Below are 61033 nucleotides of genomic sequence, written 5' to 3'. Positions count from 1 at the left end.
CAACAAGGTCCTACTGTATAGCACAGGGAACTATATTCAATATCTTATAATAAACCATAAAGGAAAAGAATATGAAAAAGAATATAGATATATACGTTTTCTTCAAAGTTGTTTCCCTTTTAACAGTCAACTTCTTTCCAATTCAGATTATCAAATTTGAATCACTTTTCTGTACAGCAGAAATTAATACAACATTTTAAATCAACTATACTTCAATAAAATAAATTGAATAAATTGTCACATATGTTACACATATGTTGGCAGTTACAATTTGATTTGACCGTACAGACTATCAATGCAAATCCTCTTAAACATAATAATTCATCCTTGATCTACATCCTGTGCTCAGCAAAAATGTGTCTGTGTTTGATGGCCCTTCAATACATATTCCCCTCTTGCCATCATTTCATGGAAGTAGGTGAATTCTTCAAAGATCAAGGCACTGAAGTTCATTTGTGGAATAGCCTATTTCTTAATTTACTAGTTTACCAGATATATTGTTTTAAGGATTAATCAGCATAAGCATATTAAATGGTTCTGTATATGCTTTCCTATAAACATAATTTATTGACTAGATTCAGTAAATATGAATATTTTTTTTTGTTGGGTATTCAAGTACCCAATGAAAAACATTTTACATAAATATAGTCTTCATAAATGCATTCTCCCTAATTATATTCTTCATGAATATGTTTTTCACAACTAAGAATATTTTCAGTGAATTTATTCATCTTTATTATGCTTTTAACACTACCTTAGGGTGGGAGGGAGACACAAGAGGGAGGGCATGTGGGGATATATGTATACATATAGCTGATTCACTTTGTTATACAGCAGAAACTAACACACCATTGTAAAGCAATTATACGCCAATAAAGATGTTAAAAAAATACTACCTTATTAGAACTTATTCTTAATATATTTATATTAATATTTATTAGAAAATTTATTAGAAAATAGTCATCAAATCACCAAATAAGCCTAGGACTCAGCTTTTGACAAATTGAATATTCCTTAAAATGTGTTTAATGAAAGTATATGTATATTTAAAAACAATATTCCTTATAAAAAGTTTTAGTAAATTTGACAAGTTTGGTGTTTGGTAAATTGACATTGTGACTGACCTCAGGTTTAATTCTCTTATCAGTTCATTTACTTAAGAAAGCATAATTTGTGATTATCTTTCATGACTTGGAATAGAAAAATACATCTTAGCTTTATATTGTTCATTCAGTCTTGCTTACTTGGCTTCTAGGATGATATAGAGAAAACTAATTTAAAATCAATTATAATTTTTAACAGGATACTATGAACCCATTCTCACAAGTGATAATGATCCTGAATTGTTCAGGATTAGCTGTTTACCTAAAATGAATGAGCAGAGTTCTTTATTGTCTGTGCTCAACGGAAAAAAAGATGTCGTGGTCCTGCTTGCAAATAGATGTTACTGCTTCTCTGGTTCTAAAATTTTAGAAAAGGCTGGACTGTTCTCAGTCTGTAGACCAATATGTTTACGTCATAAGCATTGGTCCACCAGATTGTAATAATTTAGTTTTCCTACTGCAAGGAGGAGGTAGATTCCATACGAATATGCTACTTTCAACAGACATTTAGCCTGGATTTTCTGAGAGTTAGGTGAAGAATGAATTGAATTTGAACCATGAAAAGTCACGTTCCTAGAAAATTCTATGGTTGTACTTAACAAGACCAAACACAAAACCAAAACAGATCAAAACCAAAACAGCTTCAAATAACTGAAGGTTAAAAATTAACCTGCTTCTTTGAATGTGCCGTTAATGTTTTTACAATAACTTTTTGGGGTAATGAGAAGTACCATTTAACTCATTTACCCACTGTCTCCTATGGAGTGATTACTCTGTGTTTATATGAATATGGATTAGGAAAATTGTTCTGCACATATGAGCTAGAGATTTTGAAGAAAGAATCTTTATTCTCAACACTGATTTTACCAAGAAAAGGGGGGAGTGGTATTGCAGTTAGTTATTAAAGAAATAAGGAATAGGGTTTACTAACGTCTGAATTCAGTATACAAGAAGACTCACTCTAAATCTAAAAGCTCAAACTGTTACCTTTCCTTTAAAAAAGAAAATCCTTATTTGTATATAGCTTGAGTCAAATGCATTGTTAATTTTGCATTGAGTAGGACTTTAATTAATCTGTTCATTTTCTCTTGTCTTTCTCTTAGGCATATAATTTTCTGCAACATTCATTCAGATAAGTTACTGTATAGTAGGAAGGATCTTAAAACATTTTCCAAACCAAATGTATTTGCCTCTTCGGTTTCTTGTGTACTAAAATTCCTAACATGTGAGCTAGTCCTTTTAATTAAAAAACTTAACAAAGGGCCCCTATTAAAATATGAATCTGCCTGGGAGGAGCATACTAAATTCAAAATTAAAAGGTGGTAATATATCAGTATGAATGTATTAACTAGATTAGTTTCATAGCAACTAGAAAAGAGTAGAACCAAGACATAAAACACTGTGGAAAGTGAGTCAGGTGAAGCACTATAATTCATACTTCTGTGAGGCCAAGTATGGGGTACACTGTGGGTTTATGGTATGGTGGGTAAGGGGAGGGAGGTATTCCTTGGATTACATCTTCTCTCAGGCTTCCTGTAATGCTAAAACTGCGCAGCTCTCTCATTCTAGGAGTTCTGAAAGGCAGCACATGGAACTGTTTAACCCCTAACATTAATGCTACCTACAAATAGTCACTCAGTAAGTGAGATTTATCTGATTTTTGAAGATACATAAATTCAGTTACGGAAATGCCAGTTTTCACTGCTCAGCGGTCCTTTTATCAGATTTACCCAGCTGGTGAAAGAAAAAAGTTTGACCCATATTATCCCTTTGCTTTTTTTCTTCTGTCAGTTCTCACACCTTATCTGTATGAAGTTGCCTATGTGTAGACAGAGTAAGTGGCCAGGTAATGGATGTGATTTGAAAGGTATTGCAAAATTTTGTGCTATTCTATCCCATGTCCCTGCCAATAGAAATGTCCATTATCGACATTTCTCCAACGCATGAGATAACCAAGGTGAAATCTTTCTCCTTCATTTTACAAACATATGCATTTTTTTTTCCCTCTGGGAAAGAGGAAAAGGATAAGCTACTTCCTAATCAGAATGGTGTCTTAGGTAAGCAGGTGTTACACTGGAAAGCAGCAAAATGAAGCAGTCAAGGAACATATATAAAGAGTTAGGGGAAAGGGAGAAGAGAAAAAAGGGGCTGAAAAATATGTTTTCATAGAAGTTAGTCTTTGATTTATCCTGTCATCTCTCATATTGATTAAGGAGAAAAAAGGTGAGAAGGGCAGTTTGACTCTCTGGAGATGACAGGTGTAGGTCACGTGGGTGCACACGTGCGTGTGGGTTTCTCACAGTGTGTATAGGTGTTTTAGCCGTCCTGTTAGTCCCTAGGTCGATTTGAGTGAGAGTTGCTCTGTATGTAGTTGTTGTTTTGATGTGCTTGTGATGGGAGGTGAGACCAGTGTCCACTTACTCTGCTATCAATCTCTTTTGAAAAGTTTTATAAATTAAAAAAGTTTATTTAAAAATAGATGATTCTACCTAAAATGTTTTATTTTAGATCAATATGTTTGTAGACAAATTATACACTTTATATTTGGTAGTATTAAGTAGGAAGGCAAATTTTTGTCATATATATCATGTTATTTGTCATGTGATATACACTCCTTATTTTAAATTAATACTGAGAAAAAAGCATGACCTGTTAAAAAATAAATTCAAAGATGACATTCTGTTGTATTTGGCTTCAGAGAGTCATACATTAAAATGTAGGTTGGTGTTTAATTATTGTATGTGTTAAAGTGTTAAAATAAGAAAAAAGCTGATATAATGTTTGGAAGTTTTACACTTTGGAGTTTAAAAATGTTTGGAGTTTAAAAAAATCTTAAAAATCAATAAACTTAGTATTATACTGTTTGTATTTTCTTTAGAACTGAAGAAATAAGATAATAGATTTTATGTCATTATTTGCAGATATTTCTAACTAGATGAAAAAAGAGCATCTAGATACCATTCTTCATTTTATTCTTTCTTTCCAAGAATTGGTTTTGATACAATGGAATCATAAAATGAGGTACTATGCTGTTGGAGGATGGAGGGGACGAAAAGTGCCCACTGAACTGAGATGGCGTCTTGAGACCGAAAAACAAGGCAGGCAGCTCCATATAATCAATGGATCCATTTATTATAGGGCAACTTACTCACGAGCCAGGATCTATTGGGGTCAGGCGACAACAATCCCAAAGCATTCACATCTGCACTCTGCACCACCGAGGAGACGTTGGGGCAGTTTTATAGTTAACCTAGGGAATGGGGTGAGTGCTTGGAAAAAGGGTGTACATTCCTAAGTCAAGATTTGTGAATGGGGGGACTTCCCTGGTGGCACCGTGGTTAAGAATCTGCCTGCCAATGCAGGGGACACGGGTTCAATACCTGGTCCAGGAAGATCCCACATGCCGTGAACCAACTAAGCCCGTGCGCCATAACTACTGAGCCTGCGCTCTAGAACCCGTGTGCCACAACTACTGAGCCCACGCACCACAACTAATGAAGCCCGCGCGCCTAGGGCCCGTGCTCCACAACGAGAGAAGCCACTGCAATGAGAAGCCTGTGCACCGCAGGGAAGAGTAGCCCCCGCTCGCCGCAACTAGAGAAAGCCCACGCGCAGCAATGAAGACCCAATGCAGACAAAAATAAATAAATAAATAAATTTATTAAAAAAAAAAAAAGATTTGTGAACGGGTAACTAGTCTCATGGGTGCTGGAGAACACGTCAGGGAAGGTTTTCATCGTGTTGGAGGGACTAACAGAGCATAGAGGCCACCTGGTCCTAATGATTATTAAACAATATCTATTAACTACAAATCCCTTGACGACAGAGAAGTGGTTTACAGAACAGTACAGTCCTGAGTAGGGTCAGTGGAAAGAGAGAAGAAACTCTGAGGGCTCAAGATGGTGTCAGTTATTCTAACAGCCTTACACAGGCAAATTTTAGGGACTTCCCTGGCAGTCCAGGGGTTAAGACTCCACACTCTCAATGCAGGGGTCATGGGTTTGATCCCTGTTCGGGGAACTAAGATACTACATGCCATGGGGCCAAAAAACTTTTAAATAGAGGAATGAAACTTACTGATCAGATGAAGGTACTCTTGAGGGACATTTATAACATTATTTTCTTTATGCTCCCCATTAGGTTAGATTTTAACATCAGTGCTTTTCATGCTTTCTGTCTTTATCCAATGGTCTATTAGAGGTATAAATAAAACAGTGTATGACCACAAATAAAGATAGTTTAAAATTGTCTAATATTTGAAACCAACATGCTGACAAATGGTACTCAGCTGAGTGGTAAACGGCGGAGAGGCTAGTCCTGCCCACACTCATCTGATTAACACTAGTCCTGAGCATCTCGCTTGATATTTATTCAGAGCTCCAAACTGTTCTCTTTATATAACTTAAACAAGTGTTTTACTTACTAATACCAAAGTAGAAATGAGAATTGGTACCCTTATGGCTGGAAACACATGGAGCCAGTTGGGAAGTTCTGAGTAGTAACTCTGGATGCTTCCGGGCTGTAACAGTCAGTGGCTCTGGTCAGGAAAGTTACAGATGCCTCAGGCTGTTCTGCTGAATTAAAGTCCAAATTATCAAAGAGAAGGGAAAGAAAGAGACTGACAAAGGTTCTTAGTGAAAGCAAAATAATTAGAGAACCAAGGAAAAAAAAGTTAAGAAAGTTGTTAAGAACACAGCATTAACATAGATTAGAAATGTGCTACCTTCTTATTACATTTTTAAAGAATCAATTCCAATGATGCTTGTTCTTTTCCCCTGTATTTTTGTAATTGAAAATATATATAATGATCCTTGTGGAAAACAGTACATAACTTTCCAATGGAAAAACAAGACAAAATCAATCATAATCCTACCCAGAGGTAACCACTATTAAGATTCTAGTTTTGGTCCTTCAATATTTTATCTAAGTGAATACAACAGTGAACATACACACCACACCAGCGGAGAGGCAGCTTAGGGTACTGGATAATAGTCTCTAGGGCCAGACTGCCTGGATCTGAATCCTGGCTCTGACACTTACAAGCTGTGTGACCTTGCACAAGTTACTTGACCTCTCTGTGCTTTAATGCCCACATCTTCAAAGTTGGGATAATATTATTTAGGTCATAAGGGTTTTTTTTTTACCATTCATTCTCTTTATTTTATTATTTTATTTTATTTTATTTATTTTTTTTAACATCTTTATTGGAGTACAATTGCCCCACAATGGTGTGTTAGTTTCTGCTTTATAACAAAGTGATTCAGCTATACATATATATATGTCCGCATATCTCTTCCCTCTTGCGTCTCCCTCCCTCCCACCCTCCCTATCCCACCCCTCTAGGTGGTCACAAAGCACCGAGCTGATCTCCCTGTGCTATGCGGCTGCTTCCCACTAGCTATCTATTTTATGTTTGGTAGTGTATATATGTCCAGGCCACTCTCTCACTTTGTCCCAGCTTACCCTCCCCCCTCCCCGTAAGTTTTCCTCAAGTCCATTCCCTAGTAAGTCTGTCTTTATTCCCGTCTTGCCCCTAGGTTCTTCATGACCATTTTTTTTTTTTTTTAGATTCCATATACATGTGTTAGCATACAGTATTTGTTTTTCTCTTTCTGACTTACTTCAGTCTGTATGACAGACTCTAGGTCCATCCACCTCACTACAAATAACTCAATTTCGTTTCTTTTTATGGCTGAGTAATATTCCATTGTACATATGTGCCACATTTTCTTTATCCATTCATCTGTTGATGGACACTTAGGTTGCTTCCATGTCCTGACTATTGTAAATAGAGCTGCAATGAACATTTTGCTACATGACTCTTTTTGAATTACGGTTTTCTCAGGGTATATGCCCAGTAGTGGGATTGCTGGGTCGTCTGGTAGTTCTATTTTTAGTTTTTTAAGGAACCTCCATACTGTTCTCCATAGTGGCTATATCAATTTACATTCCCACCAACAGTGCAAGAGGGTTCCCTTTTCTCCACACCCTCTCCAGCATTTATTGTTTGTAGACTTTTTGATGATGGCCATTCTGACCGGTGTGAGATGATATCTCATTGTAGTTTTGATTTGCATTTCTCTAATGATTAATGATGTTGAGCATTCTTTCATGTGTTTGTTGGCAATCTGTATATCTTCTTTGGAGAAATGTTGTCATAAGGTTTTATGATAACTAAATGAATTGTCAACTCTAAAGCTTCTAAAACTGTGTCTGGACTACAGCAAGTAGTATATAATATGTATATGTTTTATTATTATCTCCAATTATATATAGTTTTACAAAAATGGTATCACATTGTATGTAATATATTAGGATTTGTGTTTTTCTAATCTGGTCATGGCCCTTTAGGACAATCTGCTTCTACATGCTTTTCTTGTATGTTGGAGTCTTTGAGAGTATCCAATCAATAAATACCAATAAGTACCAGTGGCCCCCCCATCCTAACTGTGAATCAATCGAAAAACAAGAGACATGTATGACACACAGGTTCCAAAACATCACTTCTAGCACTGACAAGCTGATGTGAGGGCATGCGGCTTATTTCTGCTGGCAAGCAGGCTTTCTTACAGTTAACCTTCAAATAGATCAACCTCCCCACGTCAGCCTTCTCCTCATGGAGTGAGTGAGGGTATGGAGAGGAAGGACATGTCATGCTCATGGAATTCCATCTATATAGAAGGAAATAATAAGAATGAGGAATAATAATATTATCCTATTCCCTTTTTCTCCTTCCACCGTGGAAAAGTTTTCCTTCTGATTTTAATGTACTGTTTTTACTCTGCTTGTTGAAGCATTTTAACAAAGCACTTAGTGGTAATTGAGACTATGTATCTCGAATTTTGTTGGACATTTTCCCCACATATAAGTTAAATAAGAAAGCTGGATATACCTTGGTAAGTGAAGATTTGGTGACAATGGCTGTGTTTACCTGATGCGAAAGTAGTTGGTTAATATATCTGACCAGTTAAAAATCAGTTGATTTGATGACAAAATCTCATTTGGTATCACATAGAGATTGCAGGATCTGCATATGTAATGTCAAGAGCTGGCCAATTATGCAAACCAGTTAAATCTCCTGAATCTTCTATTACTGAGAATAAAAAGAGCATTAAGGATTGAAGGTATAATATCAATAACATCAATAGGTACCCCTCACTGAATGTTGATTGTGTGCTAGCATCATATTACATACTTCTTATGTATTATCTTATTTAATTTTATTGCAACTCATCGTTGTTGTCGTGGTCACTTGTATTGGGCCCTCCCATCCTCTGATCCTTTCTGTCCTCCATGGGACTGACTTCAGAAAATTAAAATGTCCAGGTTCCTTTGCATCTGATTTCCAGTTAGGTTGTCAATGAGAGGTATTGGTGTGAGACTAGGGTTGTAGAGGGGAAAAGTCATTTCTCCAGCTCCATGCATTAAGTGGTGCCTCTGGCAGTGGCTGTGTGTCCCTAAGGGCTCGAGGTCCTGCAACTCAGCCCTTTTCCCTTTCTGATACATTCTCAGGAGTGAGAGAGACTTGCCACTGACATAAATCTCTGGGTTGCTCACCGTCTGCCCAGTTTGGCTTTTTAACTTTTCCGATGCCTTTAGAACTAGTTTCCCGTAATTAAATCCTCTATTGAACTACCTGTTATGGGTTCTATTTTCTTGTCTGAACCTTGACTTATGTAAAGATAGAGATTATCTTCATTGTATGGGTAGATTAAGTGACTTGTACAGAATCACACAGCTAGTTTAAAAACAGGCTTTCAAACCAGTAGGGCCTCCTTTTGAAGCCCAAGTCCTTAAACTACTAGGCTGTATCAAAATGATATTCCAAGTGACTGTCCAAATAAATAGTTTTCATGAATTGCTTATTTTTATTACTTAGTTCAAATTGTCTGCATGATGGCACGAAGCAGCTATTATTATCCTTTAATTGTCTATCTCTCCCATTAGCTTGTGAGACTGCTTGAGAGCAAGCACATATGTTATTCATCTTTGTATTCCTAGCACCAACTACTGTGCTTGGAATGTAGTAGAGCCTTAATAAATATTTGTGGAATGAATGAATAATAATCACTGCCATTTACAGAGTGACTATTTCATTCCAGCAAGCATGCTAGGGGTCTTATGTAAAATTTATAACTCAGTCTTCATAACAATCTTGCAAGGTAGGCATAAATATTCCAACATCATAGGTAAGGGAAAATAGGCTCAGAGTTTAAACAATTCACAACTAAACTAGAATTAAACCTTAACTAACAGGGCTTTAAAGTCTGCCCTTTTGACTATATCTAGCTGCTTCCTTTAGTATGAAGGAACAAATATATAAATAATTGGGTTGGAAAAAAATCTAACATCTTATTGGATTTACAGTTATTAGAGGGACTTCATAAACAGATGAAGTCTTATCTCTATGAGAAAAAAGAGGAGTTCAGTATTTTCTTGCCATAATTAAATGAAGAAACAAGTTTTTGTATCTCAAACTATGCCTATGCAGGCAAAAGGAAGAGAAATTGGGATAATAATCTGAAATATGAAATGGTTTAAATTGCCAATGTGGAAAACATTGGCTATTCCCATAATTACCTAATCATTCTCTAGAGTTACTTGGCATGAGACGTAACCCTGATGATATTCACAACTAGCTCTGCTAAAGACTTAGAAGTCAGGTTTTAGCTTTACTTTTCCATGTCTTGGTTTATTATCCAGCACAAGGCAGTAAGTTTTCCAAAGTAACTGGGTAGGTATTTTTATTGCTGGATTGCTGATGATGGTTTTCACTTGTGTTTCTGTGTGTTCCATACTTTGCTTTGCATGGTAAAATCATATGCGTGAGTCTATGGCCCAGTTAAGTTTCTCCCTTAGTTTTACCAGAGTGATGCATTTCTAGTAACTCCTCTGGACTCTGGAGCTTGGACTTAAAATAATACCTATATTTGTAAGGCTGATTTGCAGAATCCATGTCTTATTCTTTGATTTCTGATGAAAAGTAACTAATAGAAGCAAAATAATTTGGTAGGCATCATACAAAGAGTCATTGTTAATTCTCCACGTGCTTCTTTGGCACATACTTGCTTGGTTTGGTATTGGTTGAAATTATTTCAGCTGGATACCACCAAGAGTCTGTTCTCTTCTTGCAGAGCTAGGAGCCATTTGAAGATTCTGGAAATAAACAATTTTCATAAGGTCTTTGCTGGCGTGACCCTGTCTTTTTTCCCAGGGAAAGGATGTTCTCCTAAATCTTCTTCATGTATGTACTACTAGTTTTGCCATGATAAAGTAAAGCCTTTATTTTGTTAATTCAATAGGAGAGATTAATATAAAATTAAATGTAGGCATTTTCCCAGGTGATTTATAATAATAAAAGCTATGTCTATGTATTTAATACTGGGAAAGAACACAGTAAGACCGTTTATTTGTTTGATAAATCATTGTATTCTCTTGTCGTTGAGACATGTCATTAAGGGCTGGAAACCAAGGGGTGTTAAAAACACCAGAGGTTGCTGTTCCATGGGTGTAGAGTTTCAGTCATGCAAGTTGAAAAAGTTCTAGAAATCCGCTAACCAAAAGTGTGCAGGGAGGGAACAATTCTGTAATGTGCTTTTACCACAATTAAAACAAAAATAAAAACAAACACAAAAAGCAGAGTCGTGACCAGTAGACATGGAAGAAACCCAACTACATTTGTGCTGAAGAATTACCTGCTCCCATTTGAATGTCGAGAAGGAGTTAAACTGATTCTCTACTTCATAAAACTGCAGCAAGGCGTTTTCATTAGCAGTGATGACTGATGGAGATTGTCGGTGATGCTGTGATCCCAGGAGCAGAAGTCACCGTGTAAACAAAGCTGTGCTGACAAAAGGGGACTGTTCACAAAGCTGACACTAGCGCGGCGTTGAGAATATGAAGAAACAACATGTGCATTCTCTGATTTGGGGCCAAAGTGCTCAATAATGACTGTGACGTTAACTATTGGAATTTACAAATTTTAAGTAAAAAGAATAGATCTTATTCATTCATTTATTTATTTTCCTCCGCTAAAATTTTTCAAAAGTATCTGAAAAGCTAAAATGTTTTCACTGTATAAGTTGGCAAATTAAGGAAAGTTTAATGTTAATTGAATCGCATTTAATTCTTTCCAAGTGCTTAGCTTTAAACACTACAGTGAAAAGACAACTGTTTAAAAACTTCTTTCAGGGCTGGAAACACATTTTGAAACAAACCTTTGGGGCATGATGATAAAACCTGCACAATATCACAATGCATAGAAGGAAAAACAGAATTCCCTGATGTGGTGATTTTCTGTGCTACCAACTACAACTTCTATGCCTCCTCAGGTATATAGGAAAAATAGGCATTTAGAATAGGCATGTTTTTAGCCACTAAGATGAGTGAAGACAATTTTGATACCAAGAGGAATGTATTCTCTCCCTCTCTTATCATTTGACTGGGTAGCTATATTGAGCTCTAATATATTGAAATTTAAGCAAGCTGTAGCGGGGGAAGAAAAAACATAAGGGAGAGAGATTGAGTTCTAAATGTACGAGAAGGAAAAACTGAGAGCAGTTGAGAGGTTTATGATAAAACCAGAGGTATTATAGATGAAGACCAAAAAATAGCAGTTTCCACTCTTTTGAAAAATTATCCCATTCTATGGGTTCTTCTAAAACTAGTGTTATGTACTTGCACTACACTTAAGGTGACTTGGAATTTTATGGGAGGGATTTCAACTTGAGTTCATTTGTATTGTCATTCAGAATTGCCAAGAGTGGTCTCTCATAATTTTCACTTATGACCTATGGATTTTTTCACCACTTACATACCAAACAATTTGTATTTGATCATACACTGTCCAGTTCTATTCCAATGTGTTTTATTGAAAAGTTTTACCTTTCCCAATAAAAGTATAATTTCCTTGGGATCTGAGTCCAAGTACCTTTCACAGAGCCTTATACTTCTCTACCTAGTTTATATTGTCTTTAGGACAACTTGTCTGTCTTGTTCACTGCTGAAATCCTGTGCTTAGCACAATGACTGGCATATAGTAGACTTCTGATAGATATTTGTTGTCTTCATAAAAGAATGAGTAAAGAGAATTAAGCTCATACATAATTGTTCAGTGGCTATTGCCTTAATGTGTATAGGGGAGTAGGATTCAGGTTTTAAAAATTAGTGCTATTTGGGATATTGTTAAATGGATATTGTTCAGAGGATTTTAATCAATTAACCCTGGGGATACTGTTAAGATAGCATCTGGCAACTTGAAGTAGATTTACTAGATTAAATATAGTCAGAGTGAAATGTTTTGGTTTTAGTACAAAATATTGCCCTAACTTCAAGAAACGAAATAGACAATATCTTTGACAAATGGTTAGTAGAATTTAATAGAGTTTAAATCATCCTTTTGTTTTACATATAAAACATTTTAGATATAAAAATGTGTACCTATATATTATATATACACATAGACACACATATATCTGTATTTATTATATATGTATACATATAGGTTTCCACTTCTATCTTTGATCTTCTCTGAAACCTCACTTCTTAACTTGCGGGATTCTTTTCCAGATCATAGAATTATTTGTTATTTTTACTTAGGCGATTTCCACGATTAAAATTCCATGTCTCCCCAGGTTTCCGTGAATCAGCAGTGCCCCAGAAAGCGTTTCCCTTCCTGAGACTCCAGGGAAGTCTTGGAACACAAAGAACTTGAAGAGGGAGCCTGGCCAAATAGAGATTTTTGAGCCTTTGTAAGCTTGCTAAAGCAGATTATTAGTACAAACAAAATCAAAGTCTGTGTGTTCCTAAAAGCAGCATTTTCATGTAAGTCCAAGGAGCTCACTTTAGTTTTATTTGCTTTGGCTAAAGAAATGAAAAGCTTTGTTTTAACCACGTGGGCATTATTTTGCAAGGGGATCATAACAAATTGTTCTAATCTTTAATTTCACTAAAGAGTTACTACAGTGATTTGATGTAACTTTTTCAATGGAAAATTAACAACTAAATCTTTTCTAACGTCATTGTTTTCTAGACATGAATCAGAAGCTTCCTAGGTATTTTTGTAACATTTGTAACACAATGCATTCTGATTCTGTTATTCAGATTCAGTGCTTTCTTCAAAAGAATGACGCTTTATGACTTTGTCAGCAATTTAATAGATTTTTGTCTTCTTAAAAGAATAGAACTAAGAAATATCAAGATTTAAAGCATAAATACCTTGGAACACTCAGAAGAGCAACATGGGAGAAACTGAGAAAAGAATTGAAACTCATAGAATAAGATGTCTTTCCAAGTTGAAGGTATGGACTGGCTTTGTGTGGATATATGTATATGTACCATATATATATTTTTAAACTGAGACCTTGTAAAGTTGCTTATATCTTCGTGTATTAATCTAATAATAATGTCATACTACCTGATATATTGATAAGTTCTTGCTTTAATGAAGTTGGTTTGTAACTGAGGGTGTGTGTAAATAGGATTATTGATTCAGGCAATTTAATCAGAAATAGTTTTGAGGGATTTAAATGGAAGACAGGATCTTAAACACTTTCAAGCACACATTATATTACAGTAGGATTTAATTTCCTGGATCAAAGGCCAATTTAATGTTTACCCTTCTGGGGCTTCTAAGTCAGAGGAGTATGGAGGTCTCTCCTGGAAAATGGTTCATTGCACAGAAATGCTTTGTTGATCTGTATTCAGTGATGCCCTCACAATGACCCACTAAAACAAATGTTTACTTCAAGCTTTGGCATCATACCAATCATTCTCTATAAGAAAAATGCCCATTTTTGTTAGCTGTTTCTGGTATTCTTGACTATTTCAGAGCAAATTCTTTTTGCATAGCCTCAAAGCTCTTTTGCCTTCAAACAAAATTTAAATTTATTTTAAACCAAGGAATCTGGATAATTGTCTTGATTCCACAGCTAGTGCCTGCAAGTGGTTTCCAAACTATGACACTGCCACCAGTTTCCTTCCTATCAAAAGTTTGTTTTCTCTTTATACATGTGTAGGAAAGATCTACACATGTACCGGAAAGGGGAGAATCATGATATAGAGCTAGAAAATTACTTTTGCCTGAAATGCTCTGTTAATTATATATTTTAAAAATCCCCTTAAATTATTCCTAATTCTCATGTCCATCTCCTAACATTGAGGGGTTAAAAATAAGGACTGAGGCCCAGGCTATCTAGGTTTATGTCGAGTTCAACTACTGACTTGCTGTGTGACCTCGGAGAGGTTGCTTAACGTCCTTGTGACTCAGTATTCTCATCTGAAAGGGGTAACAACAGTACTCATCTCATAGAATGTTTTTCTTTTTACATCCTTCAAACAATGACTGGAATATTGTAAACATTCAATAAATATTAGCTATTATTATTAATAGCATTTGTGGATAAAGGTCAAGTATTATTTATAAACAATTGGTCCTTAATTTTTTCTGACTGGAGTTTGGCAGGACTAGATATTGATCTGAAATGAGATAGCAAAATACTGCAAGCACAAGTTTATCAGGTAAAAGTAAGAGACAATCGCTTCATAATTAGCCGGGTTTCTCTGTTTCTCTGACCTTAGACATATGCTCATTAAGCAACATTTTTAGAAGATATCAAAGGACTGTCTTCAACAAATTTGCTTCAAACTCTGGGGCATTATTAAAAGCTGATAGGACTAGCTTTATAAATATAGAGGTTATTTTGCACTAGACATGAGTCACAATGGCCACTGGTTGCTTTCACTCTATGAAGAAAACCATACAGGTTAGGAAGCCCATCTAAATGTTTCAGGAAAAGCACTGGGGTCATGATTTACCTAGTTTCCTCTCTTAAAATGTTAAATAAAAGAAATTATTCTCTCAAACATGATTTGTACTTTATTTGATAGGTCTTGCTTGCTTTTAAATATAAAATCTGAATTATAAAACCATGTGAAAATTGTTTACTCTCAACAATGTGCTCTGAAAAGATTTACAGTGTGATGAGAGACAGAATTTCTACAACTGGTATTTAATATAAAAGGATAAATAGCTAGAGATATAGCTATGCTATCTTGGCAGCTATATAACGATATGAATTTTGACTCATATTGAGCTTGATATTTAAATATCCCAGGTCTTTTTCACATACATTTCTATTCAGATTTCCCCAAGCTAATTGGTGCAGATAACTTTTGGTTTAGGTGTATTTAATCCTATTGAATTTCATCTTATATTCAGCTTACTTTCAGCAGTGACTACTTCTTCAAGATGTTTTTGAATACTGATTCTGTCATTCATTCAATAAACTTGTACTGGATGCCTACTGTTTGTGAGGCATTTACTAGACCCCGAAGATACGAAGGTAAATAATATATGGATCCTATCATTGAGTTGCTCACAGTATAGTGAGGGAGGAGGTTATAGGCATCCAAACACATAAATAACGTGCACTGTGGGGAATTCCCTGGCAGTCCAGTGATTAGGACTCTGGGCTTCTACTTCAGGGGCAAGGGTTCAATCCCTGGTCAGGGAACTAAGATCCCGCATGTCACATGGCATGGCCAAACAGATAAATAAATAAAGTCCTTTAAAAAAAATAAAGTGCACTGTGCTGAGGGCTGTAATAGAGGCAGGCACACAGCAGGGTGGGGAGATAGGGAGTGAGTGGTCAAGGCTACCTCGGAAGTAGAAAGACAAGGAAGACTCCACAATAGAAATAATGATAGAGTTGAGTTTTAAATATTGAGCATATATTTATCAGATTCACAAGGTGAAGAAAATCATTGCAAGTGGAGGACCACCTGTAAAAGAGATGTAAAGTGGCATGGTGAATTAAAAGAACTATAAATAGAACATTATGTTTAGGGACATGCAGCGAGAGATCATAACAAGGTATATGCGAGGTTTTATTTGCCATCTAAGAAGTAGGGATTTTTGTTTATGGGAAGCCACTAAAAAGTTTCAAGAAGTGGAATCACATGCTAAATATGCATTTTATTCATTTGTTTGACAAATATTTATTAAGCTCCAAATTAGTGGTGGCAGGAGGTGGAAGGGAGATTGGAGGTGGGAAAGACTAGAGGAGACTAAAAAATGATTGCAGTTGTCTAAGATAAACTTTGTAAACATTTGAGAGATTTCAGCATCTGGGTGGTGGTTAAAGCCATGGGAATAAGTGAGATTTCCTAGGGAGAGCGTATATAGCAAAAAGTGGAGGGTATGAGACAAAAGCCTGAGAAGAGAAGACTGGATAGAAAGAGTCTAGAGATAGGTGGAGATACAAGTATACATGGGGGGAGGGGAGGGAATTTCAGGAAGAAATGAATGATTAATGATCTTAAATGACTCCGAGATATCAACTTAGCTGAGGACTGAGAAGTACCTATTGGATTTGGAAATCAGGAAGTTGTTTATGACCTTTTATAGAGTAGCTTCAAGAGAGGCTAGACTGTAGTAGACTGAAGGGTGAGTGGAAGGTTCGTGTAGGCAATGAATCTAGACTATTCTTCCAAACAGCTTGATGGTAGCTGGAGCTACCATCAGGGATGGGGGAAGATTTTTAGGACAGAAATGTCTTGGATATATTTATAAGTTAGTGGGGAGAGAGGCAGTAAATAGTATGAGGATGAAAGTAGAGGAGGGGGTCAACAATTGATGAATCAGGATCTCAGCAATGGGAAGAATGGATTCCAGAGCATGGCTGGAGGGAGTTCCTTATACAGGAGGAGGGATACATCCTTTTAAGATGGGAGGGAAATTGGAGGGGTAGGGAGGGATAAATTTGAAGGTGAAGTTGCTGAGATCATTTGCTGGTCAAGAAGAGCATGGGGCTGAGTTGGAGACTGGCAGAAAGAAAAGATTGTGAATAATCTTGAAGGGAGTGTACAAAGTGCAGTATAAATTGTGGGGTTGGTTCAAGATTGAGAAATTGGAAGATGGAGGGGTGAGGATTTTAGGGATATGAGTGTACTGGCTGGAGAGTAAATCGAATGGTCTCTCAGGATGGAAGTGTCATCAGGAAATGGAAAAGCCCTATGGCATAGGATTGGAGACTACCAGTCAGGTTGATATAAATATATTTATCTATAATTTGTTGATTTTGAAGCATTAATCTACCTGACTTTGCTCCTATTTCAAATCCCTTACTAAGACCTAAATCTTTTCACTTCCAATTTAATAAAACTATCAAAAATTTAACTTTTTAGTAAAACCATACTAGTTTCTGCTGATCACAATGGTTCTATCTGTTAAATTGTCCTTGAGTTTTTTGTTACAGACGGTGTCAGCCTGACTACTGTCTGGAATTATATCAATACCTAGGAAGTGTGATTCAATATGCGGAAATTTATTGTACTGTATTCATATTTGTTTATCATAGCAAGTACCTGTTTATCATAGCAAGTTTAGAAACGTTTTGTATGGTTTATAATTAAAATATTGCTTTAAATAAATTAACTGGCAATGAGTAGCAATAGAATGTTGTATAAATTGCATATTACTTTGTTCAAGAGAGAACTTAAGCAACTTTGCTACAGAAATAATGTCTTTGTGTAACGTCACATTCCTTTTTAAAAATTAACATACACGTATTCTTTTGTACTACAGAGAGTGTTGCAATGCTGAAGATCAATTTAAATCATTTGCTACATGTTATTTAGAATGATTACTTGCTTCTGTGTATGTATAAGACGTACCCATAAAATAATGAGGCTACAAATGACCTACACAATTCAGTATCACTAATCAATTAGTCCCACTTTGGATTTTCAAAGAGAGAACATAGTATGGAAGACCAGAAGAAGAGATCACTTTAAAAGCTTCTTCCAAATACAAGAGTTACTTGAGGTGGAGACAATCAGTCTTTTGGTAGAAGATATTTTGTCAAAGGGTGGCAAATGTACAATTTAAAAATAAATTTTTCATATGTTTTCTTGAACTTTTTTTCTCCCTAGATGTTTCTGTTGGCAATAACATGTGCGTATGTATCCAAAACACTATCCGGATCTTATATGAATTCCATGCTCACACAAATAGAGAGACAATTCAACATCCCAACGTCTCTAGTTGGATTTATTAATGGAAGCTTTGAGATTGGTAATGAATTATTTTTCCATTACTTCTTTTTATACATTATTTTATCCAGGGAGCTAGTCTGAATTTTACTCTCCTTATTTTCCGCTTTGTACCATTTAGCTGACTGAATGTATTTTCTAAAATGACTTAAATAGCCTAGCTCACTTTCCAATATGTTGAGAAACAATTCATTTTAATATTATCCCTGAATAACACTTAAACATCGTCACATATCCCATCATGGGATTTTTTATTCTAATAGTTAAAATTTTTTTACTCTAATAGTTCTTTGGTTAGCTAGCATGAGTAGCATAGTGTTTAGAGTACTAATATTTAATCTATTATTTGATAACCCTTAGGGCTTTATTTTCATGTTTAGAAGATATCATGGGAAACAAAGGAATCTGTTTTAAAAAAAAAAAGCAAATATTTTTCTTCTCCTACTGTTTCTCGGAGGTTGACAATTCTCCTTTCTAAGTGCAGAGCCTATTCTTAGGCTCTGATTTTTGTGGCTGACTGGGAAGATGTGAGGACAGAGAGAAAGAATGAGGAAGGGAAAGATTTCTCCTGTGAACAAACCCGCATAGAAATACAAATGTCACTCCTTTTGTAATGGCTTTTACTTCCTTCGAGATGAAAGTTGCCTTTAATATTTTTAATCAGTATCTGAAAGAAAAATTAGGATGGGATAGAGGCAAAACTGAAGCAGGTGATGCTTGATCTTGTCTCCTAGTGCTCGGCTCTCTCAGACCTCATTCTGTGCTACCCGTTTGCTGGCTATGGAGATACTGGCTATGCAGTCAGAAGTCACTCCTTGTACAGTCCCTGTGTAAACTCAGCTCACAGTCTAATGGAGGGCATAGGTGCAAAATAATTTAACTGAATGCAGTAAGTTTGGTGACATAGGTATATGCAATGTCCTATAGGAACACAGAGGAGGGACACAACCTCACTTAAGGAAGATAGGCTCTCGAAGTAAAAGTTTTCCGGGTGACGAAACAGGGTTAGATAAGTGTGAAGGGAATTCCAATAGAAGAAGAAGCGTAATGTTGAAACAGCATGGTAGCTTGTGTAGGGAGCAACAACGTTCAGCCCAGTGTTATGGACTGGCCACGCTTCAGGTGGCAATTCCTAGAATATAGGTCTGGAGAAATGGGCAGGGGTGAGAAATGGACAATTGGAGAGCTTCGTGTGTGTGTGCTATGGAACTTACCTTTTATCCTCTAGGTAATGGAGAGTCACTAAGAGATTGGCAGAGGTTATTAACATTTCTGTGTCAAGGATCTCTTTGGCAATCTGATGCCATGTAATCTCAGAATAATGTAATTGCGTAAAATAAAAACCATAAGGGTAAAAAGGAAGTCAATTATACTGAAATAAAATTATCAAAATATTAAAAGCAGCTTATATAATAATACTTGTACTTCTTACCATCACATTAAATAACAATATCTACACTAATTTTGAAGCCATCATCGGTGTCAATAATATTTTGAAGTGTCTGCAACAACTGTAATGTCATATGCAAATACCTGTAACTTCTGTTGGTGATAATTGATGACAAAATCGTACATACTGTTAATACTAATGTAGTTTGTGTCTACTTTCACAGTCAAAGGAAATACTAATATTAAGTTACTGAAAATAAAGATGTAATTTTTTTTCTCACTCAAGTTCATGGAACACCTGATTTCTATCCATGGACTCCTTTGGGGTTTATAGACAGCAGGTCAAGAACCTCTGTTAAAAGACATTGTGAAACAGAGCCTTCCCTCAGGACAGGGGTTGTGCCCTATTCATTTATTATTTCATGCATCCCTAGCACCAAACCCAGTATTTCAGATATTTATTATACAATAAATGCTGGATAGTCAATGATTGGGTGAGGCTGTTAATTTAGACTTTGTTCATACTAATTGAAATATTCATTTTTCACATCAATTTTTTCTAGGAAATCTTTTGTTGATTATATTTGTGAGTTATTTTGGAACTAAACTGCACAGACCTATAATGATTGGTGTCGGATGTGTGGTTATGGGCCTAGGGTGTTTCTTACAATCACTACCTCATTTCCTCATGGACCGGTAAGTACTGCAGTCTCTGATGACTTTTTCAGGGGCAACTTTCAGCTGCAGGAAATAAGCTTGGATTTCTTTCTAGGAACAATGCCCCTAAAGACACAGAGCACTGTAATAGAAACTGCAAGGTTCACATTCTGTTCCACCCGCCTGTTTTGTGCTCTTGGCTGCCTGGCTTCCACTCACATGTCCATTTATGAAATAGAGATTTGGGACAACTCTTTTATGGAGTTGAGTTTGATGAAAAGATTCTTAGGACCTGGCAAGATTTGGGATTGCTCCTTTCTAGGGACTATTTAGACACTTCTAATTACAGTTGAGTTTCTGTTTAATTATGGGTCACCAAAGGATAGACCAGTCTGAAGGTTGATTTTCATTTTAAATTTTTATCAAAGTAATATGTGTGCAAAATTGTGAAAAGTAAAATTATATTGAAAAAAGCATTGTCCTCCACCCCTTCAACATTGCTCATGTTACTCCTCTCCAGAGGCAACCACTCCTGACTCTTTTAGCTCTTTCTTCTTCTATTTGCTTCCATATTTCTAAGTAAATGTTTATCCTTTTAGTTTTTGATACTTCAGTGTTATGTAATATACATATTGACTTCCTACTATAAAATCATGCTCACTATTCCCTGTGTGTGACTATGTAAATATTTTTCATATTTCAGTTGAACCATGCTGTTATTTTCCCTTTCTTCTATTGCTTTTTATTTTCCCTGGATTTAATAATTGCCTCATTTTATGTTTGATTCATTTTCTTTTTATTTCTCACGAATCATCACCAAATTCTTTACCGGTAGGACAACGTCTTCTCAATATATTCATACATATCAGAGGGTTTCATTTTTGTCTTTGAGATACCTCTCCTGTCATTATCAATTTTCCATCTGCAATCTGAACTGGGAACTCTCCAGGCCTGCCGCATGGCTGCTTCCTTGAAATTTTCACTCACCATTCTCCTTGGGAATTTGTCCTGCCTCTTTCTTCCATTCAGTTACTCACTTCCTGGGTAGTAATATCTTCTCCTTTCCTTTTCATTCTTACTTTTTTTGTGGAAAATGTCATCTAATAGGTTTCTGAGAAAGTGTGCAAGGAAAGTAATAATTTTAAGATCTTAAACATCAGGAAATATTCCTATTCTACTCCCATACCTGGTGACAGTTTGGCTGGTATAAAATTCTGGTTTGAAGTTTTTTCCCTAGGGATTTTGAAGACATCATTTCCAATACTTTCTAGTTTCCAGTGTTAACTCTTGAGAATCCTATACCATTCTAACCCCTGTGACCAGTTTCTTTTCTCTAGGAGCTGTTGGGATTTTCCTTTAAACTCCAGAATTTGAATTCATGATAATCATGTTGGTATAAATGATTTTCCTTTATCGTGCTAGGTGCCTTCAATCTGGACATTTGTAAAAGTTGCTTGTATTGTTTCTTTGATAATATCCCCCCTTCTTCCACCCCTCTACTTTCTCTTTCTAGAACTTCTACTTGTTCTTGAATATTGTTACATCCTGAGTTAAGCTTATAGTTTTCTCATCTTTCCTCTCCAATTTTCTATCTCTTTACCTTCTTGTTACTTTTAGGGGAGATTTCTAAAGATTTTTTTTTTTTTTTTTGATGTGGACCATTTTTAAAGTCTTTTATTGAATTTGTTACAGTATTGCTTCTGTTTTAGTTTCCTGTTCCTTTGGCTGTGAGGCATGTGGGATCTTAGCTCCCCAACCAGGGATCGAACCCGCACCCCCTGCATTGGAAGGTGAAGTCTTAACCACTGGACTGCTAGGAAAGTCCCTGGGGGAGATTTCTTTATCTTCCAAACCTTTGAATGGATTTCTAACTTTTGCTATCATATTTTTAATTTTTAAGGACTCTTGTTCTTTGACTGTATCTTTTTAAGGAACATCTTGCTTTTATTTTAAGAATGCAATGTCTTTTCCATCTACATTTTCTTCATCTGTCTTCATGTCTCTGTCTCTTTCAAGTGTACTGTTTTTTATTTGTTTTGTCTTTGTCTTTATGTTATAGGCTTCCTTCATATATCTGGTGGTCCTTGGTTAGCTATTCATATTTGAGAGAGAGGAGTAGTAACAACAAGCTAACCAGAAGTTCTGTGGTACATGTGTAGGACTTGGTTGTTGGAGGACTTCTTCACAGCACAGGGACTGGATGTTTTAGAGATGGCTCAGAACTGTCCATAACCTGTCAGTTAACTCAGGCAGGGATTCTCCAATCTGTTGCCTGAGACATGGCAGCTTGGCTACCAGCCAGGTGGGAGTCTCTTTTATCAGTATGTAGATTTTTCTTTTACTTAATATCCCCAGTTTTTAGTATGGCCTCCTATCCTCAATGTGCTTGTTTTGACTCTCTGCAGTCTAAGGCCATGTTCGTTGGGATGGTGGAGGGTGTCTATTATAAGGGCTTAACTGCTCCTTATACACTTCAAACCAATCCTCTGATTTTTTGGATCATACCCACTCCTGCCTTTAGAAGTATCTTGTATCCTGCCTGAAACTTTCCAGGGATATGTGGCACATGTTTGGTTGCTCTCCTGCAGGCACTTACTTAGGTTTGTGTTTCTCATATTTTCTAGTTCAGTGACCACTCATCTGCTTTCCCATTTTCAAAATCTTTATCTTGTCGAATTTCCAAAATCTCTTTCTCCTTGTCAAATCTTCCATTTTCTTTATACTTGCGACATTATGCCTTTTCCTTTACTATTTTATAATCCATCAACTGTCATTTCGCTGAAGTTTTGGGGATGAATGAACTTTGAATGAATTATTAGGTTTTAGTGGATAAATTAAATGAAAATGATATGTTATCTTCTCAGGTATTTCTGAAGGGATCAGACGTTTTCAGGCAAAGAGTTTTTTACCGTCCTTTTAGTTCCTATCCTGTCCAAGACAACATCAAGTAATATTCAGCTATTATTTACATTTCTTTCCACTCTCTGCCAAAGGTGTTATTTTTTTTGTCTGAAGCTGGCAAGTCTCATGGGGTCATTGGTATGGAGACAGAAGCCCTTGTCCACAGTTCACAGACTCTCTGTGACCATGACTGGACAATTGTTCAAAGGAGAAGGCATTTTGACCCTTTTTATTATGTTCTATAGCATAGAAATCAGAACTATCAGTGACATCCAAGCATAGCACTCTTTAGCTCATTTGGAACTCAGAAGGGCAATGTTGTTTGTGTGTGTGTGTGTGTGTGTGTGTGTGTGTGTGTGTGTATTTTGTTTTTGGATTTCTCTTATCTACTAGAAATATAGAAACCAGTCCAGCATAATTTCTAACAAAGAGAGACTTAGCTGGACATATTTTCTTCCATTATTGCAGCTTATAATTTACTTTCTGAGAAAGGGCATGGGATCTTGTGGTAATTTGCCTAAGATAATACAGTCACAGTGTATTAACCCTTTTGTTCTTATGAGAAGAGAAAAACTCATTACATTGCACTGTCACAGTGTTTGAATCTCCAAAGTTCTCTCATTATGATGAGAAAATGTTTTGTTTTTCTTGGGGATTGATGAATGCATGAAGGGATTATTGTTTGATTCTCAGAAAGTGGGGTATATTTTTTATGAGCAAACCTCAGAGAATCCAAAGTTGGAAACTTGTTTGTTGTGTTGTTTTTCCTCCCAAAGCTTTATCTTCTTTATTATACTTCATAGAGTCTATTATTTTTCTTCCTTTTTGTTCCTTATCCACAGTAATTATTTCCAGGCAATGATCACCTAAAAACCACAAACATTGATGTTAGGTAATCTAAAGGATAGACCATACATATGCAGATAATTGAAAGCTGGCTGTCAATGAATTGCACATTTTCGTGAGTGGCAAGTTCTTTTTGATGATAGCAATCTATGATGATTGGGTGGCAAAGATGAAAAGACATCTGCTTTCCTGGGTTTGGATGTTGTATCTTAAGTGAAGCAGGAGCATCTTCACAATGCTCACATTGTCCTCATTGGCTCCTTAACACAAATGTGTTTTCCCTGTGTTCATACAGATACGAATATGAATCTACAGTTTCAGTGTCTGGTAATTTGTCCTCAAACAGTTTCTTGTGTATGGAAAACGGAACCCAGACTTTCAAACCAACAGAAGATCCATCAGGTTGTCTGCTTCATTTTATTACTTTAGTTAATTTGTAACTGAACACTTTCTGTGGAGGGTCTTTGAATGAGTTATTGGGTTTGGTTAAGTAAGGTAGAGGAACAAAAAGATATTTTTTCCCCTCTAAAGGATTTTAGAGGGGATCACGGAGGAGAATAGGAATGGCTAATAATAGAAAATGTTATGCCTCTTATATTTGAATAGACCTATTAAGACTGCCTTGTCTGTTCTTTAAAATGGTTATTTAAAAATCAGTCAAAGGCATCCATCCAAGGGCCACTGTAAAATTAATTCCTTAGAGGAAAACATCTTAGAAGGAAGGGTTTATACTGATGATTTGGTCTATACAATTATCTAAATAGGAAACAGAGGTAGAAACAAAGTTCAAAAGATTTGTGTTATATTATTATATTATATTATATTACTTTATATTTATATTTATTTTTATATTATATATATATTTATATATATAATATATATAAATATATATAATATATATTTATATTTATATTATATTATATATTATATTATATTATATTATTGATATTCTATAGCAGAGAAAGCAGGCAAGTATGCTATAGTTCTGAACACTCTAGTCTCTTTCTACTTAACTAGGAACTTGTCCTTTTTGCCCAGTTGTCCCTCTTTTCCAGAGACTACTTCCTAATCCAGCGCGATAGTGTACAATAATGGTGTTTCTTCCAGGTTCTTGCAGTCCCAGGCACCAACATACCTGCCTCTGCCCCTTCATGTGCTAAAGGACCTGTGTAATCTGGTGATACTTAGTCTATAGGTGACCCTGTTAATTTACCTCAGACCAGAACTTCTTTCCCTGTGATGGGCACATTTTCAGGCTGTATTCATATCAGTGGAAGTTACAGTGGTTCCTTAGGCTGGGAATTTCACTGCCAGCATGGAATAAGAGGGAATCAAAATAGTTCAAATGAGTATAAGAATAGCTGTCTCAGAAACTCTAAATCAAAGGAACCCCCTGGGGAAACAAAAGAAAACAGTGACATCAGCAATAGCCCACGTTCTCTCCTTGAGTTGGCTTTTGCCAAAGAATGACTCAGGTCCTGTTTCCTATTTTTCCTAATGTGCATTGTAGTAGATAAACAAAACCTTCCCAGTTGGGTGTATCTCCAGGGAAGTGTGTTGATTCCTTAACCACCTGATATTCTCAGTTTTGCCCTAGAGGAAACCTGGAGTTTGCTTATGATCTATAGACATAAACATTGTGCTCATCATAGATAAAAATATGAATACCCAGCAATGGAGACTATGATTTTCTGGACTGGGAATGACTGAGAGATAGCCTCACAAGAAATTTTGAGACTCAGCTGTGTTCAGGACCCTCACATCTGTGGGTGGCACAGTTTACTAATCATCGGGAAAATGCAAATCAAAAACCACAATGAGATATTATCTTACACCTGCCAGAATGGCTGTCCTTAAAAAGGTAACAAATAACAAATATTGGTGAGGATGTGGAGAAAAGGGAGCACTTGTACGCTGCTGATGGGAATCTAAATTGGTGCAGCCACTATGAAAAGCAGTATGGAGGCTCCTCAAAAGATTAAAAATAGAACTACCATAGGATCTAGCAATTCTCCTCCTGGATATATATATACATATCTGAAAAAAACAAAAACACTAATTCAAAAAGATACATGCACCCCAATGTTCATAGTAGCATTATCTACAATAGCCAAGATATGGAAGCAACCTAAGTGTGCATCAACAGATGAATGGATAAAGAAGACGTGGTGAATACATACACAGTGGAATATATTACTCAGCCTCAGACAAGAATGAAATTTTGCCATTTGCAACAACATGGATGGACCTGGAGGGTATTATGTTTAGTGAAATAAGTGAGAAAAAGAGAAATACTGTATGTTTTGACTTATATGCTGAATCTAAAAAATGAAACAAATGAATGAATATAACAGAACAGAAACAGACTCATACATGCAGAGAACAAACTAGTGATTACCAGTAGGGAGAAGGGTGGGAGGAGGGGGAAAATATGAGGAGGGGATTAAGAGGTACAAACTACTAGGTATAAAATAAATAAAAGGATGTAATGTACAACGCAGAGAATGTTGCCAATGTTTTATAATAACTTTATATGGAGTATAATCTATAAAAATATCAAATTACTATGTTGTACACCTGAAACTAATATAGTATTGTTAAGTCACTGTACTTCAATTTAAAAAGAAGTTATTTGGTGATCACAGTATACAGTGGGCTCTATAGAGAAAATGTGATTACTACTCAGTTAAATATTTTTCATTTCTATAAAGTAATTAGAACTGTAGAGAATTCAAAACTCAGTGAGCCTCTTACGTAAATCTTATAAATATAGTCTCAATTCTAGGGAGAGATATTTGTGTTTTTTTCTCTCCTCAAAGTTAGTATATATATTTGGTAGCACTTATAACAGCTAACTAAGTTTAGTAGTTGCTGGTAAACTAACTCTCTGGAGGGAAAAAAAAAGCCTTGATTTTTAGTGTTTGTCAATTTCTGTGGTGTAAATACTCTCATCAAACTACCGGCATGTTATCACTAAATACTGAATTGGGAAGAGATGTATATTCTCATCTCTCCCCAGCCAGTAGGAACTGGCTCCAGCGTACCACTTACTGTTGGCCATACCTAAGCACTCTGTCAGAAAGTGCAAGAGGGATGGCCCATGAGTCATCACTGGCATAGTAAATTGTTGGCAAGGTGCCATGGTCACATAAGAACTGTGAAATGCTTACTTACCAAAAACTTAGAATTAAGTATTGCTAATATTTCACTACCAAAACACTAATGTAATGTCTTTTTTTCTTTTAATGCAGAGTGTGTGAAGGAAGTTAAATCATTAATGTGGGTGTATGTACTAGTTGGAAATATTATACGTGGAATTGGTGAAACTCCCATCATGCCTTTGGGTATTTCCTACATAGAGGATTTTGCCAAATCTGAAAACTCTCCTTTATATATTGGTGAGTTGGAAAATCTGCCTTAGCCTCTTTTCAGGACAGTAAGCTCCTTGAGCATGGATATTAGTTATTTATTTGGATGCTTAGTGATTTCCAGAATGATGAACAGAGTGCTTTGGCACAACTGGCCATCATTTAAAGTTTGTTGAATGGAGCAATTATGGGCTAACTCCAAATAAGCCACTTTGCTAAATCTGCTTTTTTACTATTGAAAATGCCATTAATCTAGTGCCCCTGGAGTTCTATTTGACTCCTCCATTTGCTGGGCACCACTCTATACCCAATCTGTTAAGAGATTTAGCAATGTTTTATCCAAAATATCTCATATTCAAAACCTTTCTCACTATTTTCATTACTTCTATTTTTGTTCAGGTCTTCATCACTTCATGTATAGGTTATTATAACTTCTATATTGGTCATTTTAACTGTAGTATTTATAATCAATTTCTTATAAAAATTCTTGCAGAATAATTTTTCTTAACTATTTTAAATGTCTTCTCTTTCATGTTGATGAAACATACTGACTCTTTATCTATTAAATATGAGCTCTCCACTTATTACTAGCTCTGCACTCAGTTTATCTATTTAGTTTCCTATATAGTTTCTCTTTATCACAATTTCTTTATAATAGCCAGGCTGTTTCATATTTTTTGCAAATATCTGTCTTCATAATTTTGGTTATGTTTCCTGAAAATTCATTTTCTAACATCTATCAGTATCTCCCACAATAGGCAACTTAAGATCCACCTTGTATATTGTCTTACAATCTCCTGAATATTCTTAATTTATTATGCATAACTTGCTTATATTCCTTAGTTACTCCATCTGTTGTTGGTTATAAAATCATAACTTTGAGTACAGGGACATTTTTTCTGTTAAAGTAGAAATATCTTTTTAAAACCAGAAAAGTCAAAGTGGGTGAGAGAAGATAGTAACAGAGCTACATGTAATGAGGAGATTAAAATATTTAGGAACGATTATCCCAAGCAACTTTGGGTGATTTTGATGACTCACTGATTTTGCAATAATCTTTTTCAGTGTTTTTCTATTCAGTCTTTGAAATCCATTCACATACTTATATTGAAAGATTACAGAATGCTCACCTGCAATAAATTAACAAACACCTTGTTAAAATATGTATTTCTTTTTTCAACAAATATTAGGGTGTATAACGCAGAAGCAATGGATAATCTCTACATGTATTAAGATGAATAAGACATTGTCCATATAAAGTTTAGTATGTAAATAACTACATAATTATAAATCAATAAAATCTGATAAATATGTGTATAATTAAATTTGAAAATTGCAGTAATAATTATTAATAATTAATAATCCATGTATAATTAAATAATTATAAGTAAATTAGCTATACATCAAGAAAACAGTTCCATGTATGGCTCTGGAGTTTAGGAGAGAACATAAAAGCCAGACATAAAATTTGAGAATCACCTATACAGAGACAAAAAATAAAATCAAGAGGGAGAAATGAGGTTGCCGTAGGAGGTCAGATGCTACATAGTGAGGGGCCCTAGGATAAAATACTAGGGAATGCTTCTACTTAAGTGAATAGAGTAAGAGGAAGAAAACTCAAAGAAGGGGTAGTCATAAGGGACAAGACTAAGACAATAAATGAATGTATAGTTTTGTAAGTCTTCAGAGGAAAATGTCCAAAGAAAGTTGACCAATTAAGAAGATGAAGACCACTGGTAAGTGGCCAAGAGATCACTGAGGCTACCTGCGAGCATTTTGAGTAGAACGTGAAAGGATTTGAGTAAAGTAGAGGCAGAGTATAATGACAGGAAAGAAATCAGGGTGAATTTGAGAAATTGTACCAATCACTGGATGTGGGGGAGACTGAACAAATACACAAGAGGGAGTGTTTGGTTGAGCAAGACCTCAGAGAAAATAGAAAGGGTTAGTGTCTCACAGACATAGAGAACAGACTCGTGGTTGCCAAGGGGGAGGAGGTGTAGGGGAGGGATGGATTGGGAGTTTGAAATGAGCAGAGGCAAACTATTTATACAGAATGGATAAACAACAAGGTCCTACTGTGTAGCACAGGGAACCATATTCAATATCCTGTGACAAACCATCGTGGAAAAGAATATATATATATATATATATATATATATATGACACTTTGCTGTACAGAAGAAATTAACACAACATTGTAAATCAACTATACTTCAATGAAATTAAACAAAAGTTTTGAAAGGATTAGTGTCAAGCAGTCAGGTGTGTACAAGGTGGACTAGCCCATAAATCGTGGAGAAGGCAGAGGCAATCCGTGAAGACATATTTTAAAGTAAAGAGGAAGAAAGTTGAAGAAGCTCGAGCCTGGATTTTCAGTAAGCAGGGAGGGCTCAGCATAGACTCAGAATTGTAGACAAATCATGAGATAGCTGATGATAATGGTCCAGAGGAGTAAAAAGTCAAGTGAGAATGGAGGGGACTGATGGAAATGCAAGATAAGAAGGTGGAGGGTAAGAAAGGAGACGACGGTAACGGGGAAGAGAAGTATCAATAAAAGTGAGGACAGAGCCAAAGGAAGTTTCAAGTGGTAGATTTGGGAGTGAAGCTTTTCTGAGGAATATGCCACAAGATATTTATCATAACATAGTATTTCTTTTAAAATCCTCCAAAAATATGACTGTGGAAGGCAACAAAATAATTTTGCTCTATACTGTGACTTTCTCAATAGAAAGATCCCAGCTGTAATACTGAAGGAACCATAGAATCAAAATATCTACCCATGATACAGTAGTGATAATTCTATTCCAATATCAGACACAGTAATAGTTTACTCACAAGACACAACAAAACTCATCAAAAAAGGCCATCACTTTAACCAGTCTCTAATACCACAAGAGAAACTGGCTTTGAATCATAATGGGGACAGTCCCACTAATCTCACCTTTGTCTTAGCAATTTGTCAGGTCAAGTTGAGATTGTGGAGATATGCTGTCATAGAATTTAAAGATTCCCATTTCCTTAGTTTTATTTCAAAATTATTATTAAGGAATGAAGTCATACATACACACTGATAATTTTAAGTAAGTTAGTCTTTCATAAGAGAAAAGGAATATTTTCATCTTGGAGAAGGGCGTTTGCACACAATATGGTCACCCTGCTGCAGCCAGTTGCTTCTAACTGCAGATCTTTATCTGTAACCGAGTGTGAAAGAGAATTTGGAGGCTTTTTCAACATTTAAACAAACATCCTTGTTACTTATACGTACACCAAGTTTAATTTTCCTACAGATTGAACACATAAGGCAAAAATATCTAAGGTAAAAATAATTCAGTCTTCAGACTCTTCATGGGATTAGAACTCTTTATGTGGGTGTATAACTTTATATTTTCCTTTATTTTTAGGGTTTATAGAAACAGGAGCTATCATTGGTCCTTTGATTGGACTTTCGTTAGCGTCATTCTGTGCAAATGTTTATGTTGACACTGGATCGGTGAACACAGGTAACTCGATAAAATCTATTTATACAGTGTCCAGAGTACACAAAGCATCATTGGGTAGGTTATCACATTTAATTGTTGCTTTACCTGACCCTCAGTTAGATAGAATCTCCACTTTCCAGGTGACCAAATTGAAGCTGAGGAGTTTAAATAATTTTCAATATTTCAAACCAGTGAGCAGGAGAGCAAGATACAGTGCTGATCTTCTGACTCAAAATCCAGTGCTCTTTCTACTGCACTAATCATATTTCTTGTTTTCAAAAGATTTAAGCATATAGGTTTAAATTTTTTTTAAATCAAGCAATCATTTGAGGATAATGAAATAGAACTTGTAGCTCTTTAATATGTACCTATTTATAAGTTCCTTACATAATAGGACAGATAGTCAAACTAGCTTATTGCTAGATAGTATTGTAACACCACATATTGTCAGACAAGTTTTATCAATGTCTGAATTATATGCAAATTCTGTACTTGGATAGAACCTGACAATTATAATTGTAATAATTTTCTATAGTTCAGAAAGGAAATAATGACTCAAGCTAATAAAAAATGTGTATATCTCTTTACAGATGATCTGACCATAACTCCCACTGATACTCGTTGGGTTGGTGCATGGTGGTTTGGCTTTTTGGTTTGTGCAGGAGTGAATGTGCTTACTGCCATTCCTTTTTTCGTTTTGCCCAAAACGCTTCCAAAGGAAGGACTAGAGGATATTGCTGAGACCGTTAAAAATGACAAAGAAGAGAAACAAAGCAAAGTCAGGAAGAAAAGGGTTGGAATCACTAAAGGCAAATATAAACATTTTATGTTTTACAATTTATATTTTACAATTTACTTTTTATTTTCTGTAGTCGTGTCTGTATCTTAGTCTACTACAATATGCTAGGCTGAGTTAAAACAATTTGTCACTGGCAGTCAGCAGTCAGTAATGTCTAGCTGTGCTACTACAATAATGTTTTCCCATGCTACCACATGGGAGTGAATGATATAGTTTAGAACCTGACTTAGATCAGCATTTATATGAAATTTTATGTCAATCTGGGTACTCAATAAATAAATAAATAAATAAATAAATTAGGTCCCATCTGCCTTAAAAAATCTATTTTACAGAGAGCATAGGTCTAATTAAAAAAGAAACTCAAACCAAGAACAAAAGGAGGAAAAAATATACGCTAATCCAAATAAGTACCATATAGGTCTGAAACCAAAAGTATTAGCTGAGCTGTGAGCTTCTTGGAAGTTAAGACAGAAAAGAAAAAAGGCACCTCAATTATAGGTCATATAATTATCTATATTTGAGAGTGGAAAGGATAACAATTCTTAAAGAGAAATTGTTGCCCAAGTAACAAGTTGTAAAAAAAAGAAAAAAATTATATGATGTACAATACAAGTAATATTGAGTCACATAGTTGTTTTCCAGCAAATTCAGGAGCATATTTCATGTAACAGGTTTTTGTTTGGTATAGATCCTCAATAAATCTCAAAGCATAATTTACAGAAGGTGTATCTATGGGAAACTAAGTAAGGTAATCTATGTATAGTATTCAAGAATACTCGTTCTCAAACTTGGCCATATATTGGAATCACCTAGGGAATTTTTTAAATTACTGATGCATGGAAATTTTGCAGTATTACCCAGAGGTCTGATTTAATTAGTATAAGGTATGGCCTGGGCCTTGGAATTCTTAAAGAGTGTCCATTTGGAAGGTGGTGGGGGGCTTAGTTTCCTTACCTCAAAGATGGGGATAAAATAGTATTTATTATTATAAAGTTGTTGGGCGAAGGTAAAAGGAGTTCTGACACATATTACTATTATTACTGCTTACTAGTATTAGTATTATTATTGTTGATGTTGCCACTTCAACCATCACCCGTAAATTATAATATCAATTTGCACAGAATTTTTAGCAGTTACAAATTCACTTAAACCACAATTGAACATGATTTAATACTTCTCATATCATTAGGAGCCAATTCAGAATCTTACAAACTCTCAGAGTCCTTACGATTATATTCACAACTCTTCTCAAAGGGCCGGTATGGACCGGTAGGGAATTTTAACACAGAATATCATTTATAGTCTGCAAGATAAACTAGGAAAGGGCTTAACTCAGTATATGACATCTAGAAAAGAAATTGAAACTACTGAGACTCATCTATTAGGACAGTATGTCAACAAACATGCGTGACTTCAAAATCTCCAAAGAGCTGTGAACACAAGTCACTTCTCTGCCATGTACTTTATTCATACATATGAATTCTACAACTAGAATTCATTTCTTTGCATTAAACTATGCTTCCTCCTCTTCCAAGTTGTTTACTGATTGATACTTTGCTAGATTGGATTTTAGGCTGTTTATTAAGCAAACCAGGATAATACACAATAAGTAAGGAAATCAAGACAGAGAACATGAAGATAGGAAAAGTGAAAAGAAACTATAAGTGAGACTTTGACCCAAAATGGAGACAGTGTGACCTAGAACATGTGCTAGAGCTGGCCGCAAATTTGGCTCTGAGCTTTGTCTGTCCACACAAACAGGAAAACACTTCGGTTAACTCATTTACATGGTCTTTAGTATATAGCAAATGAATCAGGATCTCAGGGAGCGAGACCTGGGGGTTGGTATTTTAAAAGACTGTGAACCGTTAGAAGCAAAGAAATGCTTAGTACTTGAGAAAATTTATATGTCATGAATTTCCACATCTAACTACATTTTAAATGTTCAGGAATGATTAATCAATATTTGAGTGTGAACTTCTTTATCAAATTGATTTCCTTCCTGACTTTAGAGGACAGAACAGGAGAGCAAGAATCTTTCATTCTAGATGATCTCTAGAGAAGAGAGGATATTAGTACAAGTAAAAGAGAAGGATAAGAAAGAAATGGTGTGAACTCGGACAATATTTTTGTCATGTAATAGTTATACTTTTTCCTTAAGACATGTTAGTAACTTAGTGAAGGCAAAACGACTGTGTTCTGATCCCTTCCCGCTCAGCTGCCTCACTGTCTTGCAGAAGCTACCAAAACAGCGATACAGCTTTAGCTTTCAAGGGGCAAAAAGAATCAAGAAACACATGTGCATTATAAAACAGAAAAACATACTTTAGAGGGGAGGTTGATGTTTCAGAAAAAGTCAGTCATAAAATGCAAAGCCAAGTTTGTATGACACTGCTGTCATCCTTTCCTTTCAGATTTTTTACCATTCATGAAAAGCCTTTTGTGCAACCCAGTTTACATGCTTTTCATACTAATAAGTGTGCTGCAATTCAATGCGTTTGTCAATATGATCTCCTTCATGCCTAAATATCTGGAACAGCACTATGGAAAATCAGCTTCAGATGCAATCTTTCTCATTGGTACGTTTGTTCTTCTCTGCAATTGTAGCCCACTTTTTTCCCCATGAAATGGTGAACAGTGTGATGATGGGTCTAGGAAACTCCTCAGTTGAAATCTGTTAGGATATTTTTTGCCTCTGGTAATCTCCCCCCGTCTGCTCTCCAGGGAAATCAAGAGAGGGTAAGGAAGGGAAGAAGCCAGAAAATCCTGGTTTTCTTCTTTCTTTGGCTCTTTTTGTAGTCAGAATGCAAATTTGAAATATTTGTGGGAAGTTTAGGGAACGTACAAGTTAGATACAATTTTCAGATTGGTAATTCATTTATGTAAAAAGGAAGACAGAGTTAACTCATCAGGAATTTTGTTTCACATCCAGGTTTTACTTTTTTGGCTCCAATTCATGAATTCTTTGGTTTCTAACTTAGTTCCCTGGCTCCCCTGGTGTTTTGAGATGTCTCGCAGCCCATACATTCTGATTTTCCTGCAACCACACTAACCTCGGTGGTTCTACTCCACCCTGAGTTTCTCCTGGGATCTTTCTTACTGTTTTGAAAAGAGAAGTTCCAGATTACATGTACCCACATCACCTAGATTGTTTGTTAAAAGTTCAGATACCTGGGACCCATCTCAAATATACTAAGTTAGACTCTCTGGAATGGGACTTGAGAATGGATATTAAACAAGCTCTCCCAAGAGTGTGATTCAGTGAACAGACCCTGGCACTGTAAAGATGAAACCTAGGGCTGTCTTTTCCCTTTCTTTTTCCTTTTTTGGGGGGAGGATCGGGGGAGGGAGAGTGCTAGTCAGTAGCAGCAAGACATTAAATGTAAAGACACTTGACAATCACAGGCTCAGCAAAGTACCTCTAAAATACCTTGAGCTGAGTCAAATTCTTAACAATCAGAGTGGGAATAAAAAGCTGCAGAATCATACAAATCATTCTCTGTATGATTATATAATACTGTATATGTTATATACAAATCATTATATATATAATCCCACCTGAAAGAACGGAAAGCAATAAATGACTGGTAGACTTTGACTTGCCACTTCTACCTAGATCCTAAGAAAAGAGATATAGACCATGATCCCTGCATACAAGAAATTTACAACTTACTGCTATTAATTAAATGAATGACAATGATAACAGTCTTCTAAAATATATTTCGATGTTGTGGGGCATTTAAAAATCTCTCTGTATGTAATGCATAACTAAGTGGGGATAAATTTAAATTAGCCTTCTTCACTATGAGTGGGACCTAAATGGTTTTTTATGTGAGACATATTAGATAAATGTGTTATCATATTTTTTCCTTTGCTAAGTCACTTTGTACATAACATTTTACTTGTATTTATAGGTATTTATAACTTACCTCCAATATGCATTGGATATATAGTTGGTGGTTTAATTATGAAGAAGTTCAAGATTACTGTCATACAAGCTGCCCACATAGGATGTTGGTTATCCTTAATTGAGTATCTTCTCTATTTTTTGTGTTTTCTCATGATCTGTGATAATTCTTCAGTTGCTGGCATAACCACCTCTTACGAAGGGTATGTTGTTTTCTAATGAATGTCATACTCTTTCAAAAGTTAATAACATATTTTCTACAGTGATTACTCATGACCAGATTATTTGCTAATTTGTGGTCTTTCTCCATCTTATTAAAGAGGTTGGGAATATATCACAGAGTTAGTGAGCTTATGACTGCGTGTGTGTGTGTGTGTGTGTGTGTGTGTTTGTCTTTGTGATATCCTAGTAGATAGTAAAATGAATATCACAGAAACTAGTTATGGTTTTAGGTTGTATTAGGATGTGTTATCCATATATTTTATACAACCATAAACAGGTAAAATTAAGAGTTGACTATACAGTCTCAATCACCTTTATATTGTTCCACGATGGGCTTAAATTTAACGTAACTGAATCCTAATACATGATATATCGATGCTTATATAAATTTATATATTTTATTTGTATAGGTATATCTATGTTGTTGAATGGTTTTAGATTGCATTTTGAGGGTTACCTGGGTTCACAGGAAGGTTTTGCATAGTGATATGAATTTCTAAAAGTCATTCGTAGGACATATCTAGATAATGGAGTGATGAGTTGAAATGAAGAGCATCCTAAAATGGTCCCTTTAAAATTACCAAGGACTATACGATTGGAATAATATTAAATATATAATCATAAAAGTAATTTTATATATTATCTTATTTGAGTCTTGCAAATTCCATTTAAGATAGCTGTTGTTATTTTCATTTTACAGATGAAGAATTGAGATTCAGAGAGATTAAATGACAAAGGGAGGTCATGGAAAACCTCTTCAACTCCATCAATATATAAGAATAGAATTTAAAATTGGTAAAATCTTAAAGATTATCTCCATCTCCAATTATCCTGATTCCCAGAGCAAATATGTAAAAAGGCATAATCTAGTCATGAGTCAGGACTTTAATTCAGTTTCTAGACTCCCATGCTAGCGTTCTTTTCATCATATTACATTGAACACAAGAAAAGTAATCTTGTTAGACCTTTAGATCTCTTTTTAAATTGAAGTATAGTTGATTTACAATGTGTTAGTTTCAGGTGTACAGCAAAGTGATTCAGTTACACACACACATATATATATAAATATATATATATTATTTTCAGATTCTTTTCCATTATAGGTTATTACAAGATATTGAATATAGTTCCCTGTGCTATACAGTAGTTCTTGTTGTTTATTTTATATCAACTATTCATTTTTTATATAATTCTATTTATTTTTTATAGTGTATATCTGTTAATCTCAAACTCCTAATTTATCCCTCCCTTCTTTCCACTTTGGTAACCATAAATTTGTTTTCTGCGTCTGTGAGTCTGTTTCTGTTTTGTAAATAAGTTCATTTGTATCATTTTGTTTAGATTCCACCTAAGTGATATCATATGATATTTGTCTTTCTCTGAGTTAGACCCTTTTTAAAAAACTTTTTTTCCCTGGTTTTATTGAGATATAATCAACAAAAAAATCATGTAGGTTTAAGGTGTATAATCTGATGATTTGATACATTATATATTGCAAAATGATTATCACAATAAGGTTAGTTAACACATCCATCACCTCACATATTTACAGTTTTGCGTGTGTGTGTGTGTGGTAACTTTTAAGATCTACTCTCTTGGGAACTTTAAAACATACAGCATTGTTAACCATAGTCACTAGGATGTACATCATATCCCCAGAACTTATTCACCCCGTCTCTGCAAGCTTGTCCCTTTGACCACGTTTCCCCATTCCTTTTCCTACCTTCCAGCAACCACCAATCTACTGTTTCCGTGAGTTCAGTTTTTTTAGATTCCACAAATAAGTGAGATCATATAGCATTTTTCTTTCTCTTTCTGACTTACTTCACTTTGCATAAAGCCCTCAAGGCTCATCCATATTGTCACAAATGTCAGGATTTCCTTCTTTTCTATGGTGGGTGATATTCCATTTTGTGTGTGTGTGTGTATATATATACATATACCACATTTTCTTTACCCATTCGTCTGTCAATGCACACATAGGTTATTTCCATGTCTTATTATTGTGAATAATGCTTCAATGAACATGGGAATAGAGATATCTCTTCAATCGTCTATTTTCATTCCTTTGGATAAATACCCAGAAGTGGAATTGCTGGATCATATGGTAGTTCTATTTCTAATTTCTTGAGGACACTCCATACTGTTTTCCACAGTGGCTCTATCAATTTACATTCCCACCAAAAGTGCACAAGGTTTCCCTTTTCTCTACATTCTCGCCAGCATTTGTTACCTCTTTCCTTTTGATAATAGACATCCCCTTAAACATTCTAATAGGTATGAGGTGATATCTCATTGTGGTTTCGATCTGCATTTCCCTGATAATTAGTGATGTTGAGCATCTTTTCATTTACTGGTTTGGCTGTTTGTATGTCTTCTTTGGAAAAAATGTCTATTCAGTTCCTCTGCCCATTTCTAAATTAGATCATTTGGTTTTTGTTATTGAGTTGTAGGAGTTCTTTATATTTTGGAAATTAACCTCTTATCAGATATATGATTTGCAACTATTTTCTCCCATTTCATAGGTTGCCTTTTCATTTCATTGATGGTTTCACTTTCTGTGCAGCAGCTTTTTAGTTTGACGTCATCCCCCTCATTTATTTTTCCTTTTGTTACTTGTGCTTTTGTTGTTAAATCCAAAAAAATCATTGCCAATACTGGAGTCAAAGAGCTTACCCTTTATGTTTTCTTCTAGGAGTTTCATAGTTTCTGGTCTTAAATTTAAATCTTAATCAATTTGAGTTGATTTTTGTGTATGGTGTAAGATAAGGATCCAGTTTCATTCTTCTGTATGTGGATGTCTGGTTTTCCCGCCACCATTTATGAAAAGACTTTCCCAACCCTATTGTATATATTCCTGGCTCCTTTGTTGTAAATTAATTGACATACATGCATAGGTTTTTTTCTGGGCTTTCTATTCTGTTCCATTGATCGATGTGACTGTTTTTATGCCAATACCATACTGTTTTAATTACAATAGCTTTGTAATATGGTTTGAAACCAGGAAGTGTGATATTTACACCTTTATTCTTCTTTCTCAAGATTCCTTTGACTATTCAGGGTCTTTGTGGCTGTAGGATGGGCTCTGTGGCTGCCCAGGCTCTCTGGCCAGGCTTTCTGGATGGGTAGGACTGGAGGCTATACTTAGCAGTTGGGTGGAGCTCCATGGCCAGGGTGGCCCATTGACTGGGAACCCAAATCAGGCAGAACTGCCAACCGAGCTCTCTGGCCAGATGGGGTCACCACTCATCTCTGCAAATGGGCAGGGGCACTAGCTGGGATCCCTGCTTGGGCACTGCTGCAAGCAGGAATGCAGTTTACCAAGATCTGACTGCTGGTTGTTGTAAGTCCTGCCCCCCTCTCCTTCTCCAGTGGTCAAACCCCACAGATTCTCCCAGTGATCCCCTTGTGGAAAGATCTGAGTGGGCCTCCTGGAAAGCATTCCACAATCTGGGGGCACTGGGCTTTCTTTTCCCACTGGAGAAACCATAGGCTTAGGGGGACTGTCTTGATGTGGTGTTGTACTAGCCTGGGGGAGGGGCAATCTGCTCAGAGTGTTACTGCTCCTGTTATCCTTCTAAGGTCATCCTTCTTGGTCTCTGTGGCTCAGGAGGTGCTCCAGCCTCACAACTGTGTTCTGGGATTTTCACAGTGGTGTCTTGTTTATAGATAGCTGGTAATTGGTCTTCTTGCTGATCACTGAACACCTTTTATACTAGAAGAATGTATTTGTTTACTCAAGTAGTTATGTTTCTGGAGCTAAATGTATTATATACATTATAAATTGCACTTACAGACTTTGCACTTACAGATTTTGAGCGCTTGAGATTGTTTTTATAAAATATGATCTCTCTTGTTATTTTCCACCATGTGGACTAACACTGGGATTTGTTCATCTTCATTTTTGAGTTCTAATTAATACCTGGAAAAATACTTTCTGTATAGTAGGTGCTCAGTTAATGTTTATTTATTGGCTTTTGTTTACCTGAAAGAGATCGTTGAAAAACTGGCTGTGGTCACCAAAGTAAGGTATATTTTCTTGCAGAGTTATAGTATCCAGGCCATACATTGACAGTTGACAGATTTCTGCTTCTATTTTGGGGAGTAGAAGAAATATAATTGGGAACTGAGATGAAAAGAAAAAGAAAATGCTCTAATATTCTTTCAATATCCATGGCATTATTTTAAATCATTTCAGAGTGCAACAAGATTTACATGTGGGAAATGTCATCCTTGCTGACTGCAACATGGATTGTAACTGTCCAGCTAAAATATGGGACCCTGTATGTGGAAACGATGGTTTGTCATACATGTCAGCTTGTCTTGCAGGTTGTGAGACATCCTCTGGAACAGGAATAAACATGGTAACACATCTTATTGGCCTTTTATACAGAACTTTTATTTTATGCACTGCATTGGCACATTCCAACGATGAACCGGGTCCATATTTGACAAAAGTAAAATTAAAGTCTTTCCTCAAAACCAAATTAAAATTTTTTATGGAAAAAATAAGTTACTTTCTATGTGCTCACTAAATTTATCTTTTACTTCCTAGATCTTATTTGAAATCTTCTGCATGTCTGAGCCCTGCTCTTTAATTTCATAACAGTTGACATTATTACTTAATTTCATTTAAAAATACTCTAGACTGAAAATAAAAACACTCTAGACTGAGATAAAGTAGGCAGTTGTGCTCTCAGTTAATCAGTCAATCTCTTTGCTGGGTTTTTTTTCTTTTTTCCTGTGTATATGTACACATGCACTTTCTGTATTTTTACATCCTGACAGGTTTTTAAGAAGATAGAATTGAGCATGTTTTCTTGACTAAAAAATGTCACTTATAAGGTTGGTTGGTAATCAAAATAAAATACAAATTTTGATTTTTTCTTTTTTTTTATTGCTGGGTCTAAACATATACAAAATTCTAACGTTTTTAATGGTTATTTATTTATTTATTTAAAACATCTTTATTGGAGTATAATTGCTTTACAATGGTGTGTTAGTTTCTGCTTTATAACAAAGTGAATCAGTTATACATATACATATGTCCCCATATCTCTTCCCTCTTGCGTCTCCTTCCTTCCCACCCTCCCTATCCCACCCCTCTAGGTGGTCACAAAGCACCAAGCTGATCTCCCTGTGCTATGCGGCTGCTTCTCACTAGCTATCTATTTTACGTTTGGTAGTGTATATATGTCCAGGCCACTCTCTCACTTTGTCCCAGCTTACCCTTCCCCCTCCCCCTATCCTCAAGTCCATTCTCTAGTAGGTCTGTGTCTTTATTCCTGTCTTGCCCCTAGGTTCTTCAGAATCTTTTTTTTTTCTCTTAGATTCCATATATATGTGTTAGCATACAGCATTTGTTTTTCTCTTTCTGACTTACTTCACTTGGTATGACAGACTCTAGGTCCATCCACCTCACTGCAAATAACTCAGTTTCATTCCTTTTTATGGCTGAGTAATATTCCATTGTATATATGTGCTACATCATCTTTATCCATTCATCTGTTGATGGACACTTAGGTTGCTTCCATGTCCTGGCTATTGTAAATAGAGCTGCAATGAACATTGTGGTACATGACTCTTTTTGAATTATGGTTTTCTCAGGGTATATGCCCAGTAGTGGGATTGCTGGGTTGTCTGGTAGTTCTATTTTTAGTTTTTTAAGGAACCTCCATACTGTTCTCCATAGTGGCTGTATCAATTTACATTCCCACCAACAGTACAAGAGGGTTCCCTTTTCTTCACACCTTTTCCAGCATTTATTGTTTGTAGATTTTTTGATGATGGCCATTCTGACCGGTGTGAGATGATATCTCATTGTAGTTTTGATTTGCATTTCTCTAATGATTAATGATATTGAGCATTCTTTCATGTGTTTGTGGCAATCTGTATATCTTCTTTGGAGAAATGTCTATTTAGGTATTATGCCCATTTTTGGATTGGGTTGTTTGTTTTTTTGAAATTGAGCTGCATGTGCTGCTTGTAAATTTTGGAGCTTAATCCTTTGTCAGTTGCTTCATTTGCAAATATTTTCTCCCATTCTGAGGGTTGTCTTTTAGTCTTGTTTATGGTTTCCTTTGCTGTGTAAAGCTTTTAAGTTTCATTAGGTCTCATTTGTTTATTTTTGTTTTTATTTCCATTTCTGTAGGAGGTGGGTCAAAAAGGATCTTGCTGTGATTTATGTCATAGAGTGTTCTGCCTAGGTTTTCCTCTAAGAGTTTGATAATGTCTGGACTTATATTTAGGTCTTTAATGCATTTTGAGTTTATTTTTGTGTATGGTGTTAGGGAGTGTTCTAATTTCATTTTTTATATGTAGCTGTCCAGTTATCCCAGCACCACCTATTGAAGAGGCTGTCTTTTCTCCACTGTATATTCTTGCCTCCTTTATCAAAGATAAGGTGACCATATGTATGTGGGTTTATCTCTGGGCTCTCTATCCTGTTCCATTGATCTATATTTCTGTTTTTGTGCTGGTACCATACTGTCTTGATTACTGTCGCTTTGTAGTATAGTCTGAAGTCAGGGAGCCTGATTCCTCCAGCTCCCTTTTTCTTTCTCAAGATTGCTTTGGCTATTGGGGTCTTTTGTGTTTCCATACAAATTGTGAAATTTTTTGTTCTAGTTCTGTGAAAAATGCCAGTGGTAGTTTGATAGGGATTTCATTGAATCTGTAGATTGCTTTGGGTAGTAGAGTCATTTTCACTTTGTTGATTCTTCCAGTCCAAGAACATGGTATATCTCTCCATCTATTTGTATCATCTTTAATTTCTTTCACCAGTGTCTTTTAATTTTCTGCATACAGATCTTTTGTCTCCTTAGGTAGGTTTATTCCTAGATATTTTATTCTTTTTGTTGCAATGGTAAATGGGAGTGTTTTCTTAATTTCATTTTCAGATTTCTCATCATTAGTGTAGAGGAATGCAAGAGATTTCTGTGCATTAATTTTGTATCCCACTACCTTACCAAATTCATTGATTAGCTCTAGTAATTTTCTGGTAGCATCTTTAGGAATCTCTATGTATAGTATCATGTCATCTGCAAACAGTGACAGCTTTACTTCTTCTTTTCCGATTTGGATTCCTTTTATTTCTTTTTCTTCTGTGATTGTTGTGGCTAAAATTTCCAAAACTATGTTGAATAATAGTGGTGAGAGTGGGCAATCTTGTCTTGCTCCTGATCTTAGTGGAAATGGTTTCAGTTTTTCACCATTGAGGATGATGTTGGCTGTGGGTTTGTCATATATGGCCTTTATCATGTTGAGGTAGGTTTCCTCTATGCCTGCTTTCTGGAAAGTTTTTATCATAAATGGGTGTTTAATTTTGTCAAAAGCTTTTTCTGCATCTATGGAGATGATCCTATGGTTTTTATCCTTCAATTTCTTAATATGGTGTATCACATTGATCGATTTGCATATATTGAAGAATCCTTGCAGTCCTGGGATAAACCCCACTTGATCATGGTGTATGATCCTTTTAATGTACTGTTGGATTCTGTTTGCTAGTATTTTGTTGAGGATTTTTGCATCTATGTTCATCAGTGATATTGGCCTATAGTTTTCTTTCTTTGTGACATCTTTGTCTGGTTTTGGTATCAGGGTGATGGTGGCCTCGTAGAATGAGTTTGGGAGTGTTCCTCCCTCTGCTATATTTTGGAAGAGTTTGAGAAGGATAGGTGTTAGCTCTTCTCTAAATGTGTGATAGAATTCGCCTGTGAAACCATCTGGTCATGGGCTTTTGTTTGTTGGAAGATTTTTAATCACAGTTTCAATTTCAGTGCTTGTGATTGGTATGCTCATATTTTCTATTTCTTCCTGGTTCAGTCTTGGAAGGTTGTGCATTTCTAAGAATGTGTCCACTTCTTCCAGGTTGTCCATTGTATTGGCATATAGTTGCTTGTAGTAATCTCTCATGATCCTTTGTATTTCTGCAGTGTCAGTTGTTACTTCTCCCTTTTCATTTCTAATTCTATTGAGCCTTCTCCCTTTTTTTCTTGATGAGTCTTGCTAATGGTTTATCAATTTTGTTTATCTTCTCAAAGAACCAGCTTTTCATTTTATTGATCTTTGCTATCATTTCCTTCATTTCTTTTTCATTTATTTCTGATCTGATCTTTATGATTTCTTTCCTTCTGCTATCTTTGGGGTTTTTTTGTTCTTGTTTCTCTAATTGCTTTAGGTGTAAGGTTAGGTTGTTTATTTGAGATGTTTCTTGTTTCTTAAGGTAGGATTGTATTGCTATAAACTTCCCTCTTAGAACTGCTTTTGCTGCATCCCATAGGTTTTGAGTCATTATATTTTCATTGTCATTTGTTTCTAGGTATTTTTTGATTTCCTCTTTGATTTCTTCAGTGACCTCTTGGTTATTAAGTAGTGTATTGTTTAGCCTCTATGTGTTTGTGTTTTTACAGATTTTTTCCTGTAATTGATATCTAGTCTCATAGCATTGTGGTCAGAAAAGATACTTGATATGGTTTCAATTTTCTTAAATTTACCAAGGCTTGATTTGTGACCCAAGATATGATCTATCCTGGAGAATGTTCCATGAGCACTTGAGAAGAATGTGTATTCTGTTGTTTTTGGATGGAATGTCCTATAAATATCAATTATGTGCATCTTGTTTAATGTATCATGTAAAGCTTGTGTTTCCTTATTTATTTTCATTTTGGATGATCTGTCCATTGGTGAAAGTGGGGTGTTAACGTCTACTATGATTGTGTTACTGTTGATTTCCCCTTTTATGGCTGTTAGTATTTGCCTTTTATATTGAGGTGCTCTTATGTTGGGTGCATAAATATTTACAATTGTTATATCTTCTTCTTGGATTGATCCTTTGATCATTATGTAGTGTCGTTCTTTGTCTCTTGTAATAGTCTTTATTATAAAGTTTATTTTGTCTGATATGAGAATTGCTACTCCAGCTTTCTTTTGATTTCCATTTGCATGGAATATCTTTTCCCATCCCCTCACTTTCAGTCTGTATGTGTCCATAGGTCTGAAGTGGGTCTCTTGTAGACAGCATATATTTGGGTCTGGTTTTTGTATCCATTCAGTCAGCCTATGTCTTTCGGTTGGAGCATTTAATTCATTTACATTTGAGGTAATCATCGATATGTATGTTCCTATTCCCATTTTCTTAATTGTTTTGGGTTTGTTATTGTAGGTCTTTTGTGTCTGTCCCCAGCGGCTAAGGTTTGTTCAGTGGGTTGTGTAGGGTTCCTGGTGGAGGGGAATCGTGCCTGTGTTCTGGTGGATGAGGCTGGATCTTGTCTTTCTGATGGGCAGGTACACGCCTGGTGGTGTGTTTTGGGGTGTCTGTGGCCTTATTATGATTTTAGGCAGCCTCTCTGCTAATGGATGGGGTTGTGTTCCTGTCCTGCTAGTTGTTTGGCATAGAGTGTCCAGCACTGTAGCTTGCTGGTCGTTGAGTGAAGCTGGGTCTTGGTGTTGAGATGGAGATCTCTGGGAGATTTTCGCCATTTGATATTACGTGGAGCTGGGAGGTCTCTTGTGGACCAGTGTCCTGAAATTGGCTCTCCCACCTCAGAGGCACAGCCCTGACCCCTGGCTGGAGTAGCAAGAGCCTGTCATCCACACGGCTCAGAATAAATGGGAGAAAAAATAGAAAGAAAGAAAAAAGAAGATAAAATAAAATAAAGTAATATAAAATAAAATAAAGTTATTTAAATGAAAAATAATTATTAAAAAAATTTTTAAGTCATAAAGAAAAATAAAAAGTAAAAAAAAAAGAAAGAAGAGAGCAACCAAACCAAAGAACAAATCCACCAATGATAACAAGTGCCAAAAACTATACTTAAAAAAAAAAAAAGACAGACAGAACCCTAGGACAAATGGTAAAAGCAAAGCTTACAGACAAAAATCACACACAGAAGCATACACATACGCATTCACAAAAAGAGAAAAAGGGGAAAAAATATATATATACATATATATATCGTTGCTCCCAAAGTCCACCTCCTCAATATTGGGATACTTTGTTGTCTATTCAGGTATTCCACAGATGCAGGGTACGTCAAGTTGATTGTGGAGATTTAATCCGCCACTCCTGAGGCTGCTGGGAGAGATTTCCCCTTCTCTTCTTTGTTCGCACAGCTCCCGGGGTTCAGCTTCGGATTTGGACCTGCCTCTGCGTGTAGGTCGCCTGAGGGCATCTGTTCTTCGCTCAGACAGGACGGGGTTAAAGGAGCAGCTGCTTCGGGGGCTCTGGCTCACCCAGGCGGGGGGAGGGAGCGGTACAGAGGAGGCGGGGCGAGCCTGCAGCGGCAGAGGCTGGCGTGACGTTGCACCAGCCTGAGGCGCGCCGTGCGTTCTCCCGGGGAAGTTGTCCCTGGATCATGAGAGCCTGGCAGTGGCGGGTTGCACCGGCTCCCGGGAGGGGAGGTGTGGAGAGTGACCTGTGCTCACACACAGGCTTCTTGGTGGCGGCAGCAGTGGCCTTAGCGTCTCATGCTCGTCTCTGGGGTCCGTGCTGATAGCCGTGGCTCACGCATGTCTCTGGAGCTCCTTTAAGAGGTGGTCTTAATCCCCTCTCCTCGTGCACCAGGAAACAAAGAGGCAAGAAAAAGTCTCTTGCCTCTTCGGCAGCTGCAGACTTTTTCCCGGACTCCCTCCCAGCTAGCTGTGATGCGCTAACCCCTTCAGGCTGTGTTCACGCCGCCAACCCCAGTCCTCTCCCTGCGATCCGAACTCTGAAGCCCGAGCCTCAGCTCCCAGCCCCCGCCCGTCCCGGCGGCCGAGCAGACAAGCCTCTCGGGCTGGTGAGTGCTGCTCGGCGCCGAGCCTCTGTGCGGGAATCTCTCCGCTTTGCCCTCCGCACCCCTGTGGCTGCGCTCTCCTCCGTGGTTCCGAAGCTTCCCCCTCCGCCCCCCGCAGTCTCTGCCCGCGAAGGGGCTTCCTAGTGTGTGGAAACCTTTCCTCCTTCACGGCTCCCTCCCACTGGTGCAGGTCCCGTCCCTATTCTTTGGTCTCTGTTTTTTCTTTTTTCTTTTGCCCTACCCAGGTACGTGGGGAGTTTCTTACCTTTTGGGGGGTCTGAGGTCTTCTGCCAGCGTTCAGTGGGTGTTCTGTAGGAGCAGTTCCACGTGTAGATGTATTTCTGATGTGTCTGTGGAGAGGAAGGTGATCTCCGCGTCTTACTCTTCCGCCATCTTGAAGCTACGTCTTCCAAATTTTGATTCTTATTGAAACCTGGGAACATAAGATTTCAAAAAGGGTTGACTTTGTTCTGTTTGTGAAATAAACTATATTTTTTGAAACAAAACTTTGTTTATTGGTAAGTAAATATTTCAACTGAACATTCTGAAACAAATTTTATTTGTCATATTTAGCATGTGGCAAAACAGCACGTGTTTCTAAAAAGCATGACTTTAAGGCAACAGAGCTATTGCAAATTTACTCAAATTTAGAAAGAAATACACTTTTTCGGAAACCACCCTTCTATGTTTTGTTTCACGAGATAATCCTGAGACACTATAAAGGATATGAGAACAAAGGGAACAAACTGTCTATCTTGACCTCATTAGGAATGCAGAAAATATTTGAGATTTGTATTCAAAAGTTTCCTTCCTTAAATAGGATAATATATTATTTTTGACAGGTGTTCCAAAATTGTAGCTGCATTCAAACACCAGGAAATTCATCTGCAGTTCTTGGGCTATGTGACAAGGGACAGGACTGTTCCATGATTCTCCAGTACTTTTTAATCTTGTCGGTGGTCAGCAGTTTCATCTATTCTTTATCTGCCATCCCTGGATATATGGTTCTCCTGAGGTACAAGAATTATTTTCTTTATTTAGATTTATTTCTGGTTATTTAGTAAGGGAGCTTTTTCTAAGAAAGCCACTTGAAGTCCACAGTATCTAAGAATGTGGTGCTCTATATGTACCATTTATTAAGATTTTCCCATTAAACATTGTTGAATTTTACCAAATTTTAAAGTTATCAATAAAAATGTTCATCTGTTGGTTTTTGCCTCCCTATCTTTCCTACCTTATTTCTTAGAGTTAAATTAGCGAACCTCTCATTGTTTAACCCGAGAAGAGACACATTTATATTTTAGGGTAAACCATGTGAAATGATCATTTTCCTAGGTACAGAGTGGTTGCCTAGCTGTCATTTCTTATAGTTCAACCTATAGGACAGCAGAGTTTAAAGCTGTCGGAAGTCTCAGTTTCACCAGTTACTACCCACAGGGCAAAAGGCAGGTCAATTGATCTTTCTGAGCTCCTTTTATCTTTAATTAAAAAATGGATATATAATGAATGCTCAACTGTCTTATAAGGCTACTGTGAGACACAAACGTTGAAGGGCTTACTGAAACTAGGAAATTGCAGAGCTAGGATTCAGACTTAGGTTTATTACATGTATTTTTCCAATTACAGCAGCTTCATGCCTTGCAAACAATTCTAAACATGCCTAGTAAACAAAGTGCATTGTTTTCTCTTTTCTTCATCTTGAAGCAGAGTTAAGTTGATCATAATTCTCAGTTCATAGTTTATCCTAGGTGAGGTAAGGTTTCCCTCTTGTTTTATTTCACTTTATTTTCATTTTTTTCATTCCATTCCCCACTTCCTATCACCACCGGCATCTATATTAATATGATAGACATATGTTCTTAAATACGTACTTTCCTTTGTAAAATATTAAGTTTTTTGTGTATTGTGTTTTATATTACACAAATAGTGTTGTGCCATAAATTTGTTTTGGTTCAAAAGGCACACAGATACATAAATTCACCAAGTACTGCTATACACCAATAACTTATGAGTTATTCTCGTACATCAATACATGGGAATTTCTACTTCCTTATAGCCTCACCAGCACTTAGAATGATTGAACTTTCTGGTTTTGACTCTTCCAGTGGGTGTAAAATGGTAGCTCACTGATGTTTTAATATGTGATTTCCTAATTCAATGAGTTTAAGAATTTCTTCAAACTTTTTTCTAGCTATTAATGCTTCTGCTTCAAGATGCTTATTCATTATTTTTGCCCATTTTCATGATAATTCCTATACTTTTCTTGGTGAATTATAGACATTAATCTAATATTGTTTACTTGATACAATTATCTTTTCCTGGTCTCTCATCTTTCCTTTGAATTTTTTCATAGTATTTTTTATGAAATTAAATCCTAAATTTTGTTGTACTGAAATCTAACAATTTTCTTGCCTGAGAGTTTGTGCATTGGGGAGTCATATTTCAAAAGGGTTTCCATATTCCTAATTTATAAAAGTATTCCCCTAAATTTTATCCTACTAGCTATACAGCTTTACCTAGTTCTTTAAGTCATCACAAGTCTATCTTTATGTGTGGCTCAAGGGAGAGAGATATTCAGTGTTATTTTTCTCCAAAAAATAAAGTAGTTTTCCCAGCATCATAGCACAAGTAAGAGGTCTTTTTTCCATTGATTTGTGGTGCCATCTTTATCATATTTAAAGTTTTTATATAACATGGGCCATTTTCATTCTTATTCTGTTCCACAGTTTATTTGTTCCCATACCAGTGACATTGCATATGTTAATGTCTCATACAGTAGCTCTTCCTCACCCACCCACCACTTTCACCTTCACTCTTCCTTTATTCTTTTCTCCCAAAATTGATTTAGCTATCAATGCATGGATCTTTATACTCACATATGAATTTTGATTGTATGGATTCTATATATTAATTGGAGAAACTCTGACATCAAATATTTGTGAACATGGAATATTTTTCCATTTATTTAAAATTTCATTTATAGATACTACACACACACACATATAATATATATTATATATATATATATAATATATATATATATATATATACACACACACAAAATGGTACCATGTACAATTGCAAATATATATGTACCCATATATATCCAAATATACATATATGGACATGTACTTATTTGTAATTTAACATGGTGTTATTTTCTTTTATATTTTCTAGTTGGTTATTGTTGGTTTAGAGGAATGCTGTTGATCTTTTAAAGTTTACTTTTTATCCAGCAACTTTTCTTATTTGTTCTAATAACTTGTTGATTTTGTTAGGTTTTCTATGTAGAAATATGTGCACATATGGAGAATTTTATCTCTTCACTTCCAAACCTTACACATCGTAGGTTTTAAAAATTTTCTTACAGAATCAGCTTGGACCTCCAAAACTGTGTTAAACTATTTGGTGATAGTGAGTATTCTTGTTCTTTTCTAATTTTAATGGAAATCATGTAAAATTTTTCCATTAAATATGATGCTTGCTATAGATTTTTAGTATGAGTTTTCATCTAGTTTCTGAGTTTTTAATAATAGAATCAGTATTAAACTATCAAATATATTTTTCTTCATCTAGGAAAAAATTTACATATAATCTTCCAACTCAGTGCTTTTAGTGTAGTGGAAAAAAGTGATAGATTTTTTTCTACATTGAATTGCTTGCATATATAAGAAAAACCATACTTAATCACAATATATTTTTATATATGATTTGATTTAAATAATAATTTATTTAAAATTATTATATCTGTGGTGATAAGTAAAACATACCTTTTATTTTCTATTCTTTTTTGTTTGTTTTTTTGAATCTTTCTAGGTCCACAAAAATGAATTCATACATTTTCTATTTTAAAACTTCTGGAACAACTTGCATTAAATATCTGTTTGTTGAAAGTTTTATGAATTCACCTGTAAAACTATTTGTACTTTGGGCTTATTTTGTCAGTGATACTTGGTTATTATTTTAATTTATTTAATGTTAGTGTCTATTCACATTTTCCATATCTGCTTACACCAGTTGTATACTTGTTAGTGTATGGTGTTTATAATATTCTTTTATCATTCTGATATTCTCTGATATATCTGAAGGATTTTCCATTTTTTTCTGTATTTTGTTTATTGCATCTTCTTTATTTTTTTTCTTGATTATTGTTGCCAGAGGTTGTTTTATTTTTCTTTTTTAAAGAACCAGTTTTTGCTTTTGATAATCTTTATTTCATCTATTTCTGCTCTTTATTTTATTTATTTTAAAATATTTTTCCTTTTGGGCTTGCTCTGTTTTTCTTTATCCAACTATTTGAGTTTAACACTCAGATAATTTGCTCATTTTGATTAATGTAAATAAAATCATACATTTCCTTGCAAGCATTGCTTTAGTTATATCTGAACTAGTATTTTCCATGAAGTTTACTTCTAAATCTTTTGTAATATCTTTTATGTTTGCTCCACCAAACCAAAATTTATTTATGTGTTATATAATTTCCATATTTATGAGAAATTTCTATAGGTATCCTTTATTATTGTTATTTCATTTTCATGTTCAGAGAATATAATGACAGATGTGGGGTTTGGGGGGGAACTATTGAGGCTATCTTTGGGGCATAATGCATGTTCAATTTTTGAGTGTTTCATGTGTTTCTGAAAAGAAAGTGTAACTTCTGCATTTTGGATATACAGTTTCCATATTTCTTGGATTGAAGTTAATCACTGTGTTATCTAAATTTTGTAAATCTATGCTTGTTTTTTGTCTGCTTAATTCAACAGTTTTTTGGAGATGGATGTTAAAATCTTTAACAATTGCTGATGTATTTCTTCCTATAATTCTGTCAGTTTTTTAATTTATATATTTGGAGGCTATATTGTAGGATGTAAATGTGTCTTTGATCATTATACTTCTATTATTAGCAGCACTTAATTTTCTTCTTTATCTTTTAGTCATTTCTTTCAGGCAATTCTATTTTGTTTCTTATTAAAATTGCAGTACTGGCTTTCTTTTGGTTCACTGCTTCCTGTTACACCTTTTTCCTTCCCTTTCTTTTCAATCTTCAATCTTCTATTTCACTTTATAGACAATATGCTAGATTTGATTTTGTAATTTCAGATTGGTGAGTTTAACCCACTTATATTTATTGTAATTAATGTGATCAGGCTCTTTTGCCACTTTATTTCATATATTCTATTTATTTGACTTTTTTCTTCTTTTTTTGCTTTCCATTGTATTTACTGGATTTTCTTCTGCTGCTTTAAAAGTCATATCTTTCCAATGGCTAACCTGATTATTGAAATTCTTAGCTACATTTCTGTTTTAGTTATCAATTTCAAAACTTTTCAGTAATAATATCTACTTTCCATTAAGATGAATACTTAATCATGCTCTCAGCTCTCTTCATATCTTTACTCTCTTCCTCCAGCTCTTGCCAAGATCACATTGTTGAATTTAACACCTGGATTTTTATGGATATACTTATGCTTTTCTCTATTTTTGTGGAATCTTCATGGATCTCCTACCATGATAGTAGAGGGATGCAACAGCTATGCTACTCTGCCAGTTTTTAAGAACTATTTTAATTTCTCTCAGCATTTTCCCATAATTTGCATTTTAATTTTTCTTTCATATTTCTGGATTCTAGAAATTAATGTTGTTATCAATGTCAAATAGTGACAGCATTTGGAGAACAGTTTAAACTGTTTACAGTTTCTTAGCTATAAGGATTGCATGCTTTTGTGAGATCATAAGGTGGTATATTAGAAATAGAGGAGAAAGAAAAATTCTTCAGTAAAATTTAAATGCCTATTTTCTGTATTAAATGGTAACTATGGGAGCAAGAGGGTCATGCTAGGTCTCCTGGCTTTTCTTACTTCCTTCTCAGTAAAATCTTTGATGCTGTCTAAATAACCTACGTGTTAGATAGATAATGACCAGATCAACTGTATCTCAGTCTATGACACTGAAGAGTTACTTGAATTGGTAAAATACTTATGCCAAGAAAATGCCAATAATATGATGTTTTTGCTAAAAATGTACTACGTACTTTTGTGAAGAAAGCTGCTTTCATTTTCTCAGCTTTGAGTTAATCAAAAAGGGAAGGGAATACAGAGGAACTCTGCAAGTGAATTCTTGGAGCAGGTAGCCATGCTGATGTTGAAGTGACTGGAGCACAAAAAGTGCCATTGGGGAATTATAGTCTTCATTTCTACTCATAGGAATTTCAGGCAACAGTGAAAACATCAGGGAATTTCTGGAGAGAATGGAGGAATCTGTGCCACTCTTGAAAAGATACCAAGTTACTTAAAATATGTTTGCTTTGGATTTTTTTCATCACTTTCCTTTGAAAATTTTTATTCTGGCTTTCTTTTCTCCTTACATTTATTTTTTAAAATTCTTGGCTTTTCTGTATTTTGTTAATACAAATAATTTAAATACACCTAGGGTTGCATTGTTCTTGTTTTAGGCTAAAGTTTTAACCATTAGAATCAAGAAATACTATTCAAGAAGAGGATACTGGGGTTGAAATCAACTGATATGAAACATTTTCTTCCTTGATAACTTTATGATAGAAATGAATGAACAAAAAGTGATGGATAAAACGCCAAGGACCAGAGGTGGGGCTTCTGTGAAGGTTATGAACTGGATAATCAGGCCTTGAATAACCAAGACCTGAGCAGGCAGGAAAATTTTCTAAGGCTTAGTGTGTTACTAGCACACAAACAGTTCTTTTAAGAAACTGTGGTAGATTTTAAATGTCTATTTTTTAAATTTATGAATTCATTGATTTTTTAGGTGTATCAAGCCTGAAGAGAAGTCTCTTGGTGTGGGATTACATGCATTTTGCACAAGGGTATTAGGTAAAAATAGTTATTTTTCCCAACATCACATCAGACCACTATTAAATACTAAGTAGATGAAATCACTCCCTCAGAGTGACAGTCTAGCAAATATCCCTTCTGCTTGTAAACAGCACTTTGTAATTAGTGTGAGAATGAAGAACAAAAAGAAATAGAGAACTTCTCTTTTTTATTTGAAAAAGACCTACCTGACCTTAATTCTACTTTTCATCAGTTGCTTTTCATCAATGCAATTTGAAAAGCAAAGGAACAGGAAATGCTTTGTTAAAGTATAATATGCATGTGATTGGCCCAAAACATTGCAGAAAAAAAATGTAAAGAATCATTAATTCAGTGTTTTTCTCTACTGACGATATTTATTTTGCATTTATCCTTCAGATTACCTATTTTTTATAATCTAAAAACTTTACAGTAAAAGTAACTTCCAGTTTCTAAAAGTAAAATTTAAAGCAATACATGTATATTTTGTTAAACTTTATTTGTTCTACGAATAAACTTAAAATGTTTCCAAACAAAACAATATATCTTCTTACCTTGCTAATGGATTCTTCTTTCTCCCTTTTAATTGTAGCTGGAATTCCTGCACCTATATATTTTGGAGCTTTAGTGGACTCCACATGTTTACACTGGGGTACTTTGAAATGTGGTGAGTCAGGGGCATGTAGGATATATGATTCCACCAACTTCAGGTAAGGATAATTTTTTAAATTACTTTCTAAGCATAGACAGTGTGTAAAACGGTACCATTCATATCTAACATTTTCTTTGCCAAAGGACTAGATTACTTTTGCCTTTGTTTCCAGAATAGATAGTGGTACTGTATCTCCAATTCTTATTTATATACTAGAATTTTATTTCCTCAATATTTGCAAAGTACTTGATAAATATAAGCATGGGTGGCTTTCAAAATCTTGTTCCTTAAATTGGTTGCAATCAATATATTGTTGAAGGTCATGGCTGTACAGAAGCTACCTATCTAAATTATATTACTCTCAAGTATCCCCATTTAATCCTACATCATTTCAACATCTTACTAGGTTAAATCCTTACTTCCTTTCACTATCCACTTCTGATCTCTAAAATGGTATTTTTTCCTCCCTTATTAAATTTCACTGACACAATATTCTTCATGTCTCTTAAAACTTTATTTTTATTTTTAATAACAGACCTGATTTTGAACAAACCTCATATGATAATATTAACCTGTTTTTTAAACAAAACTCTTCCATTTTTCTCTTTCTGTTTTCACATTCTTTTCCATTTGGAGACCTGGATTTTGTTTAAATTTATATTAATTTCTCCTTATGGGGCAGTAAGAAAACTCATTTTCTAAAAATGATTTAGCATTATCTAAAATAGTCTAAGGTCTTCTCTTGATCAGTAAAAAGGATGTATGTCAAGAACTGTGAAGACAGCAGACAGAATGAGATTCATGTTTTCATCAGTTCCCCTTTCCCCTAAAGTTCCACAGGGGTAATATGGAGGTGGGCACAGATACCTACTGTGCATGCAGTGGGTTTGCATCACAATTGAGGAAAGCCAAGGATCCCTAGTGTAGGTTGGCCTTATCCTGCTGCTTTGATTCCTGTTGATAGTAGCTTTGATTAAATGCTATTTCAGACAAAAGTATTATATTTGGTACCATCCTCTGTCAGTCAGGTGAATTAGAGTGACCAATGAAGTGTACTCATGAGAAAATTCATCAGAAACTAATACAATGTAGAAACAAGAGTTACATGTTGATGGACAATTCTTCATGGGTTCCTTGAATTTTGGCATATCTTGTCAGCAGACGCTTTTGTTCTGAACTATCTTTTCAAAGATGTTTGAACAGTAAGTGACCTTGGAAGATAAAAATGGTCTTTCCCTCTGGAGCAGAGTTTTCTGTCCAGGATGATAAAGGTAACATCTCCCTCTGGGGCAAATGTTGACAGATTTGCTTGCAAACCATTTAAATGATAGGGATTTCCTAAACTCAGGATTGCTTAGCTGTGACCCGAACCCAGTGTGTGCACAACCTGGGTCTCCTGTGTCCCCACTTCGGGACTTGGGGGGTGAAAACTAACCTGAACATGAAGCTTGTGCTGATTGCTGTAAAAGTCCTTTGTCTCTGATCAAGGAGTCTTGTATCTTCTGCCAGTTTCCATGCAGCTATGGCAGGCTAACTTGTTAGCTTAAAATCCAGGTAAGATCTAGGACTCTTTTACAGTTCTTGAGAACAGAAATACTGATTAACTTAAAAATTGGCCAAAAATGTAAGGATGATCACTTACATTTATTACCATCTAATGAAAAGTGGGGAAAGGATTAAGGAAAATTTGATGGAAGTAAGGCATAGGAAAATAAAAGCCAAAAAATAATTGAAAATAAAGCCTAAATATACCAGGTTTCGCAGTAAATGTAAACCAATTGAACTTGCTTCTTAAAAGATAATGCCTTTCATATTGACGTTTTCCAAATTCCAGCTACGTGTTGTTTACAAGAGACAGCCTAAAAATATAATGCAAAGAAAGGTTGAAGATAAAGGTCAGAAAATGTATACCAGACAAATATTAAATCAACCTTCTGTGGTTATATTAATGACTGTAAGACAAAGTAGAATTTAAAGTGAAAAGAATTAATAGAATTAAAGAAGGATATTACTTAATAATAAAAAAAGCACTTCACCAAAAATATATAACAATCATGAACCCATATAAATCTGTCAACATAAACTCAAATATATAAAACAAAAATTCACAAAATTACAAGAAGAAATCTACAATTAGAGTGGAAAATTTCAACACACTTCTACAAGTGAATATAAAATACAGATGAAAAATTAGTGAGAATATAGAAGATTGAACCATCCAATTGTGCAAAAATTATCTATTAGTAGATATATAGTGATTTTTTTTAACCCAACTAACAGCAACCATAGGAAAATGATGCAAACCTCATTGGAAAAGAGATTTAAAACGAAACCCTTTTGCACGTTATTGCTGTGATACTAAGGAGGGAATAAGATACAGATACACCCAAGAACTAGACCAAGTGATCTGTTCCCTCTGTGATTATTCCCAGTATCACTATGAAAAGAACTAGGAAAGGCCTAAGAACCTGGGGGACTGGGAAAAGCAAAGGGAAAATGATCAAATTTGGAGGAGTAAATACAGAGAAACAGAACAGCAAAGAAAACCAAAATAAACAAAGAACAACAAAATACTCAAGAAGAGCTTGTAAACTGAAATGTTATAATACATGAATAAATCCAACAGTAAGAAAGACAAGCACATAAACTACCAATTGAAACATTACTTTATTCCATATTAAATTTAATCTAATGTAAGTATCTGACAAAGACTTTAAAATAAGTATGTTTAACCAGCTTGATATGTTTAAAAATAATAAATTGATGGCATAATACCCGTTAAAAATGAATAAGAAATTATGAAAAAATTCTAGCAGAAATAAGAATATCAAAAAGAACTCTTGGCAATATTAGAGATTAAATGGATAGCACTGAAATAAAAAGAATCCTAAATACATAATAAATTTCAAGTCAACATAAGAATTGGTGAAATGGAAGAGAGTACAGAAGAATTTATCTAGAATGTAAATCAATGATTTAACAAAAATGAACTACATAAGTAATGTTAAAGACCAATTAGCAATTAAAGGATATATCTCAGAAATTTTCTAGAACAGAGAATAGAGGAAATGGCAGAGATAAATTAAAGAATTAATGGCTTAGAATTCATTAGAATTTAATAGAGACATACATTTTCAGATCAAAAGTGCACTTCAAATGCCTAATGGAATAAATTAAATAGACATATCAGAGTGAAATTACAAATGCTCAAGGTAAAGAAAAAACATAAACACTACCCAGAGAAATAAACATGTGGCTTATAAAGAAATAACAATTAGACCAATAGCAGATAGGTCATCAACAACCATAGATCCTAATATCTTTATGATCCTTATTGCTTTGGGTTTGGGTTGAAACAAAAACACAAACCAGAGAGCAAAAAATTGGCAAATGTGACTACATATAAAATTTTAAAAAGTTTTTGCAACAGAAAACTCCATAGACAGTGAAGAATGATAGAACACAAATTGGAAGCATCCGGAGCTCTCATACACTGCTGGTGGTGAATAAAAACTATTGAAAAGAACATTTGGGCAATATTTACCAAGCTGAATCCTCTAAGATGCTTACACATATTTTAAAGAAACTCTTGCTCACATGCACAAGGAGACATGGCAACAAAGTTATGTTGCAGTTTTGTTGATATTTAAAAAAAATTTGAACAAAAGCGTCCCACAGGAAAATGGATAATAAGCCGTGGTGTGTTTGTTACCGAACTCAGGTTCGGCTGCTCACCACTCAAAAGTCAACACACTGAGAGGCAGTGTCAGTAGAAAGGAAAGGTGCTTTAGTCAGAAAATCTGCCAATCGGGGGAGAAGGTGGACTTGTGCCCAGAGACCAACTCCGAAGATTCTGCTTAGCCATGACAGTTTTTAAAGGAAAAAATGGGGGGGGGGTGAGGGGGGGGAGGGGGGACGGGGAGGGTGGGAAGAATCTCAGTGAATCATGGAGGCAGGAGATTGGGTTCTGCATCATTCCCACAGAGTGCAGACTGGCTGACTCTCTCTTCGGATGTTATCTTGCCTGAATGATCTGCCTGCAGGATTGCTAAGGGAGCTGTTGGGAGCAGAGAGCTAAACATTCTTTAACTATTTAATTCTTCACTCTTACTTCTTTTTAACTAGGAAAAGAATCAACAGGCTAGGCAAAGCATGGTGTGCGTTAAAGAAAGCTTTAAGTCAGGAGTTAGTTTCAATTGTTTAGTGATTTCGTTCCTATAATTAGGGTTTTAAAGTTAGAGGGAGACAGAAATGGGTAAACAGGAAAGGGGCAGAAGAGTTGCTTTCATGTTCATACATCACAATGTTGTTCAACAGTTAAAAATAAATGATGTAGAACTACATGTATGAGCCTAGTTTTAAAATGGTGGGCTGATAGAAAAACTTTCAAAATAAAAAAATAGTATTATGCCAATTATTTAAAATGTAAAAATATATACAATAATTGTATAAATTACGAATGGATACATGCATACTTTGTAAAGCTATAAAAATAAACTAGGAACAAAATCTATAAAATTAAACATAGTGTTACACCTGGGACGGGTTAGAATGTAGTAGGATCACAGGAATTAAATATTTTCTTTTAACCTGGTCTGAAACAAAAATGGCAAAATTTAATCATTTAAAAAACCTGGATGGTGAGTACAAATATGCTTAACTCTTTTTTTCCTGCATTCTTGAAATGTTTCCTAATAAAAGAAAATTTTAGAAGTAGAAAATGAATATAAGGAGCAGAAATTAATAAATAGACTACATACCATAGAGGTAACCCCCAAAAAGCTGTGCTTTCTAAAAGATTGAAATATAATAATAACAATAATCTGGAAAGGCAAATAAAGAAAGAGAAGAGGCACAAATACACACTATTAGGAACTAAAAAGGAAATATAAGTACAGATACTTAGGAATTTTATACATAATAATTTGGAAACATGTTAAATAGAGAGTTTTCTAGGTAAATATGTATTATCAAATTTTATTGTAAATATATAGAAAACATGAATATTTTCATAGCCATTTAAAATATTTGAATCAGTCAAAAATTCTCATCTTCCAAAGGCATCAAGTCCAGAAGCTTTTAAGGCAAGTATTACAAACCTTCAATGAACTGATGATTCCTGCATTATACAAGTTATTCCTAGAAACGGAAAAAGAGGGAAAATTTCCCAATTCATTTTACAAAGCTAGTGCAACCTCGATATTGACATTAGACAAGTTCAGTATAAGGAAAAAAGTATAAGCTGATTTTACTTGTAAATATACATGCAAAAAATTAACAAATTGAATCCAATAAGGTATAAAAACTAACAAATAGAGTTTGTTATAGAATTATAATAATAATCTTGGATATTCTGCTAATTACATACAGGAAAATGATTGAGTGATATTTTACAAATTCACAACTAAAACTCTGAGCAAACTCAGAAGAGGAGAAAGAAACTTCCTTAACCCGATTAAGATCATCTAAGAAAACACAGGAGTAAATATGATAATTAGTGGTGATTCTTTGGAAGCATTCTTACTAAATATTGAAATAAAACTGCTATCCCTGTCAGTATTAAATTTAAGTTGAGGAGTCTATTCAATGTAAAAAGATAAAATAAAAACAGTAACAAAAGATTAGCGAAGAGGGAAATAAATTTCGATCTTCTGGATAAAAAATCCCAGAACTCATTTTAACAAACATTAGAATTCATAAGTGAGTTCATGAGGTTCATTCATAAGGTTGACGTGCAAAACAATTAGCTGCTGCTCTCCTTATGAGAGTAAAATATTAATAATTAACAATATGCAAAACTATCTTTGTAAGTTTTAATATGTTTTAACTCTTTTTGATAGATACATCTACCTTGGATTGCCAGCAGCGCTAAGAGGATCAAGCTATATTCCAGCCTTTTTAATCCTCCTTATTTTGAGGAAGCATCGTCTACCAGAGGAAAATGCCTCTTCAGAAACTATGCTTGAGGCCAAGTTTACAGAGAAGGAAAATGAGGGCAAAGAGATGGATCAAAATTCCAAAGTTTTGAATGATGATGAATTGAAAACTAAACTATAACGCTCTTTTTTTATATCATGCTTCGCAGAATTGGAGAACACACTACAACTTAATTGTTTTTAAAATCAATAGAGGTACTTACTGCAGGTAATTTTTCCTTGTCTTTAAGAACCTCAACATTTTTCTTTACTCAAGGTAAAAAAATGTTCACTGATGGTATTTCTGAGGCAACAATGGCATCTGAGATCTTCCTCAGAGGGACATTTATAAATAACCTTCAAAATAGGATATTAGAACCAGCTTTATTTATATGTTAAATTGCTAAAACAGCAATTTCTCTTTTCACTCATGCAAAATAAGGGCATATTTCCCACATCCTTTCCAAATGATTCTAAAAATTTCCTATTAGGAAAATCTATTTAATTCCATTGAATTTCTGCTTTGATATCAGGATTATTTAGAGACTGAAATTCTTATCTTCTTATGTGAATATTTAAGTATTTTATTCAAATTTATCTCTTCATGTGAAAGAAGAGTAAATCTTTTTAATCTATTTTGGAATTGTTCTTTACCTCTTCCTATTCATTCCAGACATGATTCTTTTAAAATAGATTACTCACTAATATGCCATCACTTGATTTCAATTCATTCCCTGCTTTTTGACTCACGTCATATATTTGCTCATTTTGTTCAGAGTACTGACAAACTTAATCAGGTAATTAAAAATCATGCAGCAAAGATTGTTGTATTTTTTTTTTCAGCAATTCAAACCTGGCAACTGAACTCTCTCTTAAAAACAAATGTCTAAGTCAAAGTATGAAAGGTCAATATTAGAAAAACACTAGTCCTTTTTTTTTCAGTATTTTTAAATTAATTAATTAATTAATTTTTGGTTGTGTTGGGTCTTCGTTGCTGTGCATCGGTTTTCTCTAATTGCATCGAGCAGGGGCTACTCTTGGTTGCGGTGCGCGGGCTTTTCACTGTGGTGGCTTCTCTTGCTGCAGAGCATGGGCTCTAGGTGCGTGGGCTTCAGTAACAGTGGCACGTGGGCTCAGTAGT

At 35.2% G+C, this 61033-nt stretch overlaps 1 protein-coding gene across 2 annotated transcripts; it reads left to right on the top strand.

Moving 5' to 3' along the window:
• The first annotated feature begins 13060 nt into the window (after positions 1-13060).
• SLCO1A2 (solute carrier organic anion transporter family member 1A2) lies at positions 13061-60712 on the top strand. Of its 2 annotated transcripts, none has more exons than XM_036867139.1 (15): positions 13061-13156; positions 13286-13402; positions 18036-18177; positions 20108-20240; positions 24244-24350; positions 27200-27346; positions 30721-30819; positions 31389-31607; positions 34012-34176; positions 35512-35707; positions 39925-40090; positions 47344-47516; positions 53282-53346; positions 53918-54035; positions 59818-60712. In XM_036867139.1, exons 2-15 carry the CDS (start codon positions 13343-13345, stop codon positions 60032-60034), a joined length of 2007 nt encoding a protein of 668 aa, XP_036723034.1. In that variant the 5' UTR covers positions 13061-13156; positions 13286-13342; the 3' UTR covers positions 60035-60712. The 2 variants fall into 2 exon arrangements, with proteins under 2 accessions (XP_036723034.1, XP_036723033.1); XM_036867138.1 differs by having other exon boundaries at positions 13281-13402.
• The last annotated feature ends 321 nt before the right edge of the window (positions 60713-61033 follow it).

Source organism: Balaenoptera musculus, chromosome 10, assembly GCF_009873245.2.
Source record: "Balaenoptera musculus isolate JJ_BM4_2016_0621 chromosome 10, mBalMus1.pri.v3, whole genome shotgun sequence".
Lineage (NCBI taxonomy): Eukaryota > Metazoa > Chordata > Mammalia > Artiodactyla > Balaenopteridae > Balaenoptera > Balaenoptera musculus.
The sequence above is the reverse complement of the archived record's forward strand: the minus strand, read 5'-3'. Positions and strand labels throughout refer to the sequence as shown.

Bases quoted from the DNA above. Each gene is read 5' to 3' on its own strand.
- SLCO1A2 (XM_036867139.1), top strand. From the start codon at position 13,343: ATGGGAGAAACTGAGAAAAGAATTGAAACTCATAGAATAAGATGTCTT. The intron at 18,178-20,107 runs GTAATGAATTAT...AATTTTTTCTAG, and splicing joins TAATGGAAGCTTTGAGATTG to GAAATCTTTTGTTGATTATA. The intron at 24,351-27,199 runs GTTGTCTGCTTC...CTTTTAATGCAG, and splicing joins ACCAACAGAAGATCCATCAG to AGTGTGTGAAGGAAGTTAAA.